The 72089-nt window shown below is 39.7% G+C and overlaps 1 protein-coding gene, 1 non-coding gene and 2 pseudogenes across 2 annotated transcripts; 2 read left to right on the forward strand and 2 right to left on the reverse strand.

Annotated features, from left to right (window-relative positions):
* Positions 1-10372: 10372 nt before the first annotated feature.
* LOC118891038 (FUN14 domain-containing protein 1-like) lies at positions 10373-10840 on the reverse strand. The gene has a single exon (XM_036844598.1). The coding sequence runs from the start codon at positions 10838-10840 to the stop codon at positions 10373-10375; it is 468 nt and encodes a 155-aa protein (XP_036700493.1).
* Positions 10841-13455: 2615 nt separating this feature from the next.
* On the forward strand, positions 13456-13562 carry LOC118891363. Its single transcript, XR_005018947.1, has one exon. It is a non-coding gene; the product is annotated as a U6 spliceosomal RNA (small nuclear RNA).
* A 21641-nt stretch (positions 13563-35203) lies between these two features.
* Positions 35204-39786, forward strand: LOC118889910 (annotated as a pseudogene).
* A 3408-nt stretch (positions 39787-43194) lies between these two features.
* Positions 43195-48123, reverse strand: LOC118889911 (annotated as a pseudogene).
* Between the last annotated feature and the right edge of the window lie 23966 nt (positions 48124-72089).

Consider the following 72089-nt stretch of genomic DNA (forward strand, 5'->3'; position numbering starts at 1 on the left):
CAGAGTAATGATAGTTAAGATGATCCAAAACCTTGGAAAAAGAATGGAGAAAATACAAGAAACAAGGACCTAGAAGAACTAAAGAGCAAACAAACAATAATGAACAACACGATAAATGAAATTAAAAATTCTCTAGAAGGAATCAATAGCAGAATAACTGAGGCAGAAGAACGGATAAGTGACCTGGAAGATAAAATAGTGGAAATAACTACCGCAGAGCAGAATAAAGAAAAAGAATGAAAAGAATTGAGGACAGTCTCAGAGACCACTGGGACAACATTAAATGCACCAACATTTGAATTATAGGGGTCCCAGAAGAAGAAGAGCAAAAGAAAGGGACTGAGAAAATATTTGAAGAGATTATAGTTGCAAACTCCCCTAATATGGGAAAGGAAATAGTCAATCAAGTCCAGGAAGTGCAGAGAGTCCCATACAGGATAAATCCAAGGAGAAACACACCAAGATACATATTTATCAAACTATCAAAATTAATACAAAGAAAAAATATTAAAAGCAGCAAGGGAAAAGCAACAAATAACATACAAGGGAATCCCCATAAGGTTAACAGTTGATCTTTCAGTAGAAACTCTGCAGGCCAGAAGGGAGTAACAGGACATATTTAAAATGATGAAAGGGAAAAACCTACAGCCAAGATTACTCTACCCAGCAAGGATCTCATTTAGATTCGATGGAGAAATTAAAAGCACCACCAAACCAGCTTTACAACAAATGCTAAAGAAATTTCTCTAGGCAGGAAGCACAAGAGAAGGAAAAGACCTACCAAAAAAACCCAAAACAACTAAGAAAATGGTAATAGGAACATATATATCGATAATTACCTTAAATGTAAATGGATTAAATGCTCCAACCAAAAGACATAGACTGGCTGAATGGATACAAAAACAAGACCCATATATATGCTGTCTACAAGAGACCTACTTCAGACCTAGGGACACATACAGACTGAAAGTGAGGGGATGGAAAAAGATATTCCATGCAAATGGAAATCAAAAGAAAGCTGGAGTAGCAATACTCATATCAGATAAAATAGACCTTAAAAAAAGGACTGTTACAAGAGACAAGGAAAGACACTACATAATGATCAAGGGATCAATCCAAGAAGATATAACAACTGTAAATATTTATGCACCCAACATAGGAGCACCTCAATACATAAGGCAAGTGCTAACAGCCATAAAAGGGGAAATCGACAGTAACACAATCATACTAGGGGACTTTAACACCCCACTTTCACCAATGGACAGATCATCCAAAATGAAAATAAATAAGGAAACACAAGCTTTAAATGTCATATTACACAAGATGGGCTTAATTGATATTTATAGGACATTCCATCCCAAAACAACAGAATACACTTTCTTCTCAAGTGCTCATGGAACATCCTCCAGGATAGACCATATTTTGGGTCACAAATCAAGCCTTGGTAATTTTAAGAAAATTGAAATCAAAGCATCTTTTCTGACCACAATGCTGTGAGACTAGATATCAATTACAGGAAAAAAACTTTAAAAAATACAAACACATGGAGGCTAAACAATATGCTACTAAATAACCAAGAGATCACTGAAGAAATCAAAGAGGAAATCAAAAAATACCTAGACACAAATGACAATGAAAACACAATGACCCAAAACCTATGGGATGCAGCAAAAGCAGTTCTAAGAGGGAAGTTTATAGCAATACAATCCTACCTCAAGAAACATCTCAAATAAACAACCTAACCTTACACCTAAAGCAATTAGAGAAAGAAGAACAAAAAAAACCCCAAAGTTAAGAAATCATAGAGATCAGATCAGAAATAACTGAAAAGAAATGAAGGAAACAACAGCAAAGATCAATGAAACTAAAAGCTGGTTCTTTGAGAAGATAAACAAAATTGATAAACCATTAGCCAGACTCATCAAGAAAAAGAGGGAAAAGACTCAAATCAATACAATTAGAAATGAAAAAGGAGAAGTAACAACTGACACTGCAGAAATACAAAGAATCATGGGAGATTAGTATAAGCAACTATATGCCAATAAAATGGACAAGCTGGAAGAAATGGACAAATTCTTAGGAAAGCACAACCTACCGAGACTGAACCAGGAAGAAATAGAAAATATAAACAGACCAATCACAAGCACTGAAATTGAGACTGTGATTAAAAATCTTCCAACAAACAAAAGCCCAGGACCAGATGACTTCACAGGCAAATTCTATCAAACATTTAGAGAAGAACTAACACCTATTCTTCTCAAACTCTTCCAAAATATAGCAGAGGGAGGAACACTCCCAAACTCATTCTACAAGACCACAATCACCCTGATACCAAAACCAGACAAAGATGTCACAAAGAAAGAAAACAACAGGCCAATATCTCTGATGAACATACATGCAAAAGTCCTCAACAAAATACTAGCAAACAGAATTGAACAGCAGATTAAAAGGATCATACACCATGATCAAGTGGAGATTAACCCAGGAATGCAAGGATTCTTCAATAAACGGAAATCAATCAATCAATGTGATACACCATATTAACAAACTGAAGGAGAAAAATCATATGATCATCTCAGTAGGTGCAGAAAAAGCTTTTGACAAAATTCAACACCCATTTATGATAAAAACCCTCCAGAAAGTAGGCATGGAGGGAAGTTACCCCAACATAATAAAGGCCATATATGACAAACCCACAGCCAACATCATTCTCAATGGTGAAAAACTGAAACCATTTCCTCTAAGGTCAGGAAGAAGAAAAGGTTGTTCACTCTCACCACTATTATTCAACATAGTTTTGGAAGTTTTAGCCACCGCAATCAGACAAAAAAAAAAGAAATAAAATCGGAAAAAAACAAGTAAAACTGTCATTGTTTGCAGATGACAAGATACTACACATAGAGAATCCTGTGCTACCAGATGTTACCAGAAAAGTACTAGAGTTAATCAATGAATTTCGTAAACTAGCAGGATGCAAAGTTAATGCACAGAAATCTCCTTCATTCCTATACACTAATTACGAAAAATGTGAAAGAGAAATTAAGGAAACACTCCCATTTACCCCTGCAACAAAAAGAATAAAATACCTAGGAATAAACCTACCTAAGGCGATGAAAGACTTGTATGCAGAAATCTATAAGACACTGATGAAAGAAATTAAACACGATAAAAACAGATAGAGAGATATACCATGTTCTTGGATTGGAAGAATCAACATTGTGAAAATGACTCCACTACCCAAAGCAATCTACAGATTCAATGCAATCCCTATCAAACCACCAATGGCATTTTTCACAGAACTAGAACAAAGAATTTCACAATTTGTGTGGAAACACAAAAGACCCCTAATAGCCAAAGCAATCTTGAGAAAGAAAAATGGAGCTGGAGGAATCAGACTCCCTGACTTCAGACTATACTACAGCTACAGTAATCAAGACAGCATGGTACTGGCACTAAAACAGAAATATAGATCAATGGAACAGAATAGAAAGCTCAGAGATAAACCCACGCACATATGGTCACCTTATCTTTGATAAAGGAGGCAAGAATATACAATGGAGAAAAGACAGCCTCTTCAATAAGTGGTGCTGGGAAAACTGGACAGCTACATGTAAAAGAATGAAATTAGAACACTCCCTAACACCATACACAAAAATAAACTCAAAATGGATTAAAGACCTAAATGTAAGGCCAGACACTATAAAACTCTTAGAGGAAAACATAGGCAGAACACTCTTTGACATAAATCACAGCAAGATCCTTTTTGACCACCTCCTAGAGAAATGGAAATAAAAACAAAATTAAACAAATGGGACCTAATGAAACTTAAAAGCTCTACACAGCAAAGGAAACTATAAACAAGACGAAAAGACAACCCTCAGAATGGGAGAAAATAGTTGCAAATGAAGCAACTGACAAAGGATTTATCTCCAAAATATACAAGCAGCTCATGCACTCAATATCAAAAAAACAAACAACCCAATCCAAAAATGGGCAGAAGCCCTAAATAGACATTTCTCCAAAGAATATATACAGATTGCCAACAAACACATGAAAGCATGCTCAACATCATCAATCATTAGAGAAATGCAAATCGAAACTACAATGAGGTATCCCCTCACACCGGTCAGAATGGCCATCATCAAAAAATCTACGGACCATAAATGCTGGAGAGGGTGTGGAGAAAAGGGAACCCTCTTGCACTGCTGGTGGGAATGTAAATTGATACAGCCACTATGGAGAACAGTATGGAGATGTCTTAAAAAACTAAAAATAGAACTACCATATGACCCAGCAATCCCACTACTGGGCATCATATACCCTGATAAAGCCATAATTCAAAAAGAGTCATGTACCACAATGTTCATTGCAGCACTATTTACAGCAGCCAGGACATGGAAGCAACCTAAGTGTCCATCGACAGATGAATAGATACAGAAGATTGGCACATATATACAATGGAATATTACTCAGCCATAAAAAAAACGAAATTGGGTTATTTGTAGTGAGGTGGATGGACCTAATCTGTCATACAGAGTGAAGTAAGTCAGGACGAGAAAAACAAATACTGTATGCTAACACATATATATGGAATCTAAAAAAAATCGTTCTGATGAAAATAGGGGCAAGACAGGAATAAAGATGAAGATGTAGAGAATGGACTTGAGGACACAGGGAGGGGGATGGGTAAGCTGGGACGAAGTGAGAGAGTAGCATTGACATATATACACTACCAAATGTGAAATAGATAGCTAGAGGGAAGCAGCTGCATAACACAGGGAAATCAGCTCTGTACTTTGTGACCACATAGAGGGGTGGGATAGGAGGGTGGGAGGGAGGGGATATGGGGATATATGTATACATATAGCTGAGTCACTTTTTTATATAGCAGAAATTGTATAACAATTGTAAAGCAACATTAGAATACTCCTTAACATTGTAAAGCAATTATACTCCAATAAAGATTTTAAAAAAATTTTTTTCATAAATATATAAAAAAAGAAAGGAGAAAATAATTCTTTTCACTGTGAATATTAAGGAAGCTTCCAATCTATAAAGAGATATTTAGGCAAGGGTCTCCCAAAATAAATGTGCACAGAATTTTAAAGGTATTTTTTCCAATATTAAGCAGAAAAAGATATAACCACTTTATACCTAGATTGCTATCTTTACTGACAATTTTCTTTGAATTTTATTTTATTTATTTACTGACATTTTTATCTTGCAAATGCCATAGATATTTTTTCTAGGAGAAAGATATTTTCCATGACTTCCATAATTAATTTAGATATGGTGAGTCCCTCTCCTGGAAATAATGGGGTTTTTTTTCAGTGAGAAATAAACAACACTGGCTATATCTGCAAAGGACCACCAACTGAGAAGATACTGAGAGGTTTCTGAGATTTGAGATCAGGGCAGATTTTAATCATTTGCTATGCTACTTTGGGAACTTGTTAGTGAATTTCTCCAAAGAAGATATAGAGATTGCCAACTCATCATTGACATCAGTATATACAATTACATTTAAAAAGCTTTATTTAGCCAAGGCTAAAATCCTAATCATCACCACCCAGAGAAAAGCATAACAGACTAAATTACGGACTAATCAATCTTGAGTTACTGAGGTTGCTCTGAAGTTGATCACACTGGGAGGGGAGACCAGAGTGTCCCAAGAAGGTTACTTGGTATCACGACCTAGGCAGGGTTGGTGCAAGGAAAACCCAGGCATCAAATCTGGCTGAAAGCCAACCTGGCAGTGCTGAGAGTATTAGTGTACAAGATCAGTAATTATAGACCAAGATGTTGTGGAGAAGGATGGGCAAAATACGATTAAGTAAGGCATTTGGTATTAATCAAGGCTAAAACATAGAGCATCTTTGAATCAGAAGACAGTGGAGAGTTCCCTAATTAGACCTCTCATTGAATCAGGAGGCTCCTCTCCCAGATTCCCAAAAGGTGGCTATCTAATCTGAAGACCACAAAACCAATAGAGCACAAGGAATAAGCAACAAATTCTCCTCATGTCCCTTGAGCTTTTTAAAAAATTTATTTTGTAGATTGACTGAACAAACATCCAGCATCCTGAGTGTGGCTGAAGAAAATCACCCCACTGCACAGATTGGTGCCCCATCAAAACATCTGTCTCTAACCCTTGCTGGGCCCTCAATACTACATGACCAGCCTTCTTATAGCCTCTTCCCTCTCTCTCTGCTACTCTCCTTGAAACCTATCTTCAACCTCATTGCTCTTCTAACACCCTCACGTTACTCGCAGCAGATGAACTCAGCTTCCACTGTATACCATCCAATGGGGTGCATCCCAGATTCCTGAGCCCCAACAATCAAGTTTACACAGTTGTATCTGGTTTCGCCACCCCATCAGCATGGAGGAAGCATTTGCCTTTACAAGCCTGGCTTTTTCACCTCTGCTCTGATTTCCATTCCCTCCCGTCTCCTCAGGAGCCTTCCTTTAGACATCAGCACCTTGCTTTTGTGTCTTTAACGTGTCTTTTCTGCTGGTGTTTCCGTCAGCATTAAATATGTGCTTTGACCTTCTCATATTTAAAAAAAACACATTTGACCTACATTCCACTCTACTTAGCATCATCTCTTTCCTTTCATATCAAGCCTCCTGAAAGCTTTATTTATGCCTGTTTTCACTTCCTCAAGTCTCATTTACTCTTCAATCCCTTGTGATCTGGACCCAGTCATTCCCTCCCGCCCCCAGCCACTACCACCAAAGCTGCTCTGGCAAAGCAGTTTACTGAGATCCTTCTTGTTGAATCCAATAGTCTTTGTTGTTTGTAGCCCTTTTATTATTTGACCTCCCTGCAGCATTTGTCGTTGTTAAATAATATCTCCTTTTTGAAACTCCACCCTCCCGGGCCTTGCATGATTCAACTTCCTCCTGATTTCTTTCCTATCTTTATTGTGCTTATTAAATACATGGGTCCTGATTCAAAGCAACTGTGAAAAAAATTACAACATTCATGAGACAACTGAAAATCTGAACACTACTTTTTTTTTAATACAAAATACACATAACATGTATTCATATATATGTAGAAAAAATTCCAAAGGCTATGTATCAAAATATGGACAATCATTATCTCTAGGTACATCACATTATCGACATTCTATATATTCTTTAGGCTGATGTATTTTCTATAATAAACATATTTCATTCATATTGCATTTGAAATAAGAAAATGTTAAAAATCATCTTTTTTTCTGAGGGAGATTGGGGAGGGCTCTAAGAATAAAAAATAAAAATCAGTCAAAATGTCCTTACAAATCTTCCAAATCCTAAGCCACAAAATATCTATATTCCACATACTCAAGTTTTAATAAATCTTGCAAACAACCTTTATGCCCTCAAACATAAAAGTCCCCATTTTAGACAAAGGCAGGCTATAGGCTTTTCATTCAGGCCAAGCCCCACCAAGTCATTTCTGTTGGAGCTTCTGATTCACGGGGCTGCCATACTGAGAAGATTTCCTATAGGTTGACACCAACTCTAGCACAGTCATATGCTTTTCACGTACTCATTCACAACATCAGCTGAATACCTATGCTGAGCAAAGCATTACACAGGGTGTGTCACAAGTTATAGATTAATTAACACCACACACGACTGCCTCAAGTAGCGTACAACCTCGTGGGGAAACGGCACGGACACGAGGCAGAACAAAGGGCACTAACAGAGAGGAGAGTGTATGGAGAGAGCTGATAATATTTCACACTGGTATACAAATATTTTCAAACAAATCAACAAATACTTGGAAATGTATAGGTAAAAAATGAAGTGCTCTTTTTCACTTTTCATTCATGTTTGGACTCTGAAAGTAGTTATCTCTACAACGCATTTGCCACTAAATCATACGCCAGGTTCTCCTATATTAGCATGTAACTTTTCATATAGGAATATTTAGTCTTTATTTGAGGGCAGACATTTTTGTGCCCACCACTTTCCCAATGTATCACACACAGAACAGACACTATAAATATTTCCAAAATGAACAAACTGAGCCAGCTCCTAGAGCTTCCCTCAGTAGCCTGCCACACTGTATCAGATGAAGGGTATCACCCAGATATGGCACACAGAAGCACGGCCCAGGTTCTGCCTAACGTAGAATATTTTTCCCTTTTAATTCCACAGTCATGAAAAGCTAGGCAAGGCAGAAACAGAGAAAAGCTCAAAGAAGAAAAATTAAGTATTTATAAGCAAAATCACTTCATATTAAGAAAGTCTGAGTTTTATTTAGCATTTTATCTGAGGCGCTGAGAGTAAAGGAAGAAAATGAAGATCAATCCCACATTCAATTTTAAGGAGTCTTGCAAAAATGAAAGCACACAAACTGTAACAATCTTGCAAGTATGAAATGCCTTATGTTTACAATACACAAAAAATACTATAGGGACTTCCTATCAAAAGGAGATAGTCTGAGTATCTGCAAAGTCTTTCCAATCTGAAGATTCCAACACACGTTGTTCTGCTGTTTTTCCCAATTCCAACGTAGAACTCTGGACAAAACAAACAATACAAAAAGCTTTTCTAGGCCAAGGACCCTCTGAGGGAGTGTGATATCGGCCCTGAGAAACAAGTCAACTGGCCTAGTGTTGGGACCAACATAAAATGCTACCTAGGGGCTTCCCTGCTGGCGCAGTGGTTGAGAGTCTGCCTGCCAATGCAGGGGACACAGGTTCGAGCCCTGGTCTGGGAAGATCCCACATGCTGCGGAGCAACTGGGCCCGTGAGCCACAACTGCTGAGCCTGCGCGTCTGGAGCCTGTGCTCCGCAACAAAAGAGGCCACGATGGTGAGAGGCCCGTGCACCGCGATGAAGAGTGGCCCCCACTCGCCGCAACTAGAGAAAGCCCTCGCACAGAAACGAAGACCCAACACAGCCATAAATAAATAAATAAATAAATAAATAAATAAATAAATAAATAAATAAATAAATAAATGCTACCTAAAAAGCTGAAAGCCTCAGCATTTACATCTCAGACTAGATCAAAGAGATGATTCTCTTTAAACTACAATTTCATGATTATATAGAAAATCACTGTTCTTCAGACAATAAATTCATACTATACTACTAAGTATTTTAAGGTGATTTTTACCTCTTTGTAAAGAAAGGGTCAAAATAATAATTAGAATTTTTTTAATGAAAAACAAGGTTCACTCAAAGTTAATAAAACGAATCAGTGACCCAACTATATGTACCCTCAAAATAATTAATTCTACCCAGGCTGTCAAGATAAACAAATGAATAAAAAAATTAGAAGCTTATACACAAGAAGATATTTTTAAACTATAGACATCAAAAAAAGAAAAAGAGCTTTAGACATGTAGTATTTCCCTAGAAGAGCATTTCCCTAGAAGAGCATTTACTACAGTTATTACATAGTAAGCAAAGTAAGAATTGCAGGAAAAAACAACCTAAAAATTGGTATTAAATTTGTTTAATATCTTTAATAATTCTATTATTTGTAAATCCTTCCATAAAAAGGGCATTACAGTTCTTCAGTTTATTGCAAACATATCTTTAAAAAAAAGTCAGCCCTACTGTTGAAGCTATAATACAAATTTTTAAATTATTGGCACTATACTAAAAAGCACAATGGAGAACATCTTATTTAAATAAAATGAGGATGATACTTCACTGGGGAATATAGCCAACAGATTTTTTTCTCTCTCCATATCTACATCCAACGGTGGTGTTTTATAGGCAAATTTTAAGCAAATGCAAGTTTTTAAAAAGTAATGAAAGCCAGTTTTGCTCAGGAATACTATTATACACAGATCATATAGATTGTTTTATAGCAGATACTAATCTGCCAAATTTCAGATGGCAAAATGCTAAGCAGTGAGTTTGGTACTGTCCAGCTAGTTGTTTCTTGTCATCCTGGAGAATCTGTCAATGCGTAATGTTTTTTGTTTGTTTGTTTGTTTGTTTTAATAAGCTTTTTGTGTTTTTTTAAAGTATTTTAATTAATTAATTAATTTATTTATTTATTTATTTATATTTTTGGCTGTGTTGGGTCTTCGTTTCTGTGCGAGGGCTTTCTCTAGCTGAGGCGAGTGGGGGTCACTCTTCATCGCGGTGCGCGGGCCTCTCATTATCGCGGCCTCTCTTGTTGCGGAGCACAAGTTCCAGACATGCACGCTCAGTAGTTGTGGCTCACGGGCCTAGTTGCTCCGCGGCATGTGGGATCTTCTCAGACCAGGGCTCGAACCCGTGTCCCCTGCACTGGCAGGCAGATTCTCAACCACTGCACCACCAAGGAAGCCCATGGGTAATGTTGAGACCATCTTGTCACCACCATTTCTCTTCTCAGAGGTGACTCCACTATGATAGAACATTCATATCCTTAAGATGCAAGGCCTAGCAAAAAACCACCCACAAATCCACTGGATATCACAATGTTCTGTTTAACAAATTCTGTTGCTTCTTCTGTTATATTGTTGATTTCAGGTGCTGCCTTATTTGCTCGTTTCTTAATCTGTCTTTTTGCTTTGTTTACATCTTTTTCAACTCTCTTCCAGTCGATCCGCACATAGCCACTGTGACTGGCAATCTGAAGGAGAAGAAAGCCACCACCTACTGCAGTTGCTGCAAGTTTTCCAACTTTCTGGAACAAAAATCCCACACACCAGCCACTCACTCTACCCACTACAATCTGGGTGGCTACTGAGTATTTTTCTACCATAGGTCCGGAACTGTGGCCAAACACTCGATTCCACCAGTGGTGTCTTCTTGCATACTCAGTTAAATCCAACACTGCGTAAGAGTCATCATCACTTTCATATTCTTGGGGAGGGGCGTTCCAGGTCTCCATGATCTACTTTTTTTTTTAAATAATGCAAGCTGCTCAAAACCAAGATAATGACTTTTAATATGAGAGTACAAGATTTTTAGTTATATAACAAAGATGGGGGTAAGGGGCCTGAGACAACACCTAGCCCAACTTCCTTCCCTCAGACCCATTTTATAGATTAGGAAATGGAGGCACCAGGAAGTTAACTGAATTACCCAAGAACATATAAATAGTATTTACCTCTTACCTTTTATGAACACTTACTCTTTATGTGATTATATTACGGAATTATTAACTTATTAAAGTATGAAAATGGTATTGTGGCTATACTAAAAAATCTTATTTATTGGAGATAAATACTGAAATATTTGTGGATGAAATGATATGATGGCTAATATATGCTTCAAAATAAGATAGAAGTGAGGTGAATGAATGAATAGGTGTAGATGAAACAAGATTGACCATGAGTTGCTAATTATTGAAGTTGAGTGATATGTGTCTAGGATTTCATCTTACTCCTCTCTCTTCTTTTACATGTGTTTGAAATTTTCAATCATTAAACAATTTTTTAAATAAAAAACTCTATAGTGGATTTTGTTATTGACTATGATAGACTAAATGGTACCTGTGGTAAACAAGCATAAAACTAGAAAAATATATGAAACAATCATTTCAAATGTTGGACAAGAGGCAGTGCAGGATTGTGATCCCTGATGGAAGGGAAACAAATGATGTAAGTAGCACAATCACCCTTGTTTTCTGACCGGAGATAATTTTCCTTACCATGATGCAAGGATGGGGAACCCAAACAGAGCTGGTAGTCTCACTGAGCTGAGGAAACATAGTTTAAAGTTCAAAGGTGTTGAGATGAATGGAATTTTCTCAGAAAGGAGGGAGCTTCACAAAGATAATCTAGAAATCTGCATGAAGTTCCCCTGATAACTTCTACTGAATTCTTAGCTGATCTTGCACAGTCCAAGACTCCTGAAGGCCAAGCAGGAAACCATCACAGGGGTCCTGCAGCTTACACAGGGCTGGGATACATGGAATGCTAACCAGTCGAGAGGAGAGACCCCTGGTACTCAGTTGATAGCCAAGAAAGGCCACACCTTAGTACAATGGATATTCTAGCTCTAAAATAAAGACTAGATCTGCCCTAACCAAGTTAAAAACAAGATTCAAAAGTACTGTGTCAATTCACAAGTAAATTAACTGCCATCAGAACAAAATTCAACACCATCTAAAAGAAGACAATAAAATCTAGGCACTTAACAATATACTATACACAATCCAGCATAAAATTTAAAATTATCAGGTAGAAAAAGATCTCTCTGTACTTTTCATTCAATTTTTCTGTAAGCTGTTCTAAAAAAACACTTGGTATTGGGACACCATCAATATCAAGTGATATAGCATATGTGTAATTGGGTTTATAGGATAGAGTGAGAAAGAACTCTATCCTATTAACTATCAACTCTATCCTAATAGCTCTATTATTTGGAGGAATAATGCCTGATTTTTTTCTTCAAATTTGATGGAAAATATCAGCACACAGCTCTAAGAAGTACAACAATCAACAAGAAAGATAATCACAAAGAAAATAACATCAAGACTCATTGTAATTACATTGTTGAAAACTAATGATAAGAGAAAATATTTAAAACAGCCCAAGATGCATTACATACAGGGATCTATGACAAGAATTATGACTGACTTGTCATCAAGAACCAATGCAAATCAGGAGACAATGGAATGACATTTTAAAAAATTACTAGAGGGGGAGGAAAAGGGGACCCATCAACATTTATTAACCTGTAATTGCATATCCAGCAAATATCTCCTTTAAAAAATGAAGGTGAAATAAAGACATTTTCTTACCAGGAAACCTGCACTGCAAGAAGTGTTGAAGGAAGTTTAGGATGAAGGAAAATGACATCAGGAAGGAAACTTGGATTCATACAAAGGAATAAAGAGTACATGAAATGGTAATATATAAAATAGAAAAATCTATTTTTGAGTCTGAAAACATAATACATATCTGAAAAATCCAAATGTAGATATTTTAGGCTGTCAGTATATCAATGGCCACCGTGGCTTTCCAATTTTGTGCTTTAAAAAAATTACAGCATTGGCCTTCTGCCAAGTGAGATTACAGTAAGAAGACTGTGGTCTATGAGGAAGCAGGTTCTCACTAGACACTGAATTGACCATCACTTTGATCTTGCACGTCCAGCTTGCAGAACTGTAAGAAATAAATTTCTGTTGTTTATAATCAAAAAAAAATTTACAGCTTTCATTAGATTGTGTATGAAAAAAACTGGTCATGAAATATTAATACATGGTATTTAACTAGTGCAATCTCTGTTATACCATGCTTCTCTTTTTCTGATTCCTTTGGATAACTTATTAGAATATTTAAAAAGAAGCAGAAGTATAATAGGTTTATGTTAGCATTTAAATAATATTTTGATAATAATTTCTTCTCTTTTTATAATCTCCTATTGATTTACCTACTATATCATTCTTCCCCACTCCCACCCCCAGCCAACCTGCTGAGTTCAATTTTCCTCATATGTACTTTCAAACTGATAATTAAAAAGAGGGTATAAAAACAGTGTCAAAAGAAAATCTAGAAGGTGCTCGTTTCAGCAGCACATATACTAAAACTGGAATGATACAGAGAAGATTAGCATGGCCCCTGCCCAAGGATGACATGAAAATTCGCGAGGCATTCCATATTTTTCAAAGAAGACATACAGATGGCCAAAAAGCACATGAAAAGATGCTCAACATCACTAATTATTAGAGAAATGTAAATGAAAACTACAATGAGGTATCACCTCACACCAGTTAGAATGACCATCATCAAAAAATCTACAAACAATATATGCTGGAGAGGGTGTGGAGAAAAGGGAACCCTCTTGCACTGTTGGTGGGAATGTAAATTGATACAGCCACTATGGAGAACAGTATGGAGGTTCCTTAAAAAAACTAAAAACAGAACTACCATATGACCCAGCAATCCCACTACTGGGCATATACCCAGAGAAAACCATAATTCAAAAAGATACACGCACCCCAATGTTCAGTGCAGCACTATTTACAATGGCCAGGACGTGGAAACAATGTAAATGTCTATCAACAGAGGAATGGGTAAAGAAGATGTGGTACATATATACAATGGAATATTACTCAGCCATAAAAAAGAACAAAATAATGTCATTTGCAGCAACATGGATGGATCTAGAGTTGTCATACTGAGTGAAGTAAGTTAGACACAGAAAGACAAATATCATGTGATATTGCTTATATGTGGAATCTCAAAAAAGGTACAATTGAACTTATTTACAAAACAGAAGTAGAGTCACAGATGTAGAAAACAAACTTATGGTTACCGGGAGATGGGTGGGGGAGGGATAAATTGGGAGATTGGGACTGACATATACACACTATTGTATATAAAATAGATAACTAATAAGAACCTGCTGTATAGCAAAGGGAACTCTACTCAATACTCTGTGATGGCCTATATGGGAAAAGAATGTAAAAAAAAAAAGAGTGGTTATATGTATATGTATAGCTGATTCACTTTGCTGTATACCTGAAACTAACACAACATTGTAAATCAACTATACTCCAATAAAATTTTTTTTAAAAAGGTAATTAAGGTAAAATAAGATCATATAGAGGGGCCTAATTCAATAAGACTGGTGTCCTTGAAAGAAAAAATTAGGACATAGAGACACACAGAGAAAAAAGTCATGTGAGGACACTGGGAGAAGAGTGCTATCTACAGGCCAAGGAGAGGGGCCTCAGAAGAAATCAGCCCTGCTGACACCTTGATCTTGGACTTGTAGTCTCCAGGATTGTGAGAAAACGAATTTCTGTTAAGCCATCCAGTTTGTGTACTTTGTCATGGCAGCCCTAGGAAACTAATACATCCTCTAAGAAAGAAACTAATACACCCTCTAAGAAAGAAACTAATACAAGATAGTACATCAAAAAAAAATCTAGAAGGAAGAATAATATGTATTTCTACCTAAGTTCTTTCTGCAATTTGGGTTACAGGCATATATATTTTTTTATTGATGTAATTATGCTATAACTTTGTATCCCACTTTTTTACTTGATACTATACTGTAATTAGTTTCCATTTTTTATATATCTGTGTAATATTCCATGCTTTAGCTTTTATTCTTTTATTTGTTTTTTTAAGTATTTTATTTCAGTTTGGACATTTTGGTTGAAGAGTGGGTAGTTTTAATGGATAACTCTGTGTTCATGTGTTTTTGGTTTTATTTATTTTTGTGTGAATGGTCTGTTTCTGATATCAGACTGGTACTTGCAATATCTCTTTGCAACTGAACAATCATTCACATCACAGAGGTTTATTTTTTCAACTTTCTCCCTTTTCTTGCATCTCATCCCCCAAAAGTATAATCTCATCCATCCCACAGGGTCCAGTTCAGATCTTAACCTCTTTACTGAAATTTATCTGAACTTCTTCTCGGATCCTCTGTAGTGCAGGATATATAGTGATATTCAATAAATACGTGTTGACTTAAAATGAAATTGAATCTGGGGCTAGTCATTTATAACTCAATAAAAATTAGCTTAATAACATTATTTTATTGGAAGTTGTGAAGGTTTGAGAAAACTGTAATGATTTAACCATTAACTTTATTTTCCTTTTTGTGTATGCAAAGGAGTATTATATGTAAAAAAAATCTATATAAACCCAATTCTAAATGATTTAAAATTTTTAATTAAATGAAAGCAGTGTAATATAATTTAATTGACATGATTTTTTCATAGTGGTACAAAAATAATCGTATATTTTGTAATCTATAGCATCTTGAATTCAATAAATACACACTTGAGGTCAGATGTGGTGGCAAGGAGAGTATATATTCTGGCTACCTGGGAGGTTAGAGAGGAAGACCCAGGGAAAAGGAGAGGAGCACAGAAATGAGAAATTGGAAGATGTCAAAAGCAAATGTCAAAATGTCGTGTCAGGACAGTTCTGTATATTCCACAGAGTTAACACCAAATTACATACTCCCTTGCATGATTCCCTCATAGTCCTTGTGTGCTAGTTCTGTCTTCCCAACCAGATCATACATTTTGCAAAGGGAAAGGTGGTGTAATCTTCTCCCGTAGAGCTGGCAAAGCACTTGAGCTGCAAACCTCGGCTTGGTGTTTAGTGATTGTGCATTGTTTCATCTAAACGTACACCCATCAGAAAGACATTTCTGTTTTGGACTCTAACCTGAAAATCAAATTATCCTTTTATTTTTCTGGTCTTATGAGTTAATATGAATCAGAATCTTATTAGTATATAAAAGATGCTATTCTTTACTTAAGACCACTCTGCTAACTAGACATCCCACGGACTGCACTCTCATGCTTATTTATGAATATGTGAATATCACAAAAGGAAACCAACACAACTTTGCTAATGACAATATATAAGCTGATGCTAACAAAGAGGAATGGAAATCTTGAAGTTTACCCCTTAATTCTCTTATGGTATATATAATGAAAAAACCTTAGTCTTCCATCTGCCTATGTAGGGAAAAACCCAGTTCTTCCTACTGTGTGTTTCTTTCCTATGTGTCTCCCTTACTAGGTCCCACAGAACACTTCACTCTGGTCACCAACTGTGTGGAGGTTTTTCCCCACATCAAGCAATTCTCCACGATACCAGCTGGGTGTTCTACAGTCTAACTCAGTTCTGACACTGCTTACCTGGACTTAGCATCAGATCCCTCAGGTTAAGGGCTCAGTCCCACAAGATTGCCCCTCCCACCACACTTCAGATGCCAATCACTAGTAGGTCCCCAGGCTACCCACAACTTCTGTCTGAGTTTGCCTACAAATCAGAGGTTCCAGTGACCCCCTCCTCAGGTTTGATTAATTTGCTGGAGCTCACAGAACTCAGGGAAACACTTACTTACATTCACCAATTTCTTAAAGGATATAATAAAGGACAGATGAACAGCCAGAGGAAGAGATACATAAGGCAAGGTCTGGGAGGGTCCCAAGCACAGGAGTTTCTGTCTCCATGGAGCTGGGGTGCATCACCCTCCCTTATAGATGTGTTCACCAACCTGGAAGCTCTCCAAACCCCATACTTTGGGGATTGTATGGAGACTGTATTACATAGGCATGATAGATCATTAACTCTATTTTCAGCCCTTCTTTCTTCTCAAGATATTGGAGGGTGGGGCTGAAAATTCCAGGCTTCTAATCATGGCTTGGTCTTTCTGATGGCAAGCCCTCATCCAGGAGCCATTTAGGAGCCCACTCAGAGTCACATCATTAGAACAAAAGATGCTCCTAGTGGTCTTATCACATAGGAACTTACAAGGGTTTTAGGAGCCCTGGTCCAGGAACCAGGAGCAGAGACCAATATATATATTTTCTATTATTTCACAGTATAATATACAGATTTATTTTTAAATTTTTTCAAATATTTTTAAAGATCTTTAAAAACTCAACACATAAATAGGGAAAAATAAATAAACAGGAGTCTGGTGGAAGAGAAAGTAATACAGGTGAAGAAAGCAAAGAGAGGGCATGATCCTAATGTCTGGTAGTAATGGATCAAGGCTGTTTGTGGATTTGCTCACTATTGACAATTGTAACCATACTAAAACATTTTGCTTTGAACAGAATTAGATTTTGGAGGAAAGGTCAGTCCCCAGATTTCTCATGCACTGGAAGTAGCCTCATTTTCAATTAAACCTTGTAGGCATATTCTGACAATAACACTGTTTTCATTACTCAGCGTACTTTAAAACATGCATGTGACTCAGGAAACAGACGTTATGAAAATTTTTATATTTATCTGTACTAAAAGTGTCCATCCACTACTGGACCTTATTTTTAAGCCAATATTCTCTTCATAGTAAAATATTTTCATCAATTTATAATTTTTTCAATACAATATTTGCTCTGGAGATACGGCAAAAGCGTGGAGGCAGATAGGGAGTTGGGAAAGAGATCTCAAGAGTATTCAGGGCAGAAAAGGAAATATGTATGATGAAATGGAGGGAAGAAATGAAGCATATACTCTGTGAACCTCAATTCAAAATGTCCAAAAACTTGATTCATCATCCACTACTACTTCAGTGGAAAGATGAAAAGAAGAGAAAAGTGGGGGAAATATTTAGAAAACTAAATTGCCAGAACTTAGAGAAAAACATGGCACAGTGGAGAGAACACAGTCTATGGAATCACACCTGATCTTGAAGACCAGCTCTGCCACTAACCAGCTAATAATGACCCTAGGCAACTTAACCTCTTGGAGACTCTATTTTCTCATCTGCAAAATGTGTACATTTATAATACCTATGTCATTTGGTTGCCAGGAATGTTAAAAGAGTTTTCTCTTTTTTGGCCATGCCGCATGCAGGATCTTAGTTCCCCGACCAGGGATCAAACCTGTACCCCCTGTAGTGGAAGCGTGGAGTCTTAACCACTGGACCGCCAAGGAAGTCCCTAAAGAGTTCTTACTGGACTCTACTAATGATCCCTTTCCTGTGACTTCAATCTCATTATCTCTTTAGGCTCCTTTCCTTAGACATTTTTTTAGTCTCATGCTTCTGTTTGTTTTATTGTCCTTCATCTTGGATAACTTGATGCCAAATGCTGATCAGCACTTTCCCAAATGATTTTCATGGAGCCCAAATTCCATAAATGTTAATAGAATAGGATTACTTCCCTGTGGTCAAATAAATCTAGGTAATACTAGGTTAGAAAAAAATTATCAAGGTTCTTTTAGTAAAGAATTTCTCAGTCTTTAATATACTCATGTGCATCATAAGTCTCCAAGAGAGTGCGTGTGGTTTTTCACACACTTAATTGACATTATGACTCTTTTCCTGAAGAATCATATGATGCTAGTATTACCCCCAAAACATTTTTTGGCAGTGGGAGACAATGGCTCAAACTCTCTTAACGGGTACCACATCCTTTTTTTGCCTCACTCACTACTTTTTGGGAAATCCTAGTCTGGAGTTTCTCTCTCCAACTGCCCTCTTGCAATTGTCAACTGGGCCATAATTGGCGGAGTTAAAAAGATGTTCATTTAGTACAAGAAGTCCTGTCAATGATCATTAACAAGGCTGGGATGAAGAAGGTTCATCTAAATGGCAAAGGCTTTAAAAGATCAAACCTTGTTGATTCATAGTCTTGGCAGCAGAAAAACACAAGGATAAATGTACCATTCTTGCGACGGATGTTGCTAATGAGGCTCTGCATAAGTGGGGGTAAAAGGGTACATGGGAAATCCATGCCTTCCACTCAGTTTTGCTGTGAACCTCAAATTGCTCTAAAAATAAAGTCTATTTAAAAAAAAAACTGAAAAAACAAACATGAGCATTCTGACATTGTGAAAAAGGACCGCTGGTGCTAGTAAATGTCAGATAAACAAAAGTTTTTCTTTATGGATTACTTTTAAATCATTTTAAGATTTCTATAATAACCAAGAATTTATATCATTTCGTTTATACCATTTATACTATTTTATATCATTTATGTACCTCATGACAACTTAATTATCCTAGTGACAGGATTATAAGTTAATATCAGGTCATCAGTTAGAATTTTGAATCTTGTGGTTTAAATCCTGGGTGACTTGAGAGATTAGCTAGCAGAACTATTCCAAGTCTTTAAAATATGATCCTGGGATGACATGAAGGGGGAATTATTTAATATTTTAAGACCGATTTTAGCTATCTTGATGTGATTTTATGATGAGTATTTTATACACGTAAGCATGTTTAACATGTTACAGCTAATTCATTTCACTAACATTTGGATAAGAGAATAGAAGAATTGTTCAACAACTTCCCACACCTCTTAAATAAATAGACTTTAACTAACAGCCAAACTCCTGGCATTCTTTACCTCTTCTCTCGATGTCCCTATAAGCATATTCTATCTTCTCTATCTGCAGCTTTCTGAGCTAGTTTTTCTGGGCAGATTTCTGGGCGAAAGATTTAACTCTACCATTGTAATAGGTGTCTTAGCTTGACAAGAAGCTGAGACCCAGACTCACCAGGACCCAGGGATTGGGAACACCTCTCTGTGCACTTGGCCTGGGTGGGGGGAAGCTCACAAAGCTCCTCTCTTCTCCTAGTTCCGTATTATTTGTAATGGCAAATGTCACCTATTTGCCATTACAAATAATGCTGCTGTGAGCATCCTCTATGTGCCTCCTTGTGTACCTGTTCAAGAGTTCCTAGGGTAGACACCTTGAAGTGAAATTGCAGCATTATAGTGAATACGCATTCTCAACTTTACTAAATTTTGCCAAATTGCTCTAAGTGATGATTCGAACTTACTCTCTCCTCTCCCACCCCAGCAGTGTTGATGCATATTGTCTCCATCCACTGGGATGGTCAGACTTTTTAATTTTTACCAATAAGACAAGTGTGAAACGGTACCTCACTGTGGTTTTCGTTTGCATTTCCTTGATTACTCTTAAGGTTAAACCCCCGTTCCTCCATGAATTGCCTATCTATATTCTTTGCCATTTCTATATTGTGTTATCTTTTTCTTTTCTTTTTCGGAATCATTTACATATGAAGTACCATTATTTGTCCTTCGCCTGCACTGTAAATACCTTCTCCAGTCTGTAGTTTATCATTTCCTCCATGCTATCTTTTGTAATATGGAATTTTGAAAAAATCTAGTCAAATATTCCAATCTTTCATTTATGGTTTGAACTTATTTTGTCTCTTTTAAAAAATATTTTCACGCCCTAACATACAGAAATTTTCTTAAATTTTCCTCCAAAAGAGTTAAAGTTTTGCGTTGGACGTCAAGGTCTAATTCAGCTTGAGTCACCTCTTGTATATGGTGAGACGTGGAGCTCTAGTGCAATTTTTCCTCCTGTGGTTAACCATTTTCCCCAGAACCATTTCTCACATAGTCCATCTTTCCCCTGCTGATCTGTATGGACATCTCTTTTATTTATTTAGCAAGTTTTCTTACTTGCATGGGTCTGTTCCTGGACTCTCTAATCTGTTCCATATTCCATTTGTCTATCTCTGTACTTATATCACAGTGTTTTAATTACTTAACATCATTACAATTTTGATATCTGATAAGGCATGTCTCCCTGCTTATTTGTCTTAATTTCTCTTGGCCGTTTGTTCTTTTGTATAAAATTTAGAGTCAGCTTATTAAATTCCACAAAAATGGAATTTTTATTGTATTAACATTTATTAATTCAAGATTTGTTGTATTAACATTATTAACTTGGTAAAAATAAACTTTTTCTATTTAATCTACCTATTTACAAAATAATAATAAACGTTTCCATTTATTTAGGTCTTCTTTAACATCTTCACCTCAAAGATCTGGTACATATTTTGTGATATTTGCTTCTCAGTGCTTTCTGTTTCTTATTGGTCTTAAAAAATGATATTTTTATTTAAAAAAATTACATTGACATAACTTATTGGTGTAAAGGAATGTAACTGATTTTTTAAAAATAAATTTATTCATTTATTTATTTATTTTTGGCCGTGTTGGGTCGTTGTGTCTTCGTTGCTGTGCACGGGCTTTCTCTAGTTGCAGCGAGCAGGGGCTACTCTTCGTTGCCGTGTGCGGGCTTCTCATTGCAGTGGCTTCTCTTGTTGTGGAGCATGGCTCTAGGCGCGTGGGCTTCAGTAGTTGTGGCATGCAGGCTCAGTAGTTGTGGCTTGAGGGCTCTAGAGCGCAGGCTCTGTAGTTGTGGCACACGGGCTTAGTTGCTCGGTGGCATGAGAGATCTTCCTGGACCAGGGCTTGAACACATGCACCCTGCATTGGCAGGCAGATTCTTAACCACTGCGCCACTAGGGAAGTCCCTGTAACTGATTTTTGTATAAGGATCATTTATCAAGTAATCTTGATGAATTCCAATAATGTGTCTGTCAATTCTCCTGGATTCTCTTTGTACAGAATTGTTTAATCTGCCATTAATGACAGCTTTTTTCCTATCTTTCTTTTTATTTCTTATATGTTTTATTTGATCAATTGATCAATTGATTGATTGATTGATTGACTTATTGCAGTGGTCAGGATATCTGCTACTATGGCAACAAAATAATGGTAATGTGATAATCCCTGAGTTTTTGTTTATTGAGCTAAAAAAAAAATGTGTCTAACTTTTCTCCATTTAGAAAGAAGATTACCATTAGTTTTTGGTATATAGACTTCATGAAATTAGGGAAGCTCTCATTTACTCCTTCTTTCCTTAGAGTTTATTTATTTTCTTATTTATTTTAGGTGTTGAATTTTATCAAGTGTTTTTTCTATAACTATTGAAATAAACATGTGATTTTTCTCTTTTACTGCATTGAAGTAATGAATTACATTAATAGATTTCTCAGATGTTAGACCATTCCTGCATTCTTGGGAGAAACTACTTTAACCTAATATATTTCAATATACAGTTGGGTTTGATTAACTAATAGTTTACTTATGATTTCTATGTTAATAAGTGAAAATGGGCCTGTAACTTTCTTTGCTTTTCGTCTCCTTATGCAATTTTGAAAACAAGTGTAAACCAGCCTCATGAAAAGAGCTGGGGCATGGTTTTTGAAACAACTTGCACTAAACAGCATTATCTTGCTGTTTATCTATACCTCTATCTATATCTATACCTATGCAACTGTTTAAGCCTGGAGCTTTTAGGGTGACTGGGGGAGATCTCTGATGACTATAATTGTAGTTACTTTAATGATTATTGGTCTGTTCAAGTTATTTTTTGTGACAATATTAGCTTTCTATTTTTCTCAGAAATTCACTTTTATAAATTTCAGATTTATTAGCATATAGTTGTTAAAAAATAATTCTTTGTCATATGAATGCTACAAAGGAGGCCAGGAAATTTAGTTTTTATTCTGGGTAATCATGTGTCCAGCTAAAAAATGGGTATTCTTTTTTCAACTTATGAAAAAACAAATATTAGTAGACAATTTGCAGTCATTTCCACAGCTGCCTTGATTAGCAACATGCTCCTGGCTGATGCCACGGCCTTAGCTTGTGCTTTCCCGGCAGGTCTAAGGGGCAAGAATGAGGGCAGACCTCAGTGCCTGTGGTGCCCGGATTGAAATTACCACTCCTGCTTTTTCTCTTCATCAGGCAACTGGGCCCCTCAGGAACCCCTACGTAACTCTTCTACCCCGAGGCTGTTCTATGTAAAAGTTCCCCCTTGTTATACTCTCCTGGGCCTCTGGGAATGGAGGGAGAGGAGGGACATTCAGGGAGTTGGATGTCTGCCTGCATATGACCAGCATTCTGTCCTTACCTCCCACTTACCAGGTTATATTCCCCTTATGGTTTCCCATGAGGGTTTCACTCAAATTTTCCCTTTATTTTTTTACTTTTTTCAGCTCCATACACCTCCCTCTCCCTCTGAGGCCCCTCCAGGGATAGGTTTGGAGGAGGAGGCCAGCAGCCCGAGCTAGCCTCCTACTTGTCAAGAACCAGAAGTGCCTTGTTTTTGTTCTAATTTGGGGGGCCTGGAGGCCTCAGCAGACGTTATTTATGTCCCTCTGTGGGGAGAGGTACATGATGTTATCAAAGATGTTTCCCATCCCAAAAGGAAATGAGAATTCAACCAGTGGCTACAAAGGGAGATGTAAAACCTGAGATGCACAGTTTCTGAGAAGAGCCTGGACCCAGGCTGCTTCTCCTGCAGGCTGAGCCCCAATGTTGTAGGGTTGATTAGAACTTTCTGATGAGTTTGGGGGGCCTCAAGAACAGAGTTTTGTACTTCCCTTCCCTGGGTAAACTGAGAGAAGGGCCCTAGAGGAGCTCCAAGTCCAGCCTGACTCAAGGCAATGAATTAGCAATGCTGAGTGTGGTGTCCATGTAAGTAGCCCTGACAGCAGCCCCAAAGAGGCCCATGCACACCTGGGTGGCACAGAAGAGCCTCTGGAATTGGCATTTGCCCTGAAGAACACAGAGCTGAGAAGGAAGAGGGCTCATAACTGCGACAAAGAGGAAGCAATGTGTGTGGAACTTGCTGACTACAAGCCAAGATGGAGCTGCAGACATCAGCAAGGGAGCCGGGTGGACACAGGACAAGGTCAAGCCCAGAGAGAGGACACCAGTGAGGGCAGAGGCTGGCCCACTCACAGGCATCCCTCCCTCACGGTCAGGACACTGTGCAGCCCCTGGAGTCTCAGTCTACCCCCAGGAAGAAGGAAGATGGAGAATGTTAAATGAACAGAGCAATTAGACAAAACTGATTGTTTTAAACTGGAAGGACTGAATTAAATTGAATTGGCAAGTTTAAGTTTTCTACCATTAGCAAAAACTGAATTGAGCCGACTTACGGAGATATAAGGAAAGCTCCCCCCACTTCATTTTTTTTGCACACCCAAACTGAAATAATAAATATCATAACAGAGACAACCCTCACTTGGATTTTTATCTTATTAGTTTAAACCTTTTTTTTTTTTTTTTACCATTTAAACCTTCTCATTCTATATGTTTTGCTCAGTTTATTGCTCACTAAATATTATTTCCTTTTTAAGCTTTTCTGCCTTTCCCCCTATGTCTTCTATTTTATTACTGATTCATCTTTATTTTCCAATTTATTATTTATTAAAATCTCACTTTCTTATGTTTTTAGAGTTACATATATTTGCAATGAGTAGCAAATACTATATAGATCTATAAGGTAATATCTTCAACCCACCAATTTAACACTTTTAAAAATTAAATAGTGTAAAAATATTTAAAATGGAAGACAAGCCAGGCAATTTAAGATAGATCTGTATAAGCTTAACTAGCAAATAAAATAGTTTGACCCTTTATATTTTTATAGCCAAACTTAAATATCCAATATAAAATTTAAAGTAGAGCAGCAGCACTTGATATCTGAAAGTTAATTTATATATATTGGTATGTAAAGCATTTTTTGGAAAAGAGAGTATTTGTTATGATTTAAAATTTATATATTAGAGTCTTTTTTTTTTTACTTTGCAAAATACCAGATCAGTGAGGTCACAGTCAACTGGTTAGTTAGTCACAATAAGTTGGTGAGCGAGGACAGCCTCCTATGGCAAACATAGCTGACAACTTTATGTGAACAAACCCAGTTTGCTAGAGCCTGCCTTCCAACAGCTGTGTTATAAACCATTCATCTCTCAACAGTCTTTGAAACTATCATCACAAACTTTCAATATTAAAGGAAGCTCTTTGCCCTCTTAGTAAACAGATTTAGATGAACATGCAAATTCATGATAAGAAGAAATTATAGATTGAACCTACATTTTATGGCAAATCATACTATAAATATTTACTTACCATCTACCTGGTCTGTCTAAATAAAGGTTAATTGTTAATCCAGTGCTTTCAGTGGTTTCAACTTACAAAAGCATTTATATCAATGGTATCTTAGAGTTTTCCTACAAGTTCCTGCTTCAAAAAAATTTGACCTGAGTTTAACTTTATATTAAGGCTGAATCAAAAACAGTGAGGGGGAGGACCTTCAAGACAGCAGAGGAGTAAGACGTGGAGATCACCTTCCTCCCCACAAATACATCACAAATACATCTACATGTGGAACAACTCTTACAGAACTGGCAGAAGACCTCAGACCTCCCAAAAGGCAAGAAACTCCCCAGGTACCTGGGTAGGGCAAAAGAAAAAAGAAAAAACAGAGACAAAAGAATAGGGATGGGACCTGCACCAGTGGGAGGGAGCTGTGAAGGAGGAAAGGTTTCCACACACTAGAAGCCCCTTCACTGGTGGAGGCAGGGTGGGGGGAAGCTTCGGAGCCACAGAGGAGAGCGTAGCAACAGGGGTGCAGAGGGCAAAGCGGAGAGATTCCCACACAGAGGATCGGTGCCAACCAGCACTCACCAGCCCGAGAGGCTTGTCTGCTCACCTGCCGGGGCGGGCGGGGACTGGGAGCTGAGGCTCGGGCTTCGGAAGTCAGATCCCAGGGAGAGGACTGGGGTTAGCTGCGTGAACACAGCCTGAAGGGGGCTAGTGCGCCACAGCTAGCCGGGAGGGAGTCCGGGAAAAAGTCTGGAGCTGCCGAAGAGGCAAGAGACCATTGTTTCAGGGTGCGCAAGGAGAGGGGATTCAGAGAACCGCCTAAACGGACTCCAGAGATGGGCGCGAGCTGTGGCTATCAGCGCAGACACCCGAGGTGGGCATGAGACACTAAGGCTGCTGTTACAGCCACCAAGAAGCCTGTGTGCAAGCACAGTTAACTATCCATGCCTCCCCTCCCGGGAGCCTGTGCAGCCCGCCACTGCCAGGGTCCCGTGATCCAGGGACAAATTCCCCGGGAGAACGCACTGCGCGCCTCAGGCTGCTGCAACGTCACGCCGGCCTCTGCGCCGCAGGCTTGCCCCGCATCCGTACCCCTCCCTCCCCCCATCCTGAGTGAGCCAGAGCCCCTTAATCAGCCGCTCCTTTAACCCCCACCTGTCTGGGCAAAGAATAGATGCCAGAGGGCGACGTACACAGAGAGACAGGGCCAAATCCAAAGCTGAACCCCAGGAGCTGTGCGAACAAAGAAGAAAAGGGAAATCTCTCACAGCAGCCTCAGGAGCAGTGGATTAAATCTCCACAATCAACTTGATGTACCCTGCATCTGTGGAATACTTGAATAGACAACGAATCATCCCAAAATGGAGGCGGTGGACTTGGAGAGCAACTGTAGACTTGGGGTTTGCTGTATGAGACTGACTAGTTTCTGATTTTTATGTGTATCTCAATATTGTTTTTAGCACTTGTTATCATTGGTGGATTAGTTTATTGGTTTGGTTGCTCACTTCTTTTTTTATTACATTTTAATTTTTTTATTTTAATAATATTCGTTTTAATTTTGGTTGCCCACTTTTTTTATTACATTTTAATTTTTTATTTTAATAATATCTTTTTAATTTTTTATTTTAATAACCTTATTTTATTTTATTATTCTTTATTTTTTTCTCCCTTTTCTTCTGAGCCTTGTGGCTGAAAGGGTCTTGGTGCTCTGGCTGGGTGTCAGGCCTGAGCCTTCGAGGTGGGAGAGCCAAGTTCAGGACATTGGACTGCCAGAGACCTCCCGGCCCCAGTAATATCAATCAGCAAGAGCTCCATCTCAACACTAAGACCCAGCTCCACTCAACGACCAGAAAACTGCAGTGCTGGACACCCCATGCCAAACAACTAGCAAGACAGGAACACAACCCCACCCATTAGCAGACAGGCTGCCTAAAATCATAATAAGTTCACAGACACCCCAAAGCACACTACCGGACACAGTCCTGCCCACCAGAAAGACAGGATCGAGCCTCATCCACAAGAACACAGGCACCAGTCCCCTCGACCAGGAAGCCTACACAACCCACTGAACAAACCTCACCCACTGGGGGCAGACACCAAAAACAAAGGGAACTACAAACCTGCAGCCTGTGAAAAGGAGACCCCAAACACAGTTAAGCAAAATGAGAAGACAGAGAAATATGCAACAGATGAAAAGAGCAAAGTAAAAACCCACCAGACCAAAAAAATGAAGAGGATATAGGCAGTCTACCTGAAAAAGAATTCAGATTAATGATAGTAAAGATGATCCAAAATCTTGGAAATAGAATGAAGAAACTATAAGAAACATTTAACAAGGAACTAGAAGAACTAAAGAGCAAACAAACAACAATGAACAACACAACAAATGAAATTTAAAATTCTCTAGAAGGAATCAATAGCAGAATAACTGAGGCAGAAGAATGGATAAGTGACCTGGAAGATAAAATAGTGGAAATAACTACCACAGAGCAGAATAAAGATAAAAGAATGAAAAGAATTGAAGACAGTCTCAGAGACCTCTGGGACAATATTAAATGAAGCAAAATTCGAATTATAGGGGTCCCAGAAGAAGACGAGCAAAAGAAAGGGAATGAGAAAATATTTGAAGAGATTATAGGTGCAAACTCCCCTAATATGGGAAAGGAAATAGTCAATCAAGTCCAGGAAGTGCAGAGAGTCCCATACAGGATAAATCAAAGGAGAAACATGCCACAACACATATTAATTAAACTATCAAAAATTAAACACAAAGAAAAAATATTAAAAGCAGCAAGGGAAAAGCCACAAAAAACATACAAGGGAACCCCCATAAGGTTAACAGCTGCTCTTTCAGCAGAAACTCTGCAAGCCAGAAGGGAGTGGCAGGACATATTTAAAGTGATGAAAGGGATAAACCTACAACCAAGATTACTCTACCCAGCAAGGTTCTCATTCAGATTCGACGGAGAAATTAAAACTATTACAGAAAGCAAAACTAAGAGAATTCAGCACCACGAAACCAGCTTTACAACAAATGCCAAAAGAACTTCTCTAGGCAGGAAACACAAGAGAAGGAAAAGACCTACAAAAACAAACCCAAAATAATTAAGAAAATGGTCATAGGAACACACATATCAATAACTACCTTAAATGTAAATGGATTGAATGCTCCAACCAAAAGACGTACACTGGCTGAATAGATACAAAAACAAGACCTGTATATATGCTGTCTACAAGAGACCCACTTCAAACCTAGGGACACATACAGACTGAAAGTGAGAGGATGGAAAAAGATACTTCATGCAAATGGAAATCAAAAGAAAACTGGAGTAGCAATTCTCATATCAGACAAAATAGACTTTAAAATAAAGACTATTACAAGAGACAAAGAAGGACTCTAATAATGATCAAGGGACCAATCCAAGAAGAAGATATAACAATTGTAAATATTTATGCACCCAACATAGGAGCACCTCAATACATAAAGCAAATGTTAACAGCAAAAATGGGAAATTGACAGTGACACAATAATAGTAGAAGACTTTAACACCCCAGTTTAACCAATGGACAGATCATCCAAAATGAAAATAAATAAGGAAACACAAGCTTTAAATGACATATTAAACAAGATGGACTTAACTGACATTTATAGGACATTCCATCCAAAAACAACAGAATACAGTTTCTTCTCAAGTGCTCATGGAACACTCTTCAGGATAGATAATATCTTGGGTCACAAATCAAGCCTTGGTAAATTTAAGAACACTGAAATCATATCAAGCATTTTTTCCGACCACAACACTATGAGACTAGATATAAATTACAGGAAAAAAACTGTAAAAAATACAAACACATGGAGGCTAAACAATGCACTACTAAATAACCATGAGCTCACTGAAGAAATCAAAGAGAAATCAAAAAATACCTAGACACAAATGACAATGAAAACACAACAACCCAAACCTATGGGATGCAGCAAAAGCAGTTCTAAGAAGGACGTTTTTAGCAATACAATCCTACCTCAAGAAACAAGAAACATCTCAAATAAACAACCTAACCTTACACCTAAAGCAATTAGAGAAAGAAGAACAACAAAAAAATCCAAAGTTAGCCAAAGGAAAGAAGTCATAAAAATTAGATCAGAAATAAATGAAAAAGAAATAAAGAAAACAATAGCAAAGATCAATAAAACTAAAAGCTGGTTCTTTGAGAAAATAAACAAAATTGATAAACCATTAGCCAGACTCATCAAGAAAAAAAGGGAAAGACTCAAATCAACAGAATTAGAAATGAAAAAGGAGAAGTAGCAGCTGACACTGAAGAAATACAAAGGATCATGAGAGATTAGTACAAGCAACTATATGCCAATAAAATGGACAAACTGGAAGACATGGACAAATTCTTAGAAAAGCACAACCTTCCGAGACTGAACCAGGAAGAAATAGAAAATATAAACAGACCAATCACAAGCACTGAAATTGAGACTGTGATTAAAAATCTTCCAACAAACAAAAGCCCAGGACCAGATGGCCTCACTGGCGAATTCTATCAAACATTTAGAGAAGAGCTAACACCCATCCTTCTCAAACTCTTCCAAAATATACCAGAGGGAGGAACACTCCTAAACTCATTCTATGAGGCCACCATCACCCTGATACCAAAACCAGACAAAGATGTCACTAAGAAAGAAAACTACAGGCCAATATCACTGATGAACATAGATGCAAAAATCCTCAACAAAATACTAGCAAACAGAATCCAACAGCACATTAAAAGGATCATACACCATGACCAAGTGGTGTTTATCCCAGGAATGCAAGGATTCTTCAATATAGGCAAATCGGTCAATGTGATACACCATATTAACAAATTGAAGAATAAAAACCATATGATAATCTCAATAGATGCAGAAAAAGCTTTTGACAAAATTCAATACCTATTTATGAGAAAAACTCTCCAGAAAGTAGGCATAGAGGGAACTTACCTCAACATAATAAAGGCTATATATGACAAACCCACAGCCAACATCGTTCTCAATGGTGAAAAACTGAAACCATTTCTCTAAGACAGGAACAAGACAAGGTTGCCCATTCTCACCACTATTATTCAACATAGTTTTGGAAGTTTTAGCCACTGCAATCAGAGAAGAAAAAGAAAAAAAAGCAATCCAAATCGGAAAAGAGGAGGTAAAACTGTCACTCTTTGCAGATGACCTGATACTATACCTAGAGAATCCTAAAGATGCTGCCAGAAAATTTGTAGAGCTAATCAATGAATTTGGTAATGTAGCAGGATACAATATTAATGCACAGAAATCTCTTGCATTCCTATACACTAAAGATGAAATATCTGAAAGAGAAATTAAGGAAACACTCCCATTTACCACTGCAACAAAAAGAATAAACTACTTAGGAAAAAACCTACCTAAGGAGACAAAAGACTTGTATGCAGAAAACTATAAGACACTGATGAAAGAAATTATGACAATACAAACAGATGGAGAGATATACCATGTTCTTGGATTGGAAGAATCAACATTGTGAAAATCACTATACTACACAAAGCAATCTACAAATTCAATGTAATCCCTATCAAACTACCAATGGCATTTTTCACAGAATTAGAACAAAAAGTTTCACAATTTGTATGGAAACACAAAGGACCCCAAATAGCCAAAGCAATCTTGAGAAAGTAAAACGGAGCTGGAGGAATCAGACTCCCTGACTTCAGACTATACTACAAAGCTACAGTAATCAAAACAGTATGGTACTGGCACAAAAACAGAAATATAGATCCATGATACAGGATAGAATGCCCAGAGATAAACCCATGCATATATGGTCACCTTATTTTTGATAAAGGAGGCAAGAATATACAATGGAGAAAAGACAGCCTCTTCAATAAGTGGTGCTGGGAAAACTGGACAGCTACATGTAAAAGAATGAAATTAGAACACTCCCTAACACCATACACAAAAATAAACTCAAAATGGATTAAAGACCTAAATGTAAGGCCAGACACTATAAAACTCTTAGAGGAAAACATAGGAAGAACACTCTATGACATAAATCACAGCAAGATCCTTTTTGACCCACCTCTTAGAGAAATGGAAATAAAAACAAGAATAAACAAATGGGACCTAATGAAACTTAAAAGCTTTTGCAAAGCAAAGGAAACCATAAACAAAAGAAAAAGACAACCCTCAGAATGGGAGAAAATAGTTGCAAGTGAAGCAACTGACAAAGGATTAATCCCCAAAATATACAAGCAGCTCATGCAGCTCAATATCAAAAAACCAAAAAACCCAATCCAAAAATGGGCAGAGGACCTAAATAGACATTTCTCCAAAGAACATATACAGATTACCAACAAACATGAAAGGATGCTCAGCATCACAAATCATTATAGAGAAATGCAAATCTAAACTGCAATGAGGTATCGCCTCACACCGGTCAGAAAGGCCCTCATTAAAAAATCTACAAACAATAAAAAAAAAAAAATCTACAAACAATAAATGCTTGAGAGGGTGTGGAGAAAACGGAATCCTCTTGCACTGTTGGTGGGAATGTAAATTGATACAGCCACTATGGAGAACAGTATGGAGGTTCCTTAAAAAACTAACAATAGAACTACCATATGACCCAGCAACCCCACTACTTGGCATATACCCTGAGAAAACCATAATTCAAAAAGAGTCATGTACCACAGTATTCACTGCAGCACTATTTACAATAGCTAGGACATGGAAGCAACCTAAGTGTCCATTGACAGATGAATGGATAAAGAAGATGTGGCACATATATACCATGGAATATTAGCCATAAAAAGAAATGAAATTCAGTTATTTGCAGTGAGGCGGATGGACCTAGAGTCTGTCATCCAGAGTGAAGTAAGTCAGAAGAAGAAAAACAAATACTATATGCTAACACATATATATGGAAACAAAAAAAAAAAAAAAAGGTTCTGACGAACCTAGGGGCAAGACAGGAATAAAGATGCAGACATACAGAATGGACTTGAGGAGATGAGGAGGGGGATGGGTAAGATGGGACGAAGTGAGAGAGTGGCATTGACATATATACACTACCAAATGTAAAATAGATAGCTAGTGGGAAGCAGCCGCATAGCACAAGGAGATCAGTTCAGTGCTTTGTGACCACCTAGAGGGGTGGGATAGGAAGGGTGGGAGGGAGACGCAAGAGGGAGGGGATATGGGATATATGTATACATATAGCTGATTCACTTTGTTGTACAGCAGAAACTAACACAACATTGTAAAGCAAATATACTCCCATAAAGATGTTAACAAAAATAAAAAATAAAAATAAATTAACTTATGTGAAATTCAAAAAAAGAAAAAAAAAGACCAAAAGCAAAAACAGTGAGAGGGATAATGTAGTTCCACATAAACAATTTAATTTCATCTGTTGTGTCTCTAAATCAAAGAGTAGATTTCACAAGATTGTGTGTATTTTACCCTGCCCCTGTTATTATATGTGCATAATGTCATGGTTAAGAATATTCGAACATTGCTATTTTAATTCTATCACCTCTAGTGTCCTTTTATTTTTTCTTAATTTACATATAGTTAAATTTATTTTTTTCAGTTTTGAGTTCTTTGAGCTTTGACAAATGCCTAGAGTTGTGTAACCATGGCCTGAATCAAGTCAAACCCTTCCATTATCCCCAAAATTCCTTTGTGTTGGACTTTGTAGTCAACCCTTCCCTCTCAGTCCCTGGCAAAGATTGATCTTTCTATTCTGGCATTATTGCCTTTTCCAGAATGTAATATAAATGGAATAACCCAGTGGATAGTCTTTAAATCTGGCTTTCTTCCCTAGTATAATGCACTTGAGATGCATCCATGTTTTGTATGTATCAATAATCACTCCTCTTCATTGCAGAGGAGTAGTTTATCCTGCTTTTATTGCTTGAGTAAAGTGTTTATCCATTCGTCAGTTGAAAGACTGGTTTGTTTCCAAGTTTGCTACTCTAAATATTCACATATAGGCTTTCATATGAATATATTTTTTCATTTCTGGAGTAAATTTTAGTAATTTTTCAAAACATTGCATTGTTTTAAAATTTTTATCCTTTAGTTTATCAGGTGAAATGCAGAAAGCTCAGACATAAAGAGGACAGCTGTGAGGATAGTTAATTAAATTTGTTAATTTTCCCCTTCGCTCTGTCCTGTGGCAACCTTTTAAAGCTCTCCATAATTGACCTCTGATTTCCTTTAGGATTAAACCCCCTGTCTCTTTTAGAAACAGAAAACTATAAGACATATTTTATTTTTTGTACTTAGCAGCTTTATTCCTAATAGCCAAAAAAAAGGAAACACCCAAATGTCCATCAACTGATGTGTCATATCCACATATGGTATGTGTCATATCCATATAACAAAATGTTATTTGGCCATTAAAAGGAATGAAGTACTGATATATGCTACATCATGGATGAACTTTGAAGAGATTGCTAAGTGAAAGAAGCCAGTCACAAAAGGCCACATGTTCCATTTATATGAAATACCCAGAAAAGACAAATTCATAGAGCCAGAAAGCACATTAGTGGTTGCCAGGAGCTGGAGGAAGGGGGGAAAGGGAAGTGTCTGCTAATGAATATGGAATTCCTTTTGCGGGTGATGCAAATGTTCTGGAAGTAGATAGTAATAATGATTGCACGACTTTTAGACACATATTTTTAAATTCAGCCTTGTCTAGAAATTGTAGTTGAAGGCAAATAACATGTCTCAATCTGCAGTTTATTGGAGAACTTCAAGAAAGTAGACCCTGTAGACAGCTGCTTTGAAGAGACAAGACTGAACCAGTCATTTTGTCTTATTCAATAAGAGTAAAAACTGGAGAATATTTAGAAGACTTTTACTTTGAAAAAATTGTGAATGTAAATATTAAACTACATTAGAGTAGTGACACCATATTGTCAGATATATACATATTCTGTAAGTTGTTTACACATTTTTTCTATCGAGTTATGATTGTAAGAGTTCCCTTTAAATCATGTCTTAAGTAATTAGTGTTGTCTTACATAACCCTAATCTTGTGGCTAAGCTACCTTTAATTATTTGTTATGGAAACATTAAATTTACTCATTATATGTTCATTATAGGAAACTAAATTTGTTAAAATATTGTTTTGTACCATACTAAGTTTAAATAAGATGCTATAAGAAAGTGACCCAGATATGTAGTGATTCAAATGAGAGAAATTTATTTTTCTCTGGTAATAGTCCAGAGGTAGGCAGATAATCTAGGCAAATAAGAGACTCCATTCCATGGGGTCATTTGGGTATCTAGGCTCCTTCTCTCTTGCTGCTCCATAATCATGTAGAACAGGAATCAGTAAGCTTTTTCTGCAAAGGGCCGCATGGTAATTATTTTAGGCTTTGTGGGCCATACATTCTCTGTCATAACTTCTCAAGTCTTGCATTGTAGCATGAAAGCAGCCATAGACATATAAATGAGTGGGTATGGCATTATTCCAATAAAACTTTATTTACAAAAGCAGATGGCAGGTCACATCTGGCCCATGGGTTAAAGTTTGATGACTCTTGTCCCAGAGTGTGATCTTCGTCTTTGAAGCTCCATTCATGCTCTGGTTTGTGGGAAGGGATAAAGAGGCAATGAAAGGCAAGACATTACTTACAAGTGGACACATCATTTCTGCTAACATTCTATTGACCAAAACTTAGTCACATGGCCACATCCATCTAGTTCCAACTGAGGCCTGTGAATGTCTCTACCTGGGCAGTCATGTACCTAAGTAAAAAGTGGGGGTTTCATTATCAAAAGAAGGAAGAGAGTGGATATTGGGGAACAATTATTAGGCTCTGTCACTCACCTCAAGTTGTAATACACAGCTAGCACTGTGGTCTTTAATGATTTATAGCTTCTCTGAATCATTCTGGAACTTAAATCTGCGACTGCCTTTGCTTATTAGTCAGAGGTATTCAAGAACCTCCCTCTCTTCATTTTCTCCCTATGAGCATCAGCAAAATCAGAATCCCAATCAAGCCAGAGTCTGAACAAAAACTGAAAGACTCACAGAAGTGGTCTACATTGAAAGGAGAAAGAAGATGTGCAGAGGTAAGAGACCACAGCTCCAGAAAGGAACAGAAAAAGATGGAGAAGCTTGTGGCCTTAAGACTTTCCAGTTCCCATGAGGCCTAGGTGCTTCCTGCTTTCAGTTCTGTGCATCTTCCTTGAACTCCCTTTGTGCTTGAGCCTCCTCAGCTGTGTGACAGGTAAAGTTTTTGAAAAATTGCATGTCTAAAACTGTTTTTATTCTATACTCATACTTGATTGATAGTTTGGGGATGAAATTCACTTCTCCTCTGTAGGTTGAAGACATTACTCCATTTTCATCTAATTTCCAGTGTTGAAGTCAAGAAGTCAAAAGCTTTCGCTTTATCCTTAGTGATCTAAAACGCCACAAGTATGTGCCTTGATGTGATCTTTTTTTCAACCATTTTGCTGGGTTCTCAGTGAACTCTTTAAATTTGAAAACTTTTATCCTTCAGTGCTGGACAATTATCTTGTATTCTTTCTCTGATAGTTTCTTCCCCTCCATTTTCTCTTGTTCTCGCTTGCTGTGGCACCTATTAGACTGATGTTGGACCTCCTGGGTTGATCTCTTATTTTGTTTTATTTTCTCTCCTATTGTCTATCTCCTAGTCTTTTTGCTCCACTTACAATTTAAAGTTGATGGTATCCTCAATTTTAAATTCCAACCCTTTAAGTTTTTATTTGCTATCTTATTTTTAATTTCTACAAAGCTTTTTTTGCTGTTTCTGAATATTCCATCTTTATATAGCATCTAAATAATTTTATTATGGATAGCATATCTTCTTATTCCAAAGTATTCTGCTGCTGCATCGCCTCTGCTTCCTCTGAGAGGTTTCTCCTTGATTATTTTGCTTTCTGTCTTAGATGTTGGAGGACATCCTCAAATATCTGGATGTCCCATGGATTTCCATTTCATGCACTCACTTTAAATAGTCCAGGTGACATTATCCCCATTGTAAGAGTGGGAAGCCTGAAGCTCTCTAGGACACCTGACCATGCAGAGGGGAGCTGCGCCTGGCACTCAACCATCTCATTCTTAGTCCAAGCTAAGCCCACTGTATAATGAAAGCACCTCTGAAAGTCAGTGCCCTGAAAATGTCTGTGGTGTCCCTATACAAGAATTAATCTTAGGCCACTTGCTTAAAAGCTGCTCTCGAAAGAAAATTCACTCGAAGAAGGCTCTTTCTATGTTTATTCTTTCTCTAGAGGCAGCATTCATAGGACAAGAAGAGATTTGTCTCTAGCAGAGAAACCCAAGGATGGGTCACAAGATGTCCTGTTTACAAGGAAACTCCTTCAGGGGGTGACCAGAGGCTGGAGTCTCTAATTGCCAGAGCAGCCCAGTGTGGCTTCAGGATGGGGAGGAGTGGTTCTCTGGCTGAGACATCTCACTGTAAGTGGAGAGAGATGGTCCAACTTGGAGATGCAGAAACTGTAGAGAAAACCCTTGTAAAGCATGGAAACTTCCTCAACTGGACAACAGGCCTGTTTAGGTGGAACGAGACCAGCATATACTTTTCTTTAACATTAATAGAGATTTCCTTCTTCCCAGAGACAAAGAACCAACAATGGTAAAGCAGGAATTACCCAGACAGAAAGAATAACCCAAACCACAGTTCCATTCTCCGAATTGGCACAACTCAGTAAGGAGGGAGAAGTTGACTTTGTGCAAAGTTTCAGTGTTTCACCAAAAATTAAAGAGACCAGATAAAGGCAAACCAATCCAGGAGCTATGGCAGCTGAGATGAAAATAAACAAGAAAGCTTCAGGTTCTAAGAAGAAAGGATTACAACATGTCAATTTTAGGATTGTTGATTACATGGAAACCACTGAAAGCACTGATATTTTCATTCGATGTCCAAAACACCTAGGAACGAAAACCTTTTAAAGTATGAAATTATCTCCCTGGGGAATATGATGTGAAACATTTCCATTTCCGGTTCTACAGTGCACTTGTGCATGCAACTTTCTCCCAGAGTAGGACAGAAACAAATGCTCATTAGACCTCTTTGGGCTTGCTTCCAGCAGAGGAAAATGTTCTGGGTGAAACGGCATGCCAGTAAACAGCACTGGACCTGGCATTTATTTATCCTAAACAATTGGGGTGGGAAGTTGCTTTCCTTTCTCAGCATAAGCAACTGCCCTGGGCAGCCAAAGAGGAAATAGGAGGGCGGTGGGCTGGAAAGGGTCTCTAAGTTCTGGTCCTGTTGCTGTCACTAACTAGGTCTTATTGGGCAAGTCACGTAATCACTCACAACCTGTTTCCTTATGTATAAAAGGAGACAGTTAATAGTTCAAAGCCTTTTTTCACCTCCAGTTGATCTGGGAAGCTTTGAAAGAATACAGATGCCTGGGACTGAATCAGAACTTCTGGGAGTCTAGGTTTTTAAGGCTTCCCCAGTGGTTCAGATGAGACCACTCCATAGGCCAGTATTTTAGGAGTAACTAAACAAGATGTTCAAGATCCCTTCCAGGTCTAAAGTTCTCTGATGGGAAGGTAGAGAAGAGAAGGTGAGGGAGAGGTGCTCTTCTGCAGCATCTGCATCACCTGGGAGCTTGTTAGAAATGCAGACTCCAGGGGGAGGAGCTCAAGACGGCTGGAGTAGAAGGGGTGGAGCTCACCTCTCCCCCCGCAAACACATCGAAATGCAGGCTCTTGGGCCCTATTCCAGAAGTTCACTGAATTCTAATCTATACGTTAACAAGATTCCCAGTGATTCATAAATACATGAAAGATAGCCCTGCTCTATTCTACATAATCAGGAGTGAACCTGCCTACCTATAGGCCAATGGGTCATTTTCCTGCCCAGTCTCTGTGGCTTGGCCAACCCAGGAACACAACACGAGGGAAACATGCGACTTCAGGTGGTAACTCTTACTGGGGGCCATGCTCCTCAAAGAATGAGATTTTAGGACATTGCCACCTCAGTATAAGTCCCCTTTCCAACTGGTCATAAATGCCTGTGAAAGCAAAAGTGAGGCCAAAGGGAGAGCTAGGCTGTGTGTGTGTGTGAACATGTGTGTGTGTTGCATTATTCTTCCAGTTTATCAACCAGATAAAATTTCCCAGAAGAATTTCTAGAAGTGAGGTTGACAGTGTTGAGGAGAAGGAAATTTTAACTTGTGTTTGACTGCTAGTCCTTGATTATGGCAGAGGGAAATAAAATATATTGCAGCTCACTTTCTCAGACGTTTGCTATTCTTACCCACATCCTGTCTTGAGAGTTGATCCCCAATGGAAGAAAAAAAAACACCTCCACACAGAAAAGACCTATTTCTGCTCTTAGGGGAGGGAGAGAAGTCTGATTTACAAAATTTGGATAAGACATGTAAAAGACAGAATTTAAAAACCAGGAAGCAGGAAGCGGGTGAGGCCGGGCGCCGGAGGCTGCGGCGGCGGCCCCAGGAGCTGTGGATCCGCGCCGCCTGGACAGAGGCCCGGCCACCTGGCGCCACGAGCAGTCCTAGCCTGGGCGCACAGCTGGGAAGCATCCCGCGCCCCCACCGCGACTAACAAGGTGTTTCCACAAAGCAGGCATCCGGCTCATCGCACCTGCCCCAGCAACTCAAATTCACCACCTCAGACTCCCGCCAGCGTATCAAAGATGAGTTTCAGCTGCTGCAAGCTCAGTACCACAGTCTGAAACTCAAATGTGACAAGCAGGCTAGCGAGAAGCCGGAGATGCAGAGTCATTATGTGATGTCAACTACAAATTGGCATTTTCCATTGGCACTTGCCATCTACCTCTACAAGGATTAAATCATGCGCCGCTGCAGCTGCTGACTTTCAACACCCCCTGAAAGGAGTTCAGGTGGAGAGCAGAAATGAGGCACTGGGTGCTCTGGGAAAAACTGGCAGAACAGACCTTCAGATAGTTAGATATTTTCAGGAGACAATTTTATGGGCCCAGATCTTGTATCTCCTCATATCTAGAAAAGCACTAAAATCCTTCACGGTGACGACTGCTCCTTGTGACCACCAGTAACCTTCACGAGACTAGCAGCAACCTTCTACAGAAATATGTGCTTGATTGCCTGTATTCCCCCTCCACCAAAATCACATATATACTGACCTTCCCGCCCGCCTCTTTGAAGCAGTTTCTCAGGGCTATCTGGGATGCTGTCTTCCGGGCAGCAGTCCTCATTTTGCTCCAAATAAAACTTAACTCGCAACTCTCACGTTGTGCATGTTTTTTTTTTTAAGTCGACAGTGAGGTACTACGAAATGTCCTACGGCTTGAACGTGAAGACGCACAAGCAGGCTGAAATCTTCAAGGGGCCGAATGGGATATGTGCCCAGGTCCTGCCCTACATTCCCCAAGAGCAGAGGGCCAAGCAGGGCACTGCTCCTGAGCTGAACCCCATCAGCTGACAGCAGCTCCAAGCCCACCAGCTGTCCCAGCTGCAGGCTCCGGCCCTGCCCCTGACCCCACTGCCTGGGAGGCTGCAGCCCCCTTTGCTGCCGGCAGCTAGCGCAGGCACCGGCCTCCTCTCGCTCTCTGTGCTGGGCTCCTCGGCCCACCTCTCCAAGGAAGACAAGAACGGGCATGATGGTGACACCCACCAGGAGGATGATGGCGAGAAGCTGGATTAGTGGGTGGCTGGGATGTGGAGGGTGGAGTACAAAGGCGAGTCAGACACAGAGAGAGAGGAAGGTTCAGCTCAAGACACGTTATAGCTCGGGATTGGCTAAACTCTGGTAGTATTTATGGTAGCCGCCTGCCGGGGCCCTCACCCTGCTTGTGTGCCACCCGCTGGCTTTGCTCCTACCCCTGACTCCCCCCCTCCCTCCTCCTCCTCCCCTGCAGCCTGAAAGGGTGAATACCTGCTCATACCACAGATTAGGCAAGCTGAGGCCTGGAGGTGCAAGTGGGAGGCCAGTTCAGAAGGGAGCAAAACCTCAAGAGGTCCAACACCACCTGCACTTCCCCGATTCACACAGGTGTAACTGACAGTCCTCCTGCCGGGCCCCTCTGGGCACACCTGGCCTCCCACCCTGGCACTGCATGCAAACACAATGCTAGCTGCCCCTCCCCGCCCTGGACGTCCCACATCTCCCCCTCCCGCCCACTCACCCTCCACTAGTTCCCGATGCCCACGCCCACCTGGTCCTCCCCCCTCCCCCACGAAAGAAAGAGGGGGTGGGGACAGCAAGCTTAGCCCCCAGAGCAGGGTGAGGTGGGTGACGACCCAGAATTCCCTTTCTCCCCTTCCCGAATAAAGATGAGGGTACTCTAAATAAATAAATAAGTAAATAAAATAAAAATAAAAACCAGGGGGAAAATGATTCAAAAAATCTTCCCACAGACGCATAGCACAGGAGATCAGCTCAGTACTTTGTGACCACCTAGAGGGGTAGGATAGGGAGGGTGGGAGGGAGGGAGATGCAAGAGGGAAGAGATATGGGAACATATGTATAGTATAACTGATTCACTTTGTATAAGCAGAAACTGACACACCATTGTAAATCAATTATACTGTAATAAAGATGTTAAAAAAAAAAATCTTCCCAGACAGAAGAAAATCTATTGCTATTTTTTTCTTAAGAAAAAAGCTCCCAGGGACTTCCCTGGTGGTGCAGTGGTTAAGAATCCGCCTGCCAATGCAGGGGACACAGCTTCAAGCCCTGGTCTGGGAAGATTCCGCACGCCGGGGAGCAACTAAGCCCGTGCGCCACAACTACTGAGCCTGAACTCTAGAGCCCGCAAGCCACAACTACTGAAGCCCGCACGCTTAGAACCTGTGCTTCACAACAAGAGGAGCCACCACAATGAGAAGCCGGTGCACCGCAATGAAGAGTAGCCCCGCTCACTGCAGCTAGAGAAAGTCCACACACAGCAACGAAGACCCAACGCAGTCAAAATAAAATTAAAAATTAAAAAAATTTTTTAAAAAGCTCCCAATTTCATCCTTTTATGGCATTCCACTGAAATAAATTTCTTAAGAGAAGCCGTAAGCCCCATGGGTATTGCAAGAGTGGTGTTCATTACAGGAAACAGATGGTGTCCTTCCTATGAATGCAAATATTTCTTCTGCTACTTTGAATATGTGCCATTTTTACTTTCCCTTCCAAGCTAAAACTGAACTTTTTATGGGAATTTTTTCATAGTTATTATTCATAGAAATTATTCCTGATATAACACAGGAACAATGTCTATAACTCTCCCAGTTTTGTAAAAGAAAGAAATCCTTGTCTAAGAAGGGTAGCACTTTTTTATCTCTATACCCATAAATCAAATCAAAATTTGGCAGTCTTGCAAATGGGCTTCCAGGTTGCCTGGCCCTAGGATTGAGGACAAGAAAAAGGTTCTCCCCAGGTCCACGCACAACCTCTACCCTCCAAATCCACCACACATATCCCTCCACTTACATTACCTCCACTTACATTCTTGCTTCCTAAGGATAGGTGAGCCAGTGGCCGTTCAAAACACTAATGTTGATATAAATTTCTCAGATCATTATCTTTGGAGATTGAACAGACTGGAAAGTTTGGAGAGGAGGTTGGAGGGGGAGGGACTGAGTAACAGGCATGAGACAGATGGCATTCTGCAGCAGACACCCTGAAGGTAAGGGTCAGGTTTGGACAGTAGAAAGGCAGCATGATAGCTTGGAGATTCGAGGGTCAAGGAATAGGGTTCATGCAAGGCAGCAGAATGCTACAGAAAGGTTAGAGAACATCAAGTTCACACTGCGTCGTACCTCAGTCTTCTGATGGTTGACCCAAGCCCCTCCTCTGTATGTACATGGTAGATTGCCAACCCTATCCTAGGCCACTTTTCCTAAGTGACACTGACTGAGCAGTGTGTAAGGAATATGAGATGTGAAGAAAGGACCCTTACCCATGTCCTGACTTTCATCAGATCCAAGCCTCAACCTTGGCTGCATTCTCTTTTCTCATTTCAGGTTTTATTTTTTTTAATAAAGAAAATCTAAGTCTACACTGTTAAATATGTGTACACATATGTACATGTTTTAAAACAAGGAGCATTCACATCACATTGACCTTGTGGATGTCATGACTCTTCCTACCATCTCTCTAACATATACACATCTCTCACAAACAGAATAACCAATAAAAAGACTTTGCAATCTTGGATTTAATATTTCGTGATTCAAGAATGTCTCTACTCTTGGGGCTGCCCATTTCACTACTTGGCAGCATTTGAAAAGATAACATCGCTCCCCTCATATTGAATGTAAATATGCTTCCATGTATGCATTCCTTTTTGATCCTCATTCTTCCCCTCTGGCGCCAAACAATAAATTTAATTTTCCATTCGTGACACAAACCCTTCAGCTATCTGAAGAAGGCAATCAAATCCTCATAGGACTATCTGTCACTGTTCAATGCATTAAGCTATCTTTTGTTCACATGCCCAAATGAAGGAATGATTAAATCATATAAAATTCTCATAAAACCCTGGGCAAGCCCTCTCCTGGTAAGTCCAACATGATAATGCTTGTTTACAACTCTTCGCCTTACCTTATGCCAACTTCCTTGATTGTCATAACATGTCTTAGTCAGCTTGGGCTGCTAAAATAAAAGTGTTACAGACTGGGTGGCTTAAACAATAAGCAGATACTGAAACCAAATGGATACTGGTGAGAGTCTTCTTCTGGGTTTCAGTCTGCCATCTTCTCATTGTATCCTCATATGGCAGAAAGAGGGAGAGAGAGCTCTTTGGGGTCTCTTTCATAATGGCACTAATCCATCGTGAGGGCCTCCACCCTCATGACCTAGTTACCTCCCAAAGGCCCCACCCTCCTTTTACCATTACATTGGGAGTTAGGATTTCAACATATGAATTCAAGGGGGGACAAAACACTCAGTCAATGACACCACCACAGACTTAACACTGTACTGCCTCCTTCTTGATTTGTTTCTACAAGACAACTCCACAGTTGTATTAGAACCTCTTTTAGTCTTTTTCTTTCTTTTTTTCTTTCCACACCACTGTTTCATTAGGGATTCATTAAGGTTCAATCTCTAAGGATGAGGGAGTTACTTAGGGTGCACAAAGCCTCCCCAGATCTCATAGTGAACCACCAGCTCAGGCTCTTTGGTGGGATCGTGGACCCCTTCCAGGGCAGATTAGGTATAAGGATGCTGCTTGTCTCCACGCACGGGCTGGTGGGTGGGGTAATTCTCCCCCACCCAAAACATGAACCACATGAAGGCCACGAAGCTGAAGAGCTGCTTACACACAAGATTCCAAGAAGCAGGCCTGGGGGACGTGTGCACACAGTTCCTGATGTACACGTCCAGGTCCCAGTGACTTGGTTCAACCTCAGGTCTGGGTGGTCCCAGACACACCATGGATCCCTCTCCTGCTGTGAACTGTCAGGGAGCTTTGGGTAGTCACCATACCCCATGCCATCATCAGCCAGGGCTCATAATCTTCCACCTGCATATTATACTTCTTGGCTGTGGCTGCCCGTTCTTCTGAGGTCTTGGGATAGGGCCCTGGGAGCATGTCCTTTATAATGTGGGAGGCTGTCTGTGCTCCCAATGACACCACATTTCAGCCTGCCCTCTGCAGCCCTCAGTCTCCCAGGACCAACCCCCAGCCGCTGCCATCTTCATCTTCTTCCCTGGAAACTCTTTATAGACAACAGTCCTAAACCAAATGTCTATTTAAGACCCTATGGTTCAGGGGCTTCCCTGGTGGTGCAGTGGTTAAGAATCCACCTGCCAATGCCGGGGACACAGGTTCCAGCCCTGGTCCGGGAAGATCCCACATGGCGCAGAGCAAAAGCCCATGCGTCACAACTACTGAGCCTGCACTCTAGAGCCTGTGAGCCACAACTACTGAAGCCCACATGCCTAGAACCCGTGCTTCGCAACAAGAGAAGCCACCGCAACAAGAAGCCCGCACACCGCAACGAACAGTAGCCCCTGCTCGCCGCAACTAGAGAAAGCCTGTGCGCAGCAACGAAGACCGAATGTAGCCAAAAATTAATTAATTAATTAATTAATTAATTTTTAAAAACCCTATGGTTCTAATTTAAGCTGGTGATTTTTTTTTCCCCAACAAACACATGAACATGATTAGCAGTGCTCTCTTTCTTTAGTGAATTAGATGGTGCACTGATCACATTATTTTTTAGACTAACGAGTCTCAACTTTGTTAGTACATTATAGTTACTTCAGGAGCTTTTAAAAAATCATGATGCCCAGGCCATATTTCAGACCATTTAAGTCAGAATCTCTGGGATGGAAGTCAAGCATCAGTATTTTCAAGTACCCCCCCAGATAATTCCAATGTGCATCCAAGGTTGGAAACCATCCAGAAGGGGAAAGAAATGGAGGAAGAGCTCGATGAGAAAGGCCAGCCAATGTGAGAAACGTGAGGTTTTGGCTGATTGATTTGATGCCTGCTTGAATGAATGGTTGGTTGAGGGGAGCTAAGATCTCACATGCCTTGTGGCCAGAAAACCAAAACATAAAAAAAAAAAAGAAGCAATATTGTAACAAATTCAATAAAGACTTAAAAAAAGAGAGAGGGATAATGACTTAGTAGTATGCTTGAAATACTAATGACAAGTCAAGAGAAATTGATTAAAACAAAGAAAAATAAGTGTTTTAAGATATGTATATTACTGTGCAACACTATGATTGAACTAGACTCTCTGCTGAGAATGGTGGCACTTTGGTTCCTGACATGCATGGAAAGTCCCCAAAATGTGGGATAGCTTGCATTAAAGGTTAACATTCATGTAATCCTGAAGTTAGAAAGCCCCTTAAGCAATCAGCAGGGGTTCGTTCCCTTCCCCTCCACAGGACAAGATTCTAGAGAGAAATAAGAGAGAACCAGACATTCCAAAATCCCGGAAAAGTGTTGATCATTTCTTGGAAGTATGCTTTCATTCCCTAGCCAGACTTAACGTGTTTTTTTTTTAAATTCTTTGTTTCTGTTTAAACTGAAACCCATGTTGCAATTTAAACCTATTTCCTCATTTGGTTCTCAGAAGCAATGGAAAATAACAAGTTAATTTCTTCCTCATGATACATCAAGCCAATCCAAATAACCCTAAACCATTCAACTTTTTCTTTGAAATCCATTGTCTGCAATCTTTTCTTAAAATTCTGAATTAGAATTACATTCTGAATACTAAAATCCTAAGTACTAAATCTCAAAATACTAAAAAACATTAATATGCTTTTATAATAACTAATGACTTAAGAAAAGGGAGCAATGAAAAGCACTGTTATATGTGCAATAAAAAAGATGTTTAAAATTATTTACAAAAAGTTAAAGTCCACACAAGGGATTTTGCCTATTAGATAATAAAATACTCTATCAAACTACAAAAGATTAAAGCAGTACAATCCTGGCAAACAGATCAACAGAATAAAATAGAGTCCAAAAAAGAAAAAAAATCCATTAGTGCTACTACTACTAAGCCATAAAGGTGCCCAACATGATGACATTAGTAAATTCCCCTTGGGTGCCAGTGCCACACATATACTGTCTCCATTAAAACCTCACAACATCAGGGAAGAGGCAGAGCTAGCACTCAGCAAGCAAATCCAGACCTCTCTGCCCCCCAGCTCTGTGCTCTTAATGAAAATATGCCAGTGCCTTCATTTTGAATCAGTAATATTTAAAATTGGAAAAAGGGCACTGGAGCAATTCACTAAAAAATGTGAGAAAAAGTAAAGTTAGATTACTTTTCTTACATTAAAAAAAAATTGGGTGGACTAAAATCTGAAATGTAAAAAAAATAATAATAAATGTACTATGTTAACTGTAGAACAGTCTTATAATCTTAGACCTTAGAAGAAGGTCCTTACTAGAATGGGACCAAGGTTGGAAACCCAAAAGGATAACTGATGTATTTGACCACTGGTACAGAAGAAGACACTCAAAAGAAAGTTAAACAAATCTAGAAAAACTCTTGCAATGCATGTGAGAAACAAAGGGTGGATATCTTTAGTTATAAAATGCACTTACAAATAAATATGAAAAATATCAACATCCCAATTAAAACTGGGAGAAGGATATGAACAGACATTTCAAAAATGAAGAAAGCTAAATTGCCAACAAACATATACAAATGTACTCAATTTACAGTCAAAGATATGACACTGAAAATACCCCTTCTAGGGAGAAAGTGTGAGCAGATAGAGGCATCCTCATACACTGTGGGTAGACACAGAAACTGGTACAAAGAAACATTTCTTCATCCAGAGAATAAAGGAGGTGAGTTAAGTAATCTCTAGATTCTTTCCAGATCTGAAATTCTAACAGTCTTTATTTCTCTGGGTTGTGCCAGTGCTGTATAAAGGCTTTAGCAATCAATTAAATATATTTTATAAAAATAAATTATTAAGATATATTTCCCTCTCCAGCGATTTGAATCAATTTTGAGACTTACGTGACCCATACAGAAAACCTAATTGCACCCAACACAAACATTTACCAAGGTATTTTATGCCAAGGATGTGGAAGCACTGCGAATACTAGAGGCAGCCAGGAGCTGGGTGGACAGAGGAAACCAAGAAGTAAATAGACAAGGATTCTCAGGGTGAAAAGCTTTCCCAGAGCTATGGGTGTGGGAGCACATGAGACAGGCATTTAAACTAGTCTCGGGGATAAGGGGAGTTGGAAACATTCCTCATAGGCTCAGCTCCCAAAATGGATCTTAAAGGGTAAGCAAGCTTTAAACGTATGAAGGGGGGATGGCTTTCCAGGGAAGAGAGCAACATATGCAAAGACAAGGGGACACTGGAGAGCATGGTGAGTCTTAGGACCTCTTAGTGTTTCCTGAGGCTGCAAGACATGGACAGCTAAGAGCCAGAGAGGGAAAGAACAGGTTTTAAATGTCATCATAAAAAGCCAGGATCTTATTCCTATGGTAACTGTAAACCATCAAAGTAGTACCCTAATAGATCTGCACTGAGAAAAACTCACTCCAGGAGATTCCCATTTCCAGTAAGATAGCAGACGGATAAACCAGAAAAAATTCCAGTACAAAAACATAAAATGGGTTAAAGTTTTTAAAATTAGTTTTAAAAGTATAGTCAAAAGTCACAAAAGACTAAGTGAAATCGCTAGATAACAAACACAAAGAGGGAACTGAAAATTCAAGTGGTGAGTGCCTCAGCTGATGCAACACTCAGTTAAAAGGGTGGGAAATTTTGTGCGATTTCAGGAACTTGAGCTTAACTGACCCCAGGCGAGGTGTGGGCCTGGGAGAAGCAGGGAGTTGGAGCAAAGACTCTTTGAAGAGCTTCCCCCTTCAGTGACCTCATCCTTTCTCACCTACTCAACAGTACTCCAGCAGTGCTTCACTCTCTGCTTACGACATCAATGTTTTATCCTTACTGGGTCATTCCTATCAGCACACTAATAATATGCTGTTATCTCGAACATCTTAAGAATCCTTTCTTATTTTTTTTTTTAATTTATTTATTTATTTATTTATGGCTGTGTTGGGTCTTCGTTTCTGTGCGAGGGCCTTCTCCAGTTGTGGCAAGTGGGGGCCACTCTTCATTGCGTTGCGCGGGCCTCTCACCATCACGCCCCTCCCCCCCCCCGTCGCGGAGCACAGGCTCCAGACACGCAGGCTCAGCAATTGTGGCTCACGGGCCCAGCCGCTCCGCGGCATGTGGGATCCTCCGGGACCAGGGCTCGAACCCGTGTCCCCTGCATTGGCAGGCGGACTCCCAACCACTGCGCCACCAGGGAAGCCCAAGAATCCTTTCTTTGACCTCAGTTCTCCTGCCACCCACTGCCCCATTTCTCAGTTCCTCTGTGCAACACACCTCCTCAATAAAGTTGCCTCTACTTAGCATGTCCAATTCCTGAAAAAATTCTAGGTACAAAACTTGAAATGGTTTTGTATTCTCTCTTAAACCCAGGCCAATCAGGGCGGCATCCACACCCTTCACTAAAATTGCTCTTGTCAAAGTCACCATGAGCTTCATCTTGCCAAACCCCTGATCCTTAGTTTACACAATCTGGCAGCATCCTTGACATAGTCAATCATCCTCTCTCGGGTACACTTTCTTACTTGGTTTCGAGAACACCGTATTCTCTTGGTTTTTCTTCTACTTTGCTAGCCACCTCTTCCTGGTCTCTGTTGTTCACTTTCCCTCTCTTTCACTCAGTGCTGGAGAGCCCCAGAGTTCAGTTCCCTTCCCACTTCTATCTGCACTCACAACCTTGACCATCTCACCCAGTCTTATGGGCTGAAATACCAAGAAGCAGACACCAAGATGGGATTAGATGTGCAAGAGATTTCTATGCTGTGAAGCATAAAGGAAGCAGGAGTAGGCTGAGAGAGGCTTCAGATCATGATGCCACCCCTATGAAAACAGAGGAGGAAGGAGGGAGGTTTGGGTAGGAAGAGTCTCAAACTGCAGCTCAGTTCCAAGAAAATGTGACCAGGCTGATGGGGAGTCCTTGACTTTCCCATTAGAGTTAGTCCATGCCCTACAGGAATGGGTCTGCACTAGTACCCAGCTGCGCTCCATCACAGCTGGAACAGCCTCTGTGTGAACATGGTGGTGGATACGGAGGGGTTGTCAGTCAGGAACATTCCCCACAGCAGGAGATCTGAGTGGTCTGTTCCCATGGCAGCCACAAGTCCACCCTTTCACCTACATAGGTCTACTTTTCCAGGTAGGTTTGGGGAGCAGCTCTTCCATGGTTCCCATGGCCTCCAGTCTTAAGGGAAAACTTAGAGGAGAGGGAATTGTTGGAGTAGTTTCCAGGGCATAACTGGTACTCATCATCTCCTTCCTCCATTATCCAGTCTAAATTTCCCTCGCCCTCAGCTATCACCTTAGCAGGTCTTGGTGGCTTCCCTGGTGGTGTGACCCAAACCTTCATTCCTGAGGCATCTTCTCAGGTTGGGGTAGCTGCACGTGTCCATTCACAAGTAACAAGGAGCCAGGGAGCACCCAGAGGCTCCCTAGTGGATCATCTAGCTCCACATGTCTTCCTCCTGCCCCCTTGTGTAACAGCAGCTCCACTTCCTGCCAAGATAGCGACACCTCTCCTTGCCTGCTTGGCCCTGGATACAAGAAATCCAAAGGGCTTTGATGGTGGCCATAGTCCCTGGCAAGGGGGAGCCTCTTTGGGAGACCAGGATCTCTAACCCTGCAAATCCCAGAGTTGCAGCGTCAGGAAGGACAATACCTGCCAGTGGATCATTGGGAGTGATGGGGTGGGGGGGGTCACTCATGCTTCCACCCTTTGGTTCCCCAACCCATATATTATTTCAAATGGGGACACAGTGCCATACAGAGGTCTCTGATTTAACACATACGCTGCATCCTAAAGGATAACGCCCCATCCTCTCAGAGTATTGTGTCTGAGCTGATTCTTCAGCTGTGCCTTTGGAAGACAGTTTCAGAATTCTCTGAGGCCTGCTTCTTCTGGGAAATGTGGTTTGTGATACAACCAATGGATTCCATGGGCATGGGTTCACTCCCATATGTTCTTCACTATGAAATGATTCCCCTATGCTGCGTGGGATCCTATGCCTGTGGATCGGACATTCTATAAGCCCCCAAATAAGGATGCTGGCTGAGGCTTGCTCTATGGGCAGGCGAGGCAAAGCATGCCTAGAATAAGCATCTAACCCTGTGAAAACCAATCACTGATCCTTTCAGGATGAAAGGAGCCTAATGTAATTGACTTGCCACCAGGTGGCTGATTGGTCTTCTCAGGGAGTAATACCATATCCAGGTGCTCAGCACTGGTCTCTATTGCTAACAGGTCAGACTTTCAGAGGCCACAGTAGCTAAATCAGGTCAGTAGCCCTCATCTCGATCACTGTGGCACACTCCATTTGTGTGCCCATCAGCCAGTTCTGGGGTGGCTGATTATGAAGTCTGCCTAATGCCATCTGGCTGAGCCAATCTGTCTACTTGATTGTTCAGAGTCTCTTCCATGGGGGATGCTTTCTGGTGGGCATTACATGTGACACAAAGATCATCACACTTTGTGCCTCCTCCCATCAGTCCATCCATACATCTTACACCAGATTTTCCCGTACATTTCCTGTCCAGAGAGCCAGCCCATTGGCCACTGCACAGGATCTATGTGCATCCTCACCTCAGGCCATTCCAGCACAAAGTAGATGAACAGGTGCACCTCTCACATTCCATCTTTGGGAAGATTTTCACTCTCTAATGTCTTTCAAGGCGACTCCTGAATGTGGCTATAATTTTCAGCTTACACAATATTCCAAGCCAACTCATTTGTAAAACAAGCTTGGGATTATGCCTCCACCTTTGGCTGCTCACAAGGATCTCTCCATATGGCCACAAGTATGAGCTGGGGCAGAAGCATTGGTGCAACTGTGGGGTGACATGGGGCTCTGGACTATCTGCTCATACAGCTTATTCATGCCCTCTGGTCCTACCTGGACTTGATCCCAGATGTACCATTGCCCTCTCACTATGCACTGCTGCTGGGCTCCTCTGAATTTAAGACTTGATGGGTTTGATGACAGGAATCTTGGTCACTTTTACTCACTGATTTATTTATAGCACCTAGAAAATGCCTAGGATATAGTAAGAGCTCAACAAATATTTACTGAGGAAATAAAGAACAGAAATGAATGTAATAGTGAACAAAGAGTTAAAAGAATTTTTTTCAAAAGTTAGTTCCTTGAAAAGACTACTAAGTCAATAAAACTTTAGTAACATTTATTAATTTAAAAAGGGAGACAGTAAAATAAACAATGTTAGGAATCAAAAAATGAGACAGAGGTACAGACATGGTAGCTGAAAAAATTAATCAACCACTTCTCATCTTTACTGCTACCACCTTTACTCTTCCAAACCACCTTTCTTGAACTGCTACTTATTTTCAGTGTCCAGTCTGTCCCCACCCCCAGTCTATTTTCTACATAGCTACCAGAATCATCTCTTTTTTCAACTTTTTACTTTAAACTAATTTTAGACTTACAGAAAAGTTGCTGAAAATAGAAGAGTTCCTCCACCAAGCTTCTCCCCATGTTACATAACCATAGTACAATTATCAAAACTAAGAAATTAACATAGGTACAATACTATTAACTAAACTGCAGACCTTATTCAAATTTCACCTATTTTTCCACTAGTGATCTTTGTCTGTTCCAGGATACTATCCAGGACCCCAAATTACATTTAGTTGTTGTTTTTCCTCAGTCTGCTCCAGTCTATGACATTTCCTTAGCCTTTACATGTCTTTTATGATCTTGACACTTTTGAAGAGTACTGAGCAGTTAAAGAAGTAAAATATATCACATTCAGAGAGAGAAAGCCACTAAGAAAACTTTTATGTTTATTAATTTGAAAGCTTGGATTTGGGAACAATTCCTATAAAAACTAGTCAAAGCAAACTCAAGAAGAAACGCTGAATAGGCCTAGAGCTTTTCAAGAAATTAAAATCTACCTCCAAAAAAAAAAAAAAAGGGAAAGAAATAAACAAACTTTAGATCTAGTCAGTTTTATAGGTGAGTTCTAGCAAAACTTTAGGAAACACATACATAATCTCAACCTTTCAAACTGTTCCAATGAGTCAAAAAGGGGGTCAACTTGCCCATCTCATGTTATGAGGCAAGTAAATGCTTGATACTAAACCTAGACAAGAGCAACAGGAGGAAAGAAAAATCTAGACCAACCTCCTAGTGAACAGAGAAGAATGATTCTTTCTGATTTATGTGGGTCCAAAAATATGATCATCTCAAGATATATAGGAAAAACATTTGATGAAAGATGTATAGCCTTTTAAAAAATCTCTTGGCAGGCTAGAAATACATGGGAATTTCCTTAACTTAATAAAGAGTATCCACCAAAAACCTAGAGCAAACATTATACTTAATGATGAATCATTAGAAATATTTCCTTTCAAAAAGGAAATAAGGCCAAGACGCTGGCTATCACTATATCCATTTAACATTTTACTGGCAGTCTGAGGAAAAGATAACAAGGCATACTTATTGCAAGGAAAGAAACAGAACTGTCATTACGCACAGATGGTATCACTGTCTGCACAAGAATTCAAGAGACTGAATGGATAAATTATTTGAAATAAGAAAGCAGACTAATTTTAGAAATTAAGAAGCAGATCTGATTTGGTGGTTGAGTAAGAGAAAGAAGAAATAAGGATGATATCTGGTGTTCTGGCTTGGGAAAATACGTAATGTGGTACCATTTACTTAGATTGCTAATTCTACAGGAAAGTGAGCCTTGAGTCAGGGCAGAGTTATTCTAGGTGGGTAGCTTCCTGAAGAACTTATCTATAGCCCTAAAGATCACTGGAAATACAAGGAGATGGAGGAAAGTGTCGTCAGAACCTCTACTGAAGAGATTACTACATGTAGTTGTACAGAATACTCTGATAAGCTACTTGAGATGTGGGTAAGACTCCTCTTCCCGCAATGGAACATTCTAGTAAAAGTGGCAACTCACTGGACTGACTCCTAAGGAGGGAGGTTCTGATTAGCCCCATGGGTTTTGCTTTTCTTAACGGGATATACAAGTTTGGGACAAGCTGATTTGGTCAGGAAAATAGAAGAGAAGCTGGGGCTTTGGAACACTGACAATTCTTTCTCTGCCCTTCTCAAAAGTTCTCAGTCTCTATTCTAAATAAAGGGTTGAGGATATTAGCTAGACTTATTGTGGTGGTCATTTTGCAATACACACAACTCATTAGGTTGTACCTGAAACTAATATGTTATATGTTATAAATTATATAATCAATCAATATTGAAAGGGTGACATGGAGGGACAAATTAATAACTAGCTAAGAGGCTCATGTATCTCAGTCTCATGCTGGGTGGTGGAAGCCGATGAGTTCTGCTCAGTATGTGACAAGTGAAATGTGACAACTTCACATAGTTGGTTGGATATGTGTGTCTGGAGCCTGGAAATGCATATTTGAGAGTTAACAGCATATGAAAGAGAGTTGAAACCACGGGCATGGATGGATGGATCATGTAGAAAGTATGTAGAGAGCAAAATGAGAAGAGACACACTCCAAGAATGGAATGCTGAAGAAGAGAAACTGAGAATGTGTAGCCAGAGAAGTAGGAAGAAAACTATTTCAGTATCTTTTTTCTTTTTTAATTGAAGTACATTTGATTTACAACGTGTTAGCTTCAGATGTGCAGCAAAGTGATTCACCTATATATATTTATAAATATATATATTCTTTTTCAGATGCTTTTCCATTATAGGTTACTAAAGGATATTGTATATAGTTCCCTGCTATACAGTAGGTCCTTGTTTTTTATCTATTTTATATATAATAGCATGTATCTGTTAATCCCAAACTCCCCCTGCCTTTTCTCCTTTGGTAACCATCAGTTTGTTTTCTATCTGTGAGTCTATTTCTGTTTTATAAATAAGTTCATTTCTATCTTTTTTTCAGATTCAATATATAAGTAATATCATATGATATATGTCTTTGTCTGACTTACTTCACTTAGTATGATCATCTCTAGGTTCATTACGGCAGTATCTTGAAAGGATCCAGGAGAAGAGGGAACACTGAGGAGAAAATGTGCATCAGTGACAAATATTTGCAGAGTGAAAAGAGCTCACTGTCAAAGCCACACAGGCAAATTAATTAAATCCGTTCTACTCTTGTTGAATATGGTTATCTTAAAGCAATAAGATTTAACCCTGACAGATTCATTTCCTAACTCATTTGTTCACTCATATTTAACAAAGACCCACTGTGTGCAAGATTTGTACCATTATCTCTCTTTCCTTCTCTCATATTGAGCCAAATTCAAACTCTCTCAGTAGTTTCCTGAGATTCTGAGAACAGGCACGGACTCAATATATAAATTTTCCTTTTTTACTTGATTAATTCCTAAACAACTTCAGCTCAGCACTTCATTCTTATGTGTGTTAAAATCAAATAGCTTAAAAAAAAAAATCAAATAGCTTTTCTGAGGTTACAACCTCTGGTTTTCTATATATTTCCCCAGTGTTTTATATTCATTAAAAACATATGAAGAATCCATGCACTCATGCTTTAGCTTTTCCCATGCAATCTTATTTCAGAATCATCGAAGCAAACTCTGCTCAGTATTCCCTTGAGATCATCTATATTCTTTATAAAGATATTTCCACTGAATCTAATGTAATGCCTTCCTCACTGGATTAGGATACATGGCCCCATATTAATGTTTTCATGACCACCTACTACTCAACACCTACTAGGTATCCTTTTGCAATCAAAGAACTTAAAATATTGTAAGGAATATAAATTATAGAATTATAATACAAGGCAGAAAATGCCAGGAGAATGAGCAAGAGACTATGAGATTTCATTGGAGGAGAAATTAGCTTTGGCTTGAGCGACCTGGAAGAGTTTCACAGAGAAGGTGGCATTTAAGTGGGTCTTAAAGAAGCAGAGGGATTTCAATAGGTGAAGTTGGGAGGGGCAATGGTGTAAGCAAAATCAGCAAAGCACAAAGAAAGTCCAAGAAATGATATGTAGGTACACCTGGTGGAAGAAAATATATCAGAGACAAGAGGGGAGAGATATAAGTGCTGACAGCTAACTCAGTACTTATTAAAGCCAGGCAGCCTGCAAAGTGCTTTACGTTCATCATACCATTGAATCCTCATACAACTCAAAAGGGCAGCTACCATTCCCACTTCTGTTTATCAGACAAAGAAACCAAGGTACAGCAGGATCCAATGACAAATAGGAAGTGCCTGAGCCAGGATTTGAACCCAGGAAGTCTAATTCCAGAGCTGCACCCTGGGCCCAACATTGCTGGAGAAGGTAGAGGGACTATAGGAGAAGTGGGCAGAGGTCCAGGAGAACACTGGGTCATGGATGTGAACGGAGGAGTTTCAAGAAGGCAAGGGTTGTTCATAATTGTAAATCTCTCAGATAATTCATAACCCCAGACTGAGAAAAAGTTTTTGAGGGGCTGATTAGTTGGCTCCAGGAGACTTCGGGAGCAATGTCAAAGGAGCCAAAACACAGAGGAGTAAAGAGGGAGTAGGTGGTAGGATTGCGAGGCAGCGACCATGAGCCATTTTTTTCTAGGCTTTTGATGCCCAAGGTAAGGAGCGAGAGGACAGCAGCTGGAAAAGAGTGATCAGTCTGTGATTTTGTCTTTTGGGATAACTTATGTGAAGGAACGTTAGTGGAAAGTGTTAGAGAGAGAAGACAACTGAAATGCCAAAGTCCTTTCGGGGAATGGGGGGATAAAGAGATCGAGAATGCAGGGGAAGGCTCGGAGAGCCATAGAGAGGAGGAGAGAAAACTTTTTCTCTGAGCCAAGAGGAAGGGAAGACGGGAAGTGAGGTAGTGAGGAGAGGTTAAGCAAGCCTACTTCTGATGACCCCAATCACCCTGGTGAAGTAGGAGCCAGGTCCAGCGCTGAAAGAGGTAGGTTGGGCTGGAGGCAGAGACTTGAGAATTGTGGTCGTGATTGGAAACAGTCAGTGGAATGTCAACAAAAGTTGTGTTGCGGCTGGCCTGGCATAATGAACTGAGGAGGCTGGCACCTCTCTTCACCCTGCTGTGATGCTTGCTCAGGTAAGAGCTCACCTATAACAACTCACCTCCTTTGTTCTCCCTTCCTGAATGAGACACTCCCACCACTCCAGCCCTCTACATCCTGCTTATTCCTGCTCTCTTTCTAACTCCTTCACTCATTCCTCAAATGGTCTCATTCCATAGATTTGGCTTGGTATTGCTTCTCTAGCCAGCTCTGACTTCTAGCTTACATATTCAATTATAGCTCCTCCCTTTGCGGTCCCTGCTTTGTAGCTCATCACCTTGTCTGTCCAGCCCGAGCCCTGGAACCTTGAATGGCATATGCTCAAGAGGCAAGTTCCAATAAAGGCTAGCATGTGGAAGGGCTGCAAACAGCTATGATGGGCTGATTTAGAGAGCCTCTGTGCTAGATGATCTCAGGTTGCCTTCCAGATCCCCTCTCCACACTTTTCTACCTGCCCCAGCCCCCAGAAGGGATCCTGTTTACTATCCAGAGGTCACTCTATGGAGCGACCTCTGGATAGTAAATCTATCACTCACTGATTTCCAGTAGGGTTAGGCCAATGGATAAGTAGGAGAGAGAGGGCAAGATATTTATTCCTTCGGCTCCCTCCTGCGTGGTTGCAGGCTGGCAGCGGCTGCATCCCTCCACCAAAGAACACAGCTTTTCTCCAGCAGCTTCTCCTACAGCTATAACAACAACCACAACTCCAGCTCCACTCTTGTAAATTCCAGTAACCGCTCCTTGTCTTTTCAGGACTAAGAAATGTATTGGTAGGATGTGCTTCAACGTCCCTGTTATCTTCCCCTCATGTCTTTGAAAGCAGTCCATTAACCCCTCTTCAATTTTCCCACTTAAGGATGGTGTCTTTCTTTTTTTTTTTTTAACATCTTTATTGGAGTATAATTGCTTTACAATGGTGTGTTAGTTTCTGCTGTGTAACAAAGTGAATCGGCTATAGGTATACATATATCCCCATATCTCCTCCCTCTTGCATCTCCCTCCCACCCTCCCTATCCCCCTCTAGGTGGTCACAAAGCACCAAGCTAATCTCCCTGTGCTATGCGGCTGCTTCCCACTAGCTATCTAGTCTCCACTGGGTAGTGTATGTATGTCCACGCCAGGATGGTGTCTTTTTCTTGCCACATCCTAACTGATACAGTTCCAAACCTGAATGGATCCAATTAGCATCATTTTAAGACACATGTAGCAGCCACTATGAATCCTGGAGGGATATCAGCGATAACTTAGACGATGGAGAATCTTTACCTGGATGTCCCACTGGTATCCTCAAATTTAATGTATCTAAAATCAAATCCATTGTTACCATCCCCTTATCTAAATTTGTTCCTTTTTTCCCATTCATTCTTTAAGTATTCTCTGTTTATAGAATGCTCTCCATGTGCTGGGCACTATGCTATGCACTAGGGGTTCAAAGAGGCCCAGAACAATGTTCCATCTCTCTAGGGGCTCACCTCTATGGGGGAGACCCATCCCACAGTTGTTGGGCTGGCCGTAAATAATCTGATACATACCTTTTTTTTAACAGTAGGAACTACCTGCTGGCAAAGCATAGAGGAAGAATCCAGGATGAGGCACAGGCCAGAAGACTTCCCCAAGGAAGTCATATATCAGCTGAACCTTAAAGAATAAGTAAGCTTTCAGCAGTGGAGAGAGTAAGAGGGTGAAAGAACACTCTAGGCAGAGTCAGCATGAGCAAAGAATACAGGTATGAAAGTGCATAGCATGCTCAGGAAATGAAAAGCTGTCCTATACAGAGGGTACATGGTGAAGGAGCAGGCAGGCTGGGGTGGGGATGGCAGGGTAAGGGAAGGCAGGGAATAAGTGATAAGGTTTACAAAAAAAAAAAAGTAGGCCTGGTCAGATTATGAAGGGTATTAGTTGTAAAAATATTTGTAATTGTTATGACACCTAATGTGGTATCAAAGGTCTTCTGAAGTCTTGTACTTCTGGCCCATCCCCCAGAACAAACAGACAGGGCTTTCTATCTTTGCCTTAGGGAAGAGATGTAACAAGGAGAGCCAGGAAACAAAGAAAGTAAGGCCTGGCTTTTGGTTTCTACTGAGGATTTTGAAAGTGTGTTAGAGCTTATAGTTCTGAGGAAAAATGTCTTCTGAATTTCTAAAATCTTGGGCCCTAAAGGATTAAGGGTGTAGCTTTTACCATAAACTATACTTTAGATAGAACAGTTGGAGAGTCATGTTGGCTGCCCTTAGGGCTTTTCCTTTCCCATTTCAGATGCCAGACCTACAGGTCACAGTTGGGAACAGGAAAGAATAGAAGAATGGAAGAGGCCTAATGCGAACGAGTATTCCCACTTACAGTGACTTAGTCATCAGGGGAATATCCAGATGAAATAGCGCAGGGCTCAGGGCAAGACCTCTGGATAGCATACAACCACATACATTAAGGAAGAAGGAAAAATCATGAAAGAGACTTTTTTTGCAGACTTCTTTCATATTTATGTATGTCTAATTGGAAATTCATAAATTACTGGTATGAACTTGCATCAATGTGCAAGTATACATGCTAGAAGCTACCAATAAATATCTCCTGAAAATAAACAACTGAAAAACACAATAGAGGCTACAGCACCTTTCTGTTTCTGCTTCATGTCACCTACCCTAATTTACTAACTCATGGAAAATATTATATAATTGCAAAGTTGTTTGGGGTGAAATCAAGTGGTGCTTCCTTTAGTCAAAACATACTGCAACTGTTGGTGGGAATGTAAATTGATACAGCCACTATGGAGAACAGTATGGAGGTTCCTTAAAAAACTACAAAAAGAACTACCATACGACCCAGCAATCCCACTACTGGGCATATACCCTGAGAAAACCATAGTTCAAAAAGAGTCATGTACCAAAATGTTCATTGCAGCTCTATTTACAATAGCCAGGACATGGAAGCAACCTAAGTGTCCATCATCGGATGAATGGATAAAGAAGATGTGGCACATGTATACAATGGAATATTACTCAGCCATAAAAAGAAATGAAATGGAGGTATTTGTAGTGAGGTGGATGGAGTTAGAGTCTGTCATACAGAGTGAAGTAAGTCAGAAAGAGAAAAACAAATACAGTATGCTAACACATATATACGGAATCTAAGGGGAAAAAAAAGGCCATGAAGAACCTAGTGGCAAGACGGGAATAAAGACACAGACCTACTAGAGAATGGACTTGAGGATATGGGGAGGGGGAGGGGTGAGATGTGACAGGGTGAGAGAGTGTCATGGACATATATACACTACCAAATGTAAAATAGATAGCTAGTGGGAAGCAGCCGCATAGCACAGGGAGATCAGCTCGGTGCTTTGTGACCACTTAGAGGGGTGGGATAGGGAGGGTGGGAGGGAGGGAAACGCAAGAGGGAAGAGATATGGGAACATATTGTATATGTATAACTGATTCACTTTGTTATAAAGCAGAAGCTAACACACCATTGTAAGGCAATTATACTTCAATAAAGATGTTTTAAAAAAAAAATACTGCAAGAATTACTTCTAAATAATATCTTTGATTTGGGGGCCCAAATGTCCATAAATAAAGTGATTTAAATAAGGAAAGAAGTCATTTGAACAATCGTATGTCTATTGTGGGCCAGGCTGAAAGCACCATATTAGATGAGGCAGCCTGGTTTCTAGCTTTGGCAGAAGTCCTAAGTATTTACTAGGTCTGCTACTCTCTGCTCCCATCATCTTGAAACCAAGAAGGTTTATAAACGTCCACTGAACATACCTGTGGGATTTTAGAGAAAATTTGCCTATCACTCTTCAGAAAGCATCTATTCTGTATCCTGGCCCCTTTGTCTTGATACTTGCCACTCCGTACTGCTCTGAATTAATTAGACATCTAAACATCTCAGGACAATGTTTTTGTTTTGTTTTACAAAATTATTATAAAAGTGCAGACTTGATGCATCACAACGCCACTTTCATGTTTTTTTTAATGGACTGGTGCTTCTCTTTTCAGTTAATTTGCCTTATAAGTTTCTTGGAATTTCAGAACTACAAGTTTTGGAAGACCATAACCATAACTGAGGTTGCCATAAGAGACCTACTCGTTTACATTCCCATTTTCCCTAAAAGCGACAGTAATGAGAACAGCTGAAAATGGGCAACTACTTAGCCCATATGCATACCTTTGTATGAACTGAAAAGATCATGGTTTTTTTGGGCAGATGTAGAGCACAATAGGAATCATGGCTTAGGGAGCAGAGTTACAGGCTAGATTTCAGACCCCACTCACTCCCTCAGCCAAGGTTGCTTCAAAAAGACTTCAACCCAGCCTCAAATCAGCTCAGTCCCTGATGGATTAAGGTAATTTGCCCTCGTTCTAATTATCCTCTAAAAGATAGGTGAACACTCCCTGGAGAAAGATAACTTCATTAAAGCTTCTACAGTATTTTTACACAATGCTCAGCATTTAATCAAAAATTGTCAGGACCAAGAGAAAAAGAGGACCATAGAAATGTACTTACAGATGACTCAGATATTAGAATGATCTGCCATGGACTTTAAAGTAACTGTGATTAAAATGTTCGGTAAAATACATGATAGGATAGAGAACTTCACAAAAGGACTGGAATGTATAAAAATCACAAACATAAGTTCTAGAACTCTAAAATTTTGGGTCAATATATGTAGATTGCAAATTACCAATATTAAGGACTATTAATATTAGTGGAAAAGTTGTGAAGAGAAAAGGGAGGTAAAGTATCTGGCAGAGCATAGGAAGAGGCCTTTGGAATGCAGCCATGGGAAAGTAAAAGAACGTCAAGCAAAGCCCTCCTGGGTCTTGCACTTGCATTTCTGACACCACATTGGAGAGACAGCTGAGCTGCCTAAGCAGCAGTGTGCTGATGCATGCTGGAAGGAAGTTTTCAGGGGAGTGCCAAGTTTTTTTAAATCCTAGCAACAGCAAAAGAAGTTTGAAACATACACCTGAGTCGACATAGAGAACTGTTAGAGTCCAAAACCAAATCTCTCAGGCCATGATGGGGTCCAGAAAGAGGCTGTGATCAATTCCAACCATAACACACAAAAGGATCTGAACTTTTGAATAAACAACCAGATAGGCAAAGAAAGCATCTCTGTCTCAAAAGCAAGCAACTTCTCTTTCATTTCACCTACTAAGTTGTGTTTGTTTGACACTCATGTTTTTAATTTCAGAAAATCTTTTCTGAGCTATACCCAAATCTCCTGAAGTGCTGTTATTATTTTTGTTATCACCATTCCCCGTCTGTGTCTCTGGTGTGTTAGAGCCTGTTTTACTTGTTCTTCCTCTCCATGAAAGCTTGGCTCTTTAGGTTTATTGTTCTTTTTCTTGGAGTTGGTCATAGAGACTCAGTTTACCTACATGCCTTAAATAGTTTGCTGCTGTTCTATAGAAAGCAGCTCCCAGGAGGAAACATTTTTGTTTCTTGGTTTCCTTGACCTCTCAGGGTTAACAAGGTTTCACCCTTCTTCAATCTCCTAAGGACCCAAAGAGTCTGGGCATACCCCGTCAGCTGATCTTGATCTTCCCTAGAACATCAAGGATTCCCTTGCGTCAAGATACTCTAGGCATGAATCCTTGTGGTTGCTTGCTTGGGACGTTCTTACGGTTGTTGCCTAGCTCTCGTTTGGACCATAGAGAAGGGAGTCCAGCTATAGCTCCCTACAACTTTGTTTTCAAGGTGATGAACCATTATCATCATTATGTTTTGTTTTTTCTTTTTTTTTTTTTTTAAAGGTGATTACCTTTTATTTCAGTACTTTTTGTTGTTGTTGTTGTTTTTTCCTTTTTACAGTGAACTCATTTTAAGCCACAGATCTATTATTTTGATGGCTCATTTTTTTGTGTACCCTAAAATACAAATTTAACAGAGAAGTCTTCATTGGGTTTTTACTACTGCATTTACCGCTGATTGAATTTGCAAAGTTGGTATGCAAGATCTATTGTACAAAAAACATCTGTTCAAAATATGAATATGGAATTGACTATTGCCTTGAAGGTTCTATTGGATTCTGTGGGCCTATATCACTATGTGCCATGTGGTAGAGGGATGCTTCCACAGCTTTTCTTTATTGGAACAAGTGTGAAACATTTCTTTTACACTGTGCCATGACATCATAAGGCCTTGGGACCATGTGATTATGAACAGAAACATATTGGAACAGTACTAGGTCACACTGACTAGCCAGAATAGATTTATATAAATGTTTTAAATTATTTAAATAAAAATGTAAAATTAAAAGTTCTTACAAGCTTGTTAATCTTTGGGCATATGAATAGGAGTCCAAGTTTGAGAAACTTGCAGTGAAGATTGCTCCCAAATGGTCTCTGTCTAGCCATGAGTCCCAGAACCTACATTCAAAAGCCTTACTAATGTTCATTTAACTGATGTGAATTGATGTGCTAACTTCTAATTTCTTTTTTTTTCAATATCTTGAAAATATTAGTTACCTGGTTTTTATTCAATATTTAAGCACCAGCCTTTTACAAAAGCTATAGAAGTCAATTTTTTAAAGAGTTGTATGTAAGTCCTTTCCCTTTTTTGGTGTAGTGTCCTCTCATTCATTCTATCTCTTCACTGCCAGTTGATGTTTCAAAACATGAAAGACCTAATTTGGAAAAACAAGAGGCAGAAGAGATGATTGATTTATCTGTAGTTTCCAAAAAAAATTTTACTTTTAAATTCATTGTAAATGATGCACAAATAAATTCCTAATTTGCTTAGTTCCACTGTACCTACTATGTACTGTGTGCTTCTATTCAGTGAGAAGCAGCTTAATTTTTTTCAAAATTAAAAGTCTGTAATGACTTTGGTTCACTTACATTTAATATTATTGATGGTATATTTGAATTTGTATCTACCATCTATTTGTTTTCATATTTTATATTTTTTCTTCTCTTTTCCCTTCTTTTGAAATAGACGAGTATTTTGTTATTGCATTTTCTTCTTTATTAATTATATATTCTTTTACTATTATTTAGCTGTTACTCTAGAGAGTATGACATGCATTATTGACTTATTATTGTATAGTGTATATTAATACTTTTACCACTTCCTAGATGATGCTAAAACCTTAAAACATTTTAACTCCATTTATCCCCATGCCTTTTGTGCTATTGTTGTCATGCATTTAGTTCTATATATATTTAAACTACAGAAGGCATTACAATTGTTGTTTTGTATAGTGTGTATTTATTTAGATTTACCCAAGTGTTTACTCTTTCTTTCCTGCATTTCTGTTTTTTCTGTCTGTGATCACTTTCCTTATGCCTGAAGAATTCTCGTTATTACTTCTTTTAGAGTGAGTCCTCTGGCAATGAATTCTCTTAGATTTTCTTTGTTGAGAAATGTCTTTGTTTTGTCTCTGATTTCGGGAATATTTTCACTGGGTATAGAATTCCAGGTTGGCACCCAGGAGTATTTCTCAAACTCCTTTCCCTGTTCCTAGGATTTTAAAAACTTGGCACTCCCCTGAAAACTTCCTTCCAGCATGCATCAGCACACTGCTGCTCAGGCAGCTCAGCTGTCTCTCCACTGTGGTGTCAGGAATGCAGGTGCAAGACCCAGGAGGGCTTTGCTTGAGATTCTTTCACTTTCCCATGGCCGCATTCCAAAGGCCTCTTCCCAGCCTTTCCTCCACTTCATGGGCCAGAACTCAGCCACCAGCCACATCCAAATTTAAGGGAGGCTGGGAAATGTCATTTAGCTGTGTGCCTGGGGAAAAGAGGAAACTGGTATAGTGAGCAGTTCATCTATACTACAGTAATTAGTGGGAATTCAATTTAAAATCATTAACTTTTTCCAAACCAAGTTCAAGGAGCTAAGAATTCTTTAATGGACTTTTAAGTTGTGCTCAGATTAACTCATGTATGATAAAAATTAATGTTTACTAAATTCTAAAGTGTAATTTATCCTTACTAGTGTTTTTTTTCTCTTTAACTAACTTATACAAAAATAATAAAACTAATGGCTTTTAACTAGGTTATTGTATAGAACTTTCACTTATTTGGACCATTATTCCAAAATTTACTACACTTAACATTGGAGACAGAATACTCCCTGGACAGACGCATGTGTTTCCTCTGCTTTCCTGCCTTGGGGTCACAGAGTGTGAATGCTGAGAAAGTAAAGAACTGTGCTAAAGGACGCACTACAAATTCATGCTAATTTCAGCTGTGCTCTCACTCTTGTCTGTCAACCACCATCACCATGACCACCACCCCATCACTTCCTAGTGGCGCTTTAGGGCCTTCCCCACATTGGCTCCTCCATCCTTCTCCAAATTCCTCATACCCCTGACATTCCTTACTTTCCAGACAAACTCCTCACCTCACTCTTCTTATTTAATTGTAAGTTTTTGCTCATTGGTCATCTATCCTCATTCCATGCAGGCAGGGACCATATCTTTCATGTTCACAGCTTTATTTACAATGATATTTGGTGAATGAATCAATGAGGCTCTCTGGGGTCAGCTCTATCTTGTACCCCACTTTTCATCTCAAAATATCTCTGTCTCCATATACACCACCTTCAGATTCTTAACTCCCATCATGGGAGAAGATCTTATCTTTCTAGGGCTCACTTCTTCACCACTATTTCCCATCCCAATATCTTTGAGTTTTGCTCCCTCAATCATCTCCTCTTCTCCAGCAGCTTTACTCTCTCCTTTGTCAGCTCTCAAAATAGGAACAACTTTCCCCCAGCTTGAAAAAGGCTTTGTTTTCCCCTCTGCCTCTTTTAATTTCTTTCTTTCCTTTCACAGCCAATACGAATTGCTGATTCCAATGACTCATGACCCATGCACTCCTTCAACTTCTACAATCTGATAATTGCTCTACTCTGGGCTCTTGAAGGTCATCAGTGACTTCCTACTTGCCAAATTCAATGATCTTTTCTTAGTCTTCATTTTCCTCGTTCACTCTGCAATATGTGAACTATTACATACCATGGCAGAGACTGTTGGTTGACCACCAAATATCCCATTCTCCCCTTTTCCTTACCAACACAACTCTAATTTTATTTGAAGTGGTAACATGTCCAACTAAAGGACAAAATTTCCCAGCTTTTCTTGTAGTAGAGATGGCCTTAGGAAACATAAGCTTACATTCTTGAATTCATTAGGTTAATGTCAGCTGCTGTAAAAGATAAATTCTAAATTCTCATCAGCTTAGACAGTAGTACTTTCTTGCTCACATAATACTAAAATGTATGTTCCTAGCCAGCAGAAAAACTCCTACATGGTCATTCTCGGACCCAGATCCCTTCCATGTATTGGTTCATCTTTTTCTAGGACCTCAAAGTCCTCTACATTCAGCTAGTAGATGGAGAAAGAGGATGAAGGATAGCATGTAGGAGGCCAGAACTCAGCTATATGATGAGACATAACTGCAGAGGAGGCAAGAAAATGTAGTATGTGTGACTGCCCAAGAGGAGGAAATGGATTTAGTGGGCAACTAGCTAGTCTCTGGCCTACCGTTACAGTTAAGCCATTCAGTAATAGATTCGGCCCTAACCCAACCATCAGGCATGAATGGAACAGGCTGTAGTCACTGCACCCTGACTGGGTACATTCTAGGGCAGAAAATCTTACTCGTTCAATCCTTTAAGCCAAAGATGAGCATTTCTTCTTTACTGTCTGCCATAACAAGTTTATTACTCTTAACATTTTTTTCTCTTATTGTTGTTGTCACAAAGCATGAATTAATTTGCATTCTGCCTTAATAAGAACCATTTCTAATCACAATTAGACTTGTTCGCCTTTATAGCTGTGGAAAGTGAAGTTTGAAAAATACTGAGATAAAGAAATAGGTGAGATAAGATGTACTATGAGTTTGTACTTTAAATCCCCCAAGAAAGCCACAACTGCAAAATGTGAGTCATGTTGGTTGTTATCAACAATAACGCTTTTTTGCCAAGTACAAAAAAAGTATCGATGAAGTTCATAAGATACACGGGGATCACACTGTCTTACTGCCCAGATTAATGACTCCCCTGTTAGTTTAATTCTCTCTGTAGACTGTAAATCAGTCTTCCCCAGCATTTCCTTACCATGGTTACTGACAGATGACATTTACTGTCTACTCTTGACCAGCGGTTAAAAATGGCCTGCCTGTAAATTATCCTTCATTCAGCTCAGATTATTCTCTAATAGGAATACATTTATCTGTATTGAAGTTCAAGGTGATCACAGAATGTTTGAACCACATAAATTTTCCTCCTCTCTCTCCAACCTTATTAACAGTAATAATAGTAATTCATTCTTAAAGTTGGAAGTTTCCAACTTTTCAATCGTTTGTTCTCAATGCTCTCGTGCTAAGAATGTGTGTTATTTCAAATAACTCATCTTTCATACAAATTAGCACAGACACAGAGGAACAAGTGATTTCAAAAGCCAGTCTCCATTTCTTCCAGAGCCACATACAGGTATACAAAATAATTTTGACACCCAGACTTACATAAGCATACAGCTTAAATTTGTTTGACCTGGGCTTTCTGCCTGGCAGTTGAACACAGAAGAATATCTTAGCTTCTTAGAATGAGAGATCAAAATTGTTTCTGACTCAGGATAGAGTCTTTCAGGAAAAGGAAAAATAGTATCATGGCTATTCGTTCACTTAGTAAATATTTATGGAGAGCCTACCATGTGCCTAGCAGCATGTGCTGGGACCTGGGGGAGAAAGTTAAATAAGACACAGCCTCTGCCCTTGAGAGATTCACACCCCAACGTGCAAACACACAACACAATATAATACATTAAATGTGATGGGGCTTTCAGCGAGCCCAAGAAAGTGGGCTTCTTAGGTTCAGGGATGAGGGTGAGGAACTTCTGGGGAGAAGCTGAAGAAGACTGTTGAAATAAAAATCCAAGACTATGCTGAGGAAAGCAAGATTAAAAAAAGGTATGAACAAAAAAATAGCATCGGAATGCTGTGACCTAGGCGTTGGCCTAACTTGCCTGAGGTCACCAAAAAGGGGTTTAGGGAGGCTTCTTTAAACCTGAGGTAAGTGTAGGTGGAGCTTAAGGGCCCACTACCTCTGGGTCTCAGCTGAGATGCCCACCAGTACCATCCGGGTAGTGGATGCTGGATGCACCACCCAGATCCCCCTCCAGACTAAAGCGCTTACTCCTCCGGCTACCGGCACACAGTCCTCACTATCAGCCCCCTCTAGCTGTTGCCTTGTCTCAAAAGAATTGCTGCACTCAAGGTCATGTGCCCTTCCCTGGGCCCTCAGTGCCTGGCCCACCCAAGGTGACAAGGCCCTCACCCCCAGCTCGGGGCAACTCTGAAGACCCCTTTCAGCTTCTGAGCTACCAGTCGGGTTGGTTCAGGCCTTTTACTGAAACTCTATCACAGCCTGACTTCACTCTCTGCCCAATCCTGCCTCTGTTCCTTCCCTTTCACAGGTGTTAATCACCAAAGCACTCCCTAATAAATATCCTACACACTAGCCTCCAGCTCCGAGCCTGCTTCACAGGGAACAAACCAGCCACACCTGCCAACAATATCCCTTAGAACCACAAGCAAACTGCTAGAAAATCTCAGTAATCAGTGAACCGTCAAACCTATAATTGGGTTGACAAATGTATTATTCCACCATTTATTTATTCCCAGGTCATCACCCAAAGGCATTTTCAAAAATTCATTCTGATCTTTAGGGTTTAAACTACAGCCAAGCTATAACTGAGAATACGTTTTCTCCAAGATCCAAGCATACAGAGATCCTGATCCTGATTTATATGTGGACGCTGAGGTCGGCCAGGACACACCCACTCCCCAGAATCTCTGGAGGATTTAATTACCTGCTTTGGCAGCAAAAGATATCAAAATGAAACTCTGTGCTCTTGTCTTGCTGGACAAGAGTTTGGGGAACCCAAAAAGCAGAAATCAGAATGGGACAAAATGAAGAGTTTACTAAACCACCTGCAAACTTTAGCCAACAGATGCTAATATGATGTTTGTGCAGACTTGGCCACATGACATACGCAACCAGCAGAAATGTAGGCAACTGGCATGCTGTCTGACCCTGGGGGAGTTCTGCCTCCCCACCTCTGAGCAAATAAAGGAAATCGCAGGGTCCTTCCTTTGTCTCCCACCCTCTTGTCTTCTCTGCTCTTCTCTTCCTCCAAAGCAGAGGCCTGGGGAATCCAAAAGATCTGGATGCCATTCTAGCCTCATCATTTACTAATTATGTAAACTTGGAGAAGTTATTAACCTGAGTCTCATTTTCCTTATCTGAAAAATGGGAGAAAAAGAAAGAAGACTTCTCGCGTGCTACTGACAGGAATAAAAACATTGACATCACTGACAGAGCCATGCAGAGCAAGTCACAGCACTAAGCTTAAATTCCAGTCCAGTGGTTCTTACTGTAACTGCACAGTGGAGTGAAGCCTGGAGGGAGCTCCCAGAGAGTCTGATATAATTGGTTTAAGGTGTCGAATCATCAGAAATGTTTACAGCTTTCTAAGTGATTCTAAAGTGCAGCCAAGGATTGCAGCCACTATGGAAAACAGTATGGGGGCTCCTTAAAAAACTAAAAGTAGATATGATCCAGCAATCCCACTCCTGGGCATATATCCAGAAAAGATGATAACTCTTAATTCGGAAAGACACATGCACCCCAATATTCATAGCAGCACTATATACAATAGCCAAGACATGGAAGCAACCTAAGTGTCCACTGACAGATGAATAGGTAAAGAAGATGTGATATATATATACAATGGAATATTACTCAGACCTAAAAAAGAATGAAATAATGCCATTTGCAGCAACATGGATGGACCTAGAGATTACCATACTAAGTGAAGTAAGTTAGACAGAGAAAGACAAATATTATATGATATCACTTATATGTGGAATCTAAAAAAACTGATACAAATGAACTTATATTTACAAAACAGAAATAGACTCACAGACATAGAAAACAAACTTATGGTTAAAAAGGGGAGGTGAAGGAGGGATAAATTAGGAATTTGGGATTAACAGATACACACTACTATGTATAAAACAGATAAACAACAAGGACCTATTGTATAACACAGGAAACTATATTCGATATCTTATAATAACCTATAATGGAAAAGAATCTGAAATATATATATATATATATATATATATATATATATATAAAACTATAAATGGAATCACTTTGCTGTATACCTGAAACATTGTAAATCAACTATACTTCAATTAAAAAATAATAGATAAATGAATAAATAAATAAAGTACAGCCAAGGTTGAGAATGATTGCTCCATGAAGATTATTTTCTATTTAAGGCACATAACTACCATATGAGTTCAGTATAAGTACTCCTCCTCCCTCATTTCCACAGACAAGGAAACAGGTTTAGAAAGGTTAGAAGGTTGCTCAAGGGTACAGAGCTAGCAAGGGGGCAAAGCTGAGATCTGAATTCACACAGTACGACCGCAAAGACCCTTCCCATCACCACCACACTGCTGTACCACCACGTCACCCCCTGCATGTGAAGAGTATCTAGCACGGCTGCTAACACACAGCAGATGCTCCAAAATTGGTAGCTAAGTTTGTTCTTTACTTTTTAGCTTTCCTCCTCTCTATTCTCTGCTCTTCACAATCCCTAGCCCAAAATATTGCTTAGGAGTGAGGGATGGATAAGAACAGTCAGTATGGATCCAGGAAATCCTATTCTTTTTCCTACTCTCCCCTTCCTAAAATCTGGCCATGAGCATACACTTGTTTTCTGTTTAAAATATTTGTAGATAGTTATTACAGATACCAGACTGAAAATATCACAAATCCAAGGAGAAAATTTTCAACCATCCGTTCTCAAGTTTAAGTTAATGTTTTATTTGCCTATGTCAACTTCTAGTTCTTTTCCATGAGCATATATGGTTTTTATATTTACAAAATCATAATATAATTATATATTTAGATGTGTCTGTTCACATTATACCATATATATTTTTCCAGAAGATTTGTCTTATAACCCAATTAAGCAACCTACAGATAATGAAGATAACTTTACTATGTAACTGGGCCCAAGATATTTTCATTAGAAGTTTCCCTCTAGGGGGAATGGGGGGGAACCTTAGTCTTGTTACTATGAAAACTGATATAAAAGTGTATAACCATGTAAAAGTCACATGACATGACATTTGCCTTCCCTTCTTTTCTGTATGTTCCTCAAGGCCCACACACCTCACTCCCATGCCTGGCACAAAGTAAGAGCTCAAAAAATACTTGATGTATGAAAAATGATACTTTTCTGGGCTGAACAGTGAAGTTGTACAATAAGAGTTCTTAGGCGGAGGGACAGGAGACTCCAAAGTTAACCATGAGAATAGGGCAGGGTGAACCAGAGCAAACAGGCAGGAAAGCAGCTGGAAACCCCATGGTAAAGGCTAGCTACATTGACCAGGAGGAAGCATGTGGTTTCCTGAATTGTATCTGTTCAAAGCCATCAGCCTTGAAGCATGACATATATAGACCATGTCAAGGATCGACAGCTGCCCCTTCAGTCCCATTTGAGAGTTGTTTCTAAAAAGTTGTGTACATTCTTGGAAGGGGTATGAAGGTCAAGACAGCTGGAACAGAAAAATAAGACTGCAAAAAATGGGAGTCGGTACACTTCAGAGAACATCCCGATACAACGTCATTAGAGGAAGATTCTTAACCTAGAGTCTATTGGGCCTCCTCCAGGCAGCATAGTGAGACTTCAGGAAACTGTGAACACACTGAAATTGGTATAAATTGTGCATATGTGTGGCTGTCTGTCTAGAGAGGAGACCTCACATTCATCAGATTTTTGTGCCCTTTGGTTATCGGGCCTGCTACTTCTTCCACTTCATCAACTCAAATGGAGCTCCTCTAAGTCCGTCATTATTCGTTAGGGGCTGGAGGTGGAAATAAGAGGTGGTGGGAATGAGAGGGAGAAGGGAACTAAGCCCTCGGAAGACCTTCTATCAATTGAGTCAATAGATGTGAAAGGATTAGACAGTGTTCAGCATATATAAATAGGGGCTTATAAATGTTAGCTCTCACTATTTTTATTACTCTATGCCAAAAGCCTTATGTTTTCTCAGCTTCACAATAACCCTACAAGGTCAGCATAAGTCCCATATCCTATTTATAAGGAAACGAACTCAGAGAGATTAAGTAAACTAACCCGCGGGTCACAGCTAGTGGTGGAATTCAGAAAGATCTAATACCAAAGCTTGGACTCTTTTGTCTCCACCCCAAGACCTGAATTACTGGCCAGGCTTTCAATCTGAAAGCAGCCTCTCCGGCTACCCTTTAGGCTTTTACACCTAAAGCCCGGTCTTACTCTCTCCCTGAGTCGTCTGTCCATCAGAACAGGCACTGAGCCACAAAATGAGCTTCTTCAAGCCAAGGCGTAATCTACTTGCTTATGTAATAGGGTCCTGGTCATCCCCCTGAAATTCCACACTCAAGCCAGTTTCTTTCCCAGGGTATCAAGTGTTAATTAAAGAAATAAGTCACGCTAAGCACAATTAACTCCCTCCACTCTATCATGCAGCCAAGTGAAAGGCCAGAAGGGCAGAAATGTTTTCTAGTCGTCACAAACCAGAGTGAAAAAGCTCCAAACTAAGTCTCCTATTTTCTGGTTTCAAAATCCATGCTCAAAATTGCAGTTAAACATTAGCTACTAAAACAGCCTTCCTAAAACATGGGAGAATCCTGACAACTGTATGTACTTAGCGCTTCCTATGTGTTTGCACTTCACAAGTGTTATCCCTATGTTTCAAAAGAGCCAAACAAGCTGGTTAGATGTTACTTCTTGCGAGGTTAAGCAAGTCTCTCAGGGTCACACAGTGAGTAACAGAACCAGGACTTAAACCCGGGTCTGATATCATCAGCGCTCTTAACCATCCTCCTCCCACCATGTCTACACAGCCACCGTGATTCATGCTACCCAACATCTCCTGTTGGTTTTCCCTGGAGCCACTTGCCTGGAATCTTGAGAGGAGAAGCCACGGAAGCAAGACAGATGGACTCTATAAATAGAAGATCCGGGTTCCAGGTCCAGCTCAAGTACCAGCTCTGTCACCTTGGGAGATGATTTAACCTTCCAAGATCTCAGTTTCCTCACCTAGGCAATGAAGCTCATTGTTCCTGTTTCAGGATCTAGAAGAGAATGGAGCTAAGGCTTAGGTGTTATGCGAAGGTTGGTTACATTTTCCCCTCCTTAAAGCACTAATGCGAAAACTAGTGGTAGCGCTTTCTCAGCCGCCCAGCCGCGCTCAACTTCAGAGTTCTTCTCGGCCACTACTAGAGTCCCACCACGCCACCACCTCCTCCTCGGGCCCCTCTCCTCCCAGTGGCTGCGGCTTAATTTCCCCTCCATTTCAGTAGTTCTCTTGCCTCGCAGGAAGGACTGGTCTTGGATGCTGGGAGTCTCCT

This window comes from Balaenoptera musculus, chromosome 2 (assembly GCF_009873245.2).
Source record: "Balaenoptera musculus isolate JJ_BM4_2016_0621 chromosome 2, mBalMus1.pri.v3, whole genome shotgun sequence".
In the NCBI taxonomy this organism is placed as follows: domain Eukaryota; kingdom Metazoa; phylum Chordata; class Mammalia; order Artiodactyla; family Balaenopteridae; genus Balaenoptera; species Balaenoptera musculus.

Bases quoted from the DNA above. Each gene is read 5' to 3' on its own strand.
- LOC118891038 (XM_036844598.1), bottom strand. From the start codon at position 10,840: ATGGAGACCTGGAACGCCCCTCCCCAAGAATATGAAAGTGATGATGAC.